Here is a 71700-nt window from a genome sequence, read left to right as displayed (position 1 = left end):
TGATCCCCGGCGCTCGCCCTTCGGCCGCCGCCGCCGCCGACGGTGCACCGGCGTCGCATCCCTTCCTCCACCTCCTCGACGCCGCCTTCAACGCGGCCCCCGCCGAGGAGTTGAAGGCCACGCTCAAGCCGCAGCGGGTTCTCACGGAGAACTGCTCCACCGCGGGGAAGGAAGGGGTGGAGGTCAGAGACAGGTGGTAGATGGTGGCCACGGGCAGGCCGGCAACGGAGGCGCACCACCTCCCCCCGCTCTACCCCCTCCCCTTCTGACTTGTCCTATTGCAGAATCTGCTCCTTCTCTCAGTTGGGAAGACTTCAGAAGGAGGCATCCGTGCTGTGATGAGTTGAGGGAGGCGGAGAGGACTAGCGATTACAAGTGGTTTTCTTCAGCCTGTCGTACCACAAGCAGCATGCAGCAGCCACTATTTTTTATGTACAATGTGTTCTTCATCCTCATGTTAGCTTTTCACTTACGTACATAAGCTGCATGATGAACTGCTGCACCTACAATATCCGAGTAATTGGCAATTTTTACATTTTGCTTAGTTGGTTGGGTTCAAACATCAAACATAGCAGTGCCAATGTCGACGCCTTGGCAAGTGATTCTCAACGTGAGTGGTGGTGTCAAGGTGACTTCAACGAGCACGTCAGCAGTAGCTCTTATGTGTGCGGCAATGGAGGGCCTCGAGACGCAGGTCAGCACCACATCCATTCCTCTACATCTTTCCCACTAACCTTTGGACACCTTGTTTTACATATGAGATTGGCATATACTGTACTTATTATTTCATGAATTTGTGTTCCAGGTGCAAATGTGTTGGTTCAAGAGCCATTGGAACTGTCCACTTCATAGGAGTTGGCTTGGATTGGTAAATTTAAATTTAAAAATATATGTCCACTTCATAGGAGTTGGCAAAATTCATGATCCATCCATGAGATTTGACTTTCTTGGCAAATTATAAAGGTTTCTACAGTGATAACAACCTGCTGTTTGGTAATGCATTTTAGTTTTAGTGTATATCATAGTTAAGCTGAATGATGTTTCAATTAGTCAAAGCATATACTTGGAGTATTATTACTGACTCTTCACTTTAATTGCAGCGTTCCTGTCGGAAGTTCATCCATGGCTCCTAGACAGGTTAGTGTTCTTTATGCCAAGATTAAGATATCTAATAGACACCTATTTTTATAATATACTTGAAATGATAATGAGGTACACTCCCCTGCTTCTATCCATGTACTATGTAGATGTAGGCCTTGCTTGGAGCAACTTTGCATGCACAAAAAGCGTGGAACTCGCTCTTGGTGAGTGAGGACTGGTTACTTGGCATTATTGAAAGTACTATTGTATTCAGGATTGTAGCGTGTATCTCGGTCAAGCTTGAAGGCATCAAATGTGTGCATGGTAATTCTTCACAGATTTAACTTGCGATGACACTACTGCTCCAGACGTCTTCAATTGCTAACCCCATTAAACAGATTCAGCGAATCAGTACCATCAATAGGAATAATCGTGGAATTATTTCATAGTGAATATACTATCTAAGATCTCTAATCTTCTTTTATTGCCAATCATATATTCTTTTACTCATGAATAACAATTACCCATATTTTCCATGTTTCTGCCAAACAGAACAACATTTTAAAAATAGCATTATTAAAACGTAGTTATGCCAGGCTCTGTGTGATTCCAAAAGAGCCAATGGTATTGGATTTGTTATTACATTCTCTTTTCACAGGGCACTGCAATGATATGAAGGAGAGCCTTTTTATTTCCAGCCTGATAGACTACATAAATTCTGGTCCTACTCTGCCTCCCAAATCTTTGTTTAAAAGGGGACCATGTTGTGTTTTCTTGCTTATGGCCTCTTCTCTTCATATAATCCTTGGTGTATATCACTAATGTTTAGTACATCTATAACTTGGGTAGTTCCTGTACTCCTTAATTTCATAATATCATGTAAGGGTGTCTTCTGTACATTTTGATGACCGATAACTAACAAATTCTCAAGGTCAATGCTTTTGATAGTGTTTCTTTTATTCCTACATAGTAAATATTCCAATCTCAACACTTCAAATGTAGCTGTTGTATATGCAGTAATAGGGATTTTAAATGTTTCCATTCTTGAATATTAATCTTAAGTTTGTCTTAATTTAAATATAAACTTTCGTATGAGATTTCAGGTCTATGGGTCCAAGCCGTAGATATTGTAGTGTTTGTTCGAACTGGCTGCGAAAATGTGTCCCCCAATATTGTAGGCGGCCTGCGATATGGTGAGTTATTTGTTATCCACCATATTACGAGCTCCTGCTTTGATATGAAGGAGAGCCTTTTTATTTCCAGCCTGATAGACTACATAAATTCTGGTCCTACTCTGCCTCCCAAATCTTTGTTTAAAAGGGGACCATGTTGTGTTTTCTTGCTTATGGCCTCTTCTTCTCCCCCTCGTGAGGATCCCTCCTCCGAGGTACCATCGATTAGGCAACGACAGATCACGTTTGAAGTTGTGCCCTTCAAGAGCTCCTACCACGTCATCTTCGGCAGGCCCACCTACCACAAATTCCACGCGAGAGCGTGCTACATCTACAACAAGCTCAAGATTCCGGGTCCTAAGGGTATGATCACCGTATCCGGAGACTACAAAAAGGCTCATGAGTGCGAGTTAGGCGAAGCCGCCTTCGCAGAGTCTGTGATATCTGGAGAAGAGCTGAAAGGCTACAGAGCCGCGGTGGATCCGACTGAGATGCAGACCACCAAGAAGCAGATCTCCGAGCACAAAAACTCCTTCAAGACCGCGATAGAGACCAAGAAAGTCAACTTCAAGGAAGACGACGATTCCAAGCAGGTCTCAGTCGGAGCCAACATGGACCCCAAATAGGAAAACGCGCTCGTCGAGTTCCTCCGCGCTAACATGGATATCTTCGCATGGCAGCCTTCTGACATGTCCGGAGTACCTAGGGAACTCGCCGAGCACTACCTCAACATAAATCCGGGGGATAAACCGGTGAAGCAAGCTATGCGACGCTTTGGAGATAAGAAGCGCCGCGCCATAGGAATGGAACTAGCTAAGTTACTAGAGGCAGGTTTTGTAATAGAAGTTATCCATACTGATTGGGTCGCAAATCCAGTCCTTGTACCCAAAAAGAACACTGAAATACTAAGAATGTGCATCGATTACTCTGGCGTGAACAAGCATTGCCCGAAGGATCCGTTCCCCTTGCCGCGCATTGACCAAGTCATTGATTCGACGGCGGGGGCGGAACTTCTGTGTTTTCTTGATGCATACTCCGGGTATCATCAGATCCTGATGAAGGAGTCTGACCAAAAGGCGACCTCATTCATCACCCCATTTGGCACTTACTGCTATGTTACTATGCCCTTTGGCTTGAAAAACGCAGGTGCCACCTACCAACGTACGATGCAGCGGTGCTTGAAGGACCAGATCGGCCGGAACGTGCACGCCTACGTCGACGACATCGCGGTCATGACTCGGAAAGGATCCGACTTGATCAGCGACCTCACAGAAACCTTTGAGAATCTCCGTCGGTACAAGATGATGTTGAATCCGCTGAAGTGCGTCTTTGGCGTACCAGCTGGAAAACTCCTTGGCTTCATTGTCTCTAACAGGGGCATTGAAGTGAACCCGGAAAAAATCAAGTCAATTTTGTGCATAAAAAGGCCAACTTGTCTCAAAGATGTGCAACGGCTCACTGGTTGTGTCGCAGCAATCAGAAGGTTTGTTAGCCGTCTTGGCGAGAAGGCACTTCCCCTGTACAAGCTATTGAAGAAAACAGACAAGTTTGTCTGGGACGAGGCAGCAGATGCAGCTCTTCAAGGGTTGAAGGACATACTCACCTCCCCACCTATCCTAGCAGCTCCAGGAGAGTCGGAGCCTATGCTCCTTTACCTGGCAGCTACCAACAAAGTCACCAGTCTCGTCATCGTGGTGGAACGAAAGGAAGAAGGTCACGAGTACGGAGTCCAAAGGCCAGTCTACTATATCAGCGAAGTCCTTACGGAATCCAAACAGCGCTACCCTCACTTTCAGAAGTTAGCCTACGGAGTATTCCTAGGCAGCAGGAAGCTGAGACACTACTTCCAGGAACATCCAGTAACAGTCGTGAGCAAGGCTCCGCTGTCAACAATTCTCAACAACGCTGACGCAACAGGACGCACAGCAAAATGGGGCATTGAGTTATCCGCCTTCGACATCAACTACAAAGCCAGGACCGCGGTCAAATCCCAGGTCTTGGCAGATTTCGTCGCAGATTGGACAGAAGCTCCGGATATGAACCTGGAGCCGGAACCTGAGACATGGGTTATGCACTTCGATGGATCCAAGCAGCATCAAGGCTCGGGAGCCGGAGTCACCCTGAAGTCCCCTACCGGAGAAGAACTGCAGTATGTTCTGCAGATACACTTCGAAGCTACAAACAATATGGCGGAATACGAGGCTCTACTACACGGATTGCGCATCGCCAAGGAGATAGGGATCAAGCACATTATATGTTGCGGAGATTCAGACCTGGTGGCACAGCAAGTAGCCGGAACCTGGAACGCCAGAAATTCCGTTATGGCGGCCTATAGAGACGAAGTTGACGAGATCGCCAAACATTTCCTTGGATACGAAGTCAAGTACGTCAGGCGAGATGACAATGCAGCGGCAGATATGCTATCCAAGCTCGGATCCGGCAGGAAGCCAATTCCGCCTGGAATTTTCCTGGAGCATCTCCGGATACCTTCGGTGAAGGGCGCTAATCCGGAAAACCCAGATGTGGCAGTATCTCCGGCTAAGGAAGTGATGGCTATCATTCCGGCTTGGACACAGCATTTCCTGGACTACCTCATCGATCAGAAGTTGCCAGAGGACGAGGTCCTCGCGCGACAGATCGTCAGACGAGCAAGATCCTACACCATTGTTGATGGACAGCTCTACAAACGAAGCGCAACAGGGGTATTTCTCAAATGCGTCTCCAATCAAGATGGCATTGAAATCCTCAGAGAGATTCATGCAGGGGACTGCGGGCATCATGCCGCCCCTAGGTCACTCGTTGCAAAAGCTTTCCGGCTAGGTTTTTACTGGCTCACAGTTAAAGAAGATGCTGACAAGATAGTCAAGACCTGCCGAGGTTGTCAGTACTACGCTACTCAACCAAACGCTCCAGCCCAAGAGCTGAAGACCATACCTATCACCTGGCCATTTGCGGTCTGGGGGCTCGATATGGTTGGTAAATTAAAAAGATCATCTCCTGGCGGTTTTGAATACCTTCTGGTCGCTGTTGACAAGTTCAGCAAGTGGATCGAGGCAAAGCCAGTGAGGAAAGCCGATGGTACTACGGCACTAAAATTTGTCTGCAGCCTCGTGATGCGATTCGGCATCCCACACAGCATAATCACAGACAATGGCACAAACTTCGCACAGGGAGAATTGAAGGATTACTGTGAGACAGTAGGGATTCGACTGGACCTCGCATCTGTGGCTCATCCACAATCGAATGGTCAGGTCGAAAGGGCTAACGGCCTAATATTATCAGGAATTAAGCCGCGCCTTGAAGAACCACTGCGACGAGCAGCTGGAGCTTGGGCTGACGAGTTGGAAGCTGTTTTGTGGAGTTTACGAACTACCCCTAACAGATCAACAGGGTTTACCCCATTTTTCCTGGTATACGGATCTGAAGCCGTACTTCCCTCCGACATCATCCACGATTCACCGCGAGTTTCCGCCTACAATGAAGAAACAGCTGACGAGGCCAGACAGCTATCTGTGGACCTGATCGAGGAAGCTCGGAATCTAGCTGACCAGCGTTCCGCCATCTACCAGCAGAAGCTCCGACGCTATCACAGTCGTCGAGTTCGGAATCGCTCCTTCATGGCAGGAGACCTGGTCCTCCGCCTTCGACAGGTGAAAGACCATAAGCTGCAGTCTCCATGGGAAGGACCCTTCGTCGTTAGCAAAGTGCTTCATAACGGGTCGTACTACCTTGTTGATTTCCGCGAGCTGAAGGATAGACCTGCTAATTGGCACCGGAAACGCAAGCGTGAGGATCCGGATGACATCTACGACGAGACAGATCGCCCTCGGAACATCGCACAGCTACGTCCTTTCTACACTTAGCGTATTTTTTCTGAGTTACAAACTCTGTAATAGTTATACATGATCAATGAAATAAAGCTTATGGTTCACTCTCTAAGTCTTTTACCTCCTTTACTTGTTCATTTTTAGATCATGTATGTTTTCCGACTAAAACCGCAGAGTTGGATTTTTCCGCCTAGGCGTGTATGAAAGTTGTGATTTTTAAAAATCGTCCTTTAGGACGTAAGCTTAAGTTTTCTGATTAAATTGTTATCTGTTGCGAACTCGTGGATTCCTAGCAGTGATTTCCGGCGCCTATGCCTGGGGGCTTGTTTCCGCGGTTATGGATGGATTGCCATTGGGCTTCGTCGCCGCTGGCGAGTGTTTCCGGCTAAGGTCCTCCGGCTCGCGGAAGGTCAAGCGGGCAAGCCGGAAAAACGATAAAATCAGCACTTGCTTTCCAACATAAAACGAAACATGCGCATAATATTAACGGATAGCAGGATAAGTGTTTCCGCCCCATGCATAGTCGTTTTGTTTCCTAGCTACTTAAGAATTTAAAGTCTTATTACAAACCCACTCTGGGGCCAAAATGATGCAACTTGTTTCATTGTCTAAACAGGAACTCTACTTGGAGTCCTCTTCTTCAGATTCCTGGTAGGCGGAGCCGTCGTCGTCACTGTCACCGGATCCGGCTTCGGAGTCGTCACCAGAGCCTCCTCCGGAATGCTCGACGCTTGACCCGGAGCCTTCCCCATAATACTCCGGCTCACCTTCCTCCTCCTCCTCTGCATCGGAAAATCCCTTGGGCAGATCGTGTTTGTTATACCAGAACGAGTGATTCACTCGCCTGACAAACAACTGCTCATAGCCTTGGGTTTCCGCAAGGAGGGCACCCATGTCGGAACCCTTGGGGGCTCCGCGTGCAACATTCGCAAAGTTGAGCGAGGGGAAGTGAGCCTTGCAGGTGGCCAAGACTAGGGAGGCGACTCCGCGTGCTGAAGATTTTTGCCAGTCCTTGATGAAATCCGGCACTTGTTCCATAAGATTGGTCATCGTATCGATGACTGTGGTTTTGGCCTTCTTCAGAGACAGAGTCTTGGCGATTCCGCGACAGGCTTCAAATAACGCGTCAATAGAAATCCGCGCTTCATCGTATGCCTCCGTCCTCTTCAGGTTCGACTCTTTTGACCACTCGAAGCCAAGGCTCGCTGTGGAAGAAGGAGGTCCAGTTCTGTTAGAAAGAAAGCATATAAGGCAGTCGGAACAATGACACGGAAAAAAGCTTACGGAAGATAAGTTGGTCGATGGCCTCCGCCTCCGCTTCTAGAACTTTGTTCTTGGCTACCAAGGAAATCACGCGACCCTGGCTCTTCTCTAGTTTTTCATTCAGATCCGCCAGGTCGCGGGCATGCTTCTCGGAGAGCTCCTTCCTCGCCTCAGTCTCCTTGTTGGAGGATTCTTGGAGAAAAGTTTTGAGGGATTCATTCTCCGCCTCAAGCACCTTGACCTTGGCAGATAGCTCATCAAACGAGGAGTGCTTGGCAGTTTCTTCTGAAGGCGGAAAGTTGCACATATCAAGCATCATGAACAGTTATATCAATATATGAAATCAAAACTCGGATCTCGTACCATGGAGGCGGGTCTCAAGAAGCTGGATAGCCTTCCGGCTGTTTTCCGCGTTCTGACGCAGCCCTTCGATCTCCGTGATCTGCTCCAGCACATGAACGCGGAGATCCTCGTGCAATTTCCGCGTCGTCTGAGAAGCAGAGAGGAGTTAGCAGGATATTTGAAATCCAGGGGGCTGGCGAGGAATTCAAATTCTTGAAGGAATAAAATTTTTAAATCTCCGCCTAAGGTACATTTTGAGAAAGCATCGGCTAACACATGTTACTCGGAAATGTCTGACCCAATACTTGGGGGCTAGTATTACCTGCCGCACTTCTTTGTGCTTGGCGAAAAACTCTTTTAGATCATTTTCCAAGACGGTGAGCTCTTGCATCTCCTCATCCGACTTCCCCCAGACCTTGTTCAGCATGGCGGAAACTTCCGTATGGCGCTCGGCGAGGGAAAGCTTTTGAAGAGACTGGGTCGGCCGAGGATCCACCCGGATCGCGTTGGAGGCTTGAACGAGCTTCACCTTCTCCTCATATTCTTCCTCGGTGGGCTCTGCGAAAGCGGCGCTTGGTTGATCTTGAGGAGGGGCAGATGAGGAGGCACCCTTGGCGGAATCGCCGAGGTCTGCGGGATCTTCCGGAAGATCTTCAAGGTCGATGATGTCCTTGGGATCCGGCTTAGAAGCAGATGAAGCTTTGGGTGGGATCTCCACTTCTGGAGTAACAGGAACTGAAGCCGGAGACGGCTTGACCTTCTTCTTCAAGACCTTTGGAGCCTTGGGGGGCTGGCTTCCGGAGCTTCAGAAAAAAGAAAAAAGCATAAACAACTAAGGAATTGCTCGTGAAACTAGAACTTGGATCTCGGAAACGGACACTTACCCGGAGGGCTTGAAGAAGTTCTGGATGGCGGGCTGCCCCTTGTTGCTGGTGTTAATCAGCTTAAGGCGTTTCTTTTCCGCCTCCGCCTTCCGAGTTGCCGCAGTGCTAGGCACTTCGCGGGCACGTTTAGCGGCGGGCCTGGAAGGAGCTGGCCTTTTCCTCTTAGGAGGGCGCGGAGCTTCGTGAACCTCCGCTTCAGATGCAGCCTCCGGATCCGTGTTGCCGGTGGAAGGAACCCGGAGAAGAGTTCCGAGTTCACTTTCTTCGAGCGCCTCAAGCTAATGCAGTGTTGAACACTTAGACAAAAAGTTTGGATGCGAAGGAAAGCAATGGACTAAAAAGTCGAGACGACGTACCGCGGTTCCGGAACCATTCGTGTGAATGTCCTTGTTGCACACGTGAACATGAAGTTCACGCGGAACCTTGATGAGGAGCCGGATCCTCTTGTCGATGGCGTCGGCGGAAAGATTGTCTTTTGTGGCGCGCATTGGGTCGTCGCGCCCTGAATACTGGAACATCAGCCGGTCCCTGTGTTGAAGCGGCTGGATCCGCTTGGTGAACCAGGAAAGGGTTAAATCCTTCCCTGACAGCCCCTCCTCCGTGAGCTTGCAGATCCGCCTGACAGCGCGAGTGAGCTGGGGCGACTCGGAGAGATGGGGGCAGTGCGTCCATGTCGGAAGCTCGGTGGCGGGGCAGTTCTTGAACGGCGGCAGCCTCCTTGTGCTCGCCGGGTCGGAAACGTCCTTCAAATAGAAGAAGCCTCCGGACCAGTACCGCGCGGATTCGTGGCGGTCAGTGTGGGGGTAGACGCGGCCCGGGCGGATCATGAAGGTGATGGATCCGCATGTTGCGAGCTCGGTGGAGTTCCGGATCCTCTCCTTCTTGACGGTGAAGTAATATTGAAACAGAGGAAGTTCGGGAGTTACCCGGAGATGGCCCTCGCACAGGGTGACGTGATTGCTGATCGCAAGCACGCTGTTTGGAGAGATGTTGTGGGGTTGGAGCCCGTAAACCTTCAGGATCTCCAGGAAGAAGTCCGAAGGCGGAAATGAAAAACCCCGCTCCACCAGTGCTTTCGTGAGCACCATCTCGTTGTCTTCCGGAGCTGAGGCTAAGGCAGTGGGAACTGACCTCCAGCTTCCGGGTTGCAGGAAGCCTTCCGTCTCGAGATTCGTCAACTCCGTCTTGGTGGTGGTGCATGGCCACCATTTTCCCTTGGCTTCAGCATCTCGTTGGAGAGCCTTTGATTTTTTGGCAGCGGCCTCTTCCGCCTGATCCTCCCCGGAGGCCTTTTCCGGGTTAGCGGAAGTCCCTTCGGTTTCCTTGTCGGAATCCTTTGAAGGACCCAGCTTAACTGGAGCGAAAGGTGGAGGGGCGGAGGAGATTGGGGTGGCCATGATCGGTTCAGAGGCTGGAGGCGGAGTCGTTGAAGACATCTGAAGAAAAGATGAATGGCGGAAAATGTTCTTTAGTCGGATCCAGCATCGTCTTCCCCAAGTTCATCCCTACCAACTACGGCGCGAGAGCAAAGTTCGAGAACTAACCGTAATGGCGTTTACGGCGGTCGGAGTCGCCGGCGACGAGGTTTCCGCGCGGTGGCTCGCTGATGTTAAGAACAGGATGAACTCGACGTGGCGGCGAAGCAACTCCGGCGATGTTCCGGTGAGTTTCTGTTATAACCAGAATTTGACCGAGTCAGAGGTGGGCCGCGATCGAGATGGATTTGAAGAATATACATGGAAGAAATACGTGAATCGGCCTGTCATACGAAGTTTGGGCTAGTTGGCCCGTGTATCTGTAATATAGTAGGATACGTGTCGTTTAGGTAGAGTTTGTCTCGTGCACGGTGGGGATTATTCCCACGTTAGAAAGTCCCCTGGACTATAAATATGTATCTAGGGTTTATGGAATAAACAACCAACGTTCAACCACAAATCAATCTCGGCGCATCGCCAACTCCTTCGTCTCGAGGGTTTTCTACCGGTAAGCATCATGCTGCCTAGATCGCATCTTGCGATCTAGGCAGCACAAGCTTATTCTCGTTGTTCATGCGTTGCTCGTACTGAAGCCTTTTTGATGGCGAGCAACGTAGTTATCTTAGATATGTTAGGGTTAGCATTGTTCTTCGTATCATATGCTATCATAGTGCAACCCTTGCATATCTAGCCGCCCTCACACCTATCTTAGGTGTGGGGGCGGCACCCCGCTTGATCATTATTTAGTAGATCCGATCCGTTACGGTTGCTCCTTGTTCTTCAAGGATTAGTTTAATATCTGCAATAGTTAGGCCTTACAAAGGGTTGGAGGATCCAGCGGCACGTAGGGTGTCGTTTGCTAGTCCTAGACAGGATGTTCCGGGGATCAACCTCGTGTTGGTTTTTAGGCCTTGTCTAGGATCGGCTTACGATCACCGTGCGTGGCCGCGAGGCCCAATCGTGAGCAGGATGATCCGATTATGCGGTGAAAACCCTAAATCGTCGTAGATCGTATTAGCTTTATCTTGATCAAGCAGGACCACCATATATTCGTGCACCTCGTACGAATCATGGGTGGATCGGCTCCTTGAGCCGATTCACAGGATTACCTGAGAGCCGATCGAGGCTCGTATTTAATGTTTACGTGTATGCCATGCAGGAAACTAAGCGAGGCATCTCCATCACCTTCCTGACCAGGTATAGGTCAGGTGGCACGCCCTTGCATCAGCATCGGACGTGTGTACCAGAGGCTTTGCGGGCCGTCGCTCGGAGGGACCAGGGCCAGCCGCAGCCCTAAGTTGTTCCCGGCTCTACTGTGTTGCCCGTCGCTGCTCGCCGGTGGGTTTTGACCGCAACACATTCTGGCACGCCCGGTGGGACAAGCTTCGTCATCAACCACGTCGCCATCTACATCTGAGATGGCGGACGGCACTCCAGTCGCGTACGAGGGTCGACTACAAAAGGGGAGTATGGCGCCCCAAACGAAGGAAAGCCGGTGATAAGACATCGGCTGACACAACGAGATGTAAGCCTCTTTTGAGCCATACAATCAAAATAGGGGCTAATTCAGCAGCCGCCCCGTATTATCTTTGCCATATGCTTCGCCTGCATTCAGCGTCGATCTAGCGGGTGACGGAAGACTGGAGTATGGGTTTACATCGGCTGGCGAGTTCAGGGAAATCAGCATTGGTCCTGACTGCAGAGCCGATGTTCAGGAATAATCCTACCGATAACCGCAGAGCCGATATCTGTAGTGACCTGACAGATTCGGCTCGGGGGGGCACATGATCAGGCAGACAGACGCATAGGCAATGAAATATTAGGAGCCGATGGAAAATTGGCCAGTAAAAAAAAATGTGTAGCAAGTACAGCCGAAGCAGATTCATCCCGAAGCAGATTCATCGGTACTTCTCAAGTTCAATGAAATATTGGTACTTCTCAAGTTCAACGAAACATTTGTCTCTGGAGGCCCTACTGAAGAAACGCGTCGAGGGCGTGAAGGGCGTCAACACGGATGCGATTTACCTCAGCGATCTCAGCCTCGTCGTCCTCGTCTTTACCCGTCACCAGCTGGCTGCTCAGGGTACAAATTTCAGCCAGATCGGTCTTCAGATCGGCTGTGAGACCTTTTGCTTCATCTTGAGAACGGGCGATAAGAGCTTCCTTGTCTTGGATGAGCTGCTTGGTCACCCTGACCCTCTCTTCAAGGCTCTCCAGCTCCTTGCGTAGGGTCTCGAGTTCGGCGCGATTGGCAGAAGTGTCCGTCTTGGCATCCAGAGCAGCCTTCTTCTCGTTGAGCCGTTGACACTTTTCCGCAATATCGGCTCTCAGTGGAAGCTGGGTGTGGCGAAGAGTAATCCTTTGTCGAGCCGATTGCACCCTTGACTTGAAGACCGACAGAGTAACAGCAGGCCAGAGCTTCACTTGCAGTGTCATAGGGAGATGGGGCTGGATATCTTCGAGGATGCCTTTGACTTCCTCGGAATTTTCAATCAGGGTCTCAGTTGAGGAAGAGAGCAAGTCTTTGAGACGCTGGAGTGGACCATGGACCGTGCTAAGACTCGGCTCTCCACTTGCCTTGGAAGAAGTTGGTTCGATGGATTCTGGATCGAACGTCAGCAAGCTCGAGAGATCACAACCCTGATAGGGCAAACAAAGCGAGTTTAGCATACAATGAAGAAAGTGATGGAGCCAAAGAGAGGGACAGGGCCGAGCCGGCAAAATTTAGGGCCTTGTGCGAAAACTCTAAACCAGGCCTTATAATACTAGAAATTTTTGACTATTCGAGAATTATAACGCATATTGCCATAGTATATTGCATAGAAATTACATATATCAAGAAGCATACCTATTAAACTCCCGGGTGCATAATATTTATTTGAACAACATCATTCTCTGAGGGTTCTTTGAAATAAAATCTTCAATAATATCCTCATAACCAATCTTCTCCAACACTTCACTCTCAAGTGATATTGTGGCCAAATCATTAAGTCTCTGTTGTGTCATTGTAGTACGCATATAGGACTTCAATAGCTTCAGTTTAGAAAAGCTTCGTTCTGCTGATGCAACAGTCACAGGAATGGTCAACAAAACTCTATATGCAATACTTGCATTAGGAAAACAACCATGCCGCTTCAAAAAACTCAGAACTTCGACAGGCCCCATATTTTCTTTTGGAATGAAATCTCTAAGAAGCTTTAACTCAACATAGAGTTCATTGGCATCAATGTCAGATTTTCTGTTTTCATTGGCTATACTTGTCGCTTTCTTTTTCCTTAAGGGCAGCCTCAAGATTATCACAAGAAGATTTCAAACTATCATTATCCAATGACCGTATTTTTTCAGAGGTAAATAAGAAACCAAAAATTTTCTGATAACCTTCATATTGCTCAAACCTGGTTTTCAGTGACGAAATAGCTTGATCAACAAGAGGTATAAAATAGTTGATTCGGAATGATTCCTCTGCAGACTGTGTGGCAACATTTGTGTCATCTGGGTTCTCATCAAACTGTTTCTTTCTTTTTATTTCTCGCTTTTTAGGAAATTTTGCATCAATATCCAACTCATGTGCAATTCCTTTCGCTATCTCCACTGCTTGTAAGAAACCAGTTTCCCTGTGCCCCTCGAAAAAGGATATAAGACCTTGCACTTTCTCAATAGCAACATCAATAAGCATATCCTTTGTTTGCAAGGATTTGCTTACTACATTAACAACTGACAATACCTCATACCAAACGACTATTGCCACTATAAATTCATAGTCTCCAAGTTCATTTTTTGCCAAACCTAAAGCCTGACTGCTTAACAATGGATCATTATCAATTTCGGATACCTGAAATAAAAGAAAGGGTTTGAAATGTTATAGTCCGAAGTACCCAAATATCAAAAGATGACACAAATGTTATATCAGAATAGTTTTGTACCTGAAGTAGAGCCTCTCGAATGTCTGCGCATTGGAATCTGATAGATTTAACACTATCAACACGACTCTCCCAACGCGTAGCAGACACTGACTTGAGTGTCCATCCCGATATGTTTTCCTTCAGAATATGCCACTTCTTAGTAGAATTTACAAATGTCGTATAGATGCGTTGGATGATTCCAAAGAAGTCTTTAGCTCTACCACGAGTCTTAGCCATATCACAAAGTGTTAAATTGAGGCTATGGCAACCACAAGCAGAATAGAAAGCTCTAGGATTCACATCCAAAAGTTTCCTTTGTACCCCTTGATGCTTTCCTTTCATATTTGACCCATTGTCATAACCTTGTCCTCTCACATCATTTATGTCAAGATCAAGAAGCTTCAGTTGATTCTCTAACACATCAAAAAGTCCTTGCCCACTTGTATCATTTACATCTAGAAATCCTAGAAAGGATTCTTCTATGGAAACATGAGTTGAAGATAAATCCACATATCTTACAATTAAAGACATTTGCTCTTGGTGACTTGCATCAGGGGTACAATCAAGTATGATAGAGAAATACTTTGCATGCTTTATTTTCTTAATAATTTCAGACTTAATAGAAAAAGCAAGCAAGTATAGCAACTCATTCTGAATTTTAAAATCAAGATAATGGACATGAGTTTCATCATTAGTGATACGACGAACATGCTCTTGAATAGTAGGATCAAATTCAGCCAACATCTCAATCAAACCCAAGAAATTACCATTGCTATCTTCATATAATTTACTCTTTGTACCACGAAAGGCTAGATTATGCTTAGCAAGAAATTTCACAATGCAAACAATTCTGAATAAAACCTTTCTCCAGTGCTCCTTTTCTTTCTCAAGTTGGCGTTGAGCAGCTTTATCAATAGTCTGATGCTTTTCCAATCTACTACGCAACTCATACCAATTGGTCATATTCAAAACATGATATGCACTTGTCTCATGCTCTTTTAATCTATTCATAATATGTGTCCAATCATTACAACCTTCATTAGCCAACTGACCTTTTCGCTGCCCTTTTGTAAATAATTTACAAGCAAAGCAAAAGACTCTATTGAGGTCCTTAGAGTAGACAAGCCAATCCCTATCATGTTCCTCCCCATTTGATAGAAATCTAGTATAGCATAGCGCAGAAAACCTTCTAGAATATCTATCTTTGGGACCTTTCTTAATTGATTTGTCTCTTCTTGGACCTTTTACTGCTAAAATATCAATTTGTTTCTGAACAAGAGAATCCCAGTGGCTTGGATCAAATATATCATACTCAAAGGAATCATCAACATCTTCAACAGGTGGTGAATTCAAGTTAATATGATCTTCCTCTACCTCAACATTATTATCTTTCTCGGTCTGACCATCTCTAGGATCAATGTAAGGAACAATAGCAAGTGCAATACTCGAGGAATCAACATCGCCTGACTCATTACCTGAGGACACTTTTGCTTTCTTTCTAACAAACTTATCCATTGCCCCTTCTTGAGTTTTAAGAAATTCCTCGTACTTCTCTTTTTCCTTACGTTTTTGATGACCCGATTTAGGCTTTCCCATGTTGACTCCTACAAAATAGATGCACAAAACGAATTTAGAATTCCTGTAGCCCTAGGCAGGGCCAACTACTACGAATTTAGAATTTATCTGGAGAGGGCAAGATGTAGACAGTAGAGGGCCTCACCACTTGTTCGGTTGATCGACTGAAAAGAACCGCAGAACGGAGAACCACGGCAGTCGCTGGAAGAGAAGCAAAGAGAAAAGGGAAGGGCGAGCCGCGAGGCGAGAGGCGGCCGCTTCGTCTCAGGGCCTGACGCCTGTTCGTCTGCCGTCTGGGAGTAGCGATACGCAGGAGACGAACTGAATCGATCAATGGGAGTTAGACTCTCGTGCCTTCCTTTCTCATTGACTATAAGCCCAACAAAGACAGCCCATTTACTTTTTATTTTTTTCACTGAATATAGATATAAACCTATACTAAAATTTTGGGCCCCCAGAAAAAATGGGCCTTGTGCCACCGCACAGTCGGCACTCCTGCTGGCTCGGGCCTGAGAGGGAGCATACCTCTCCCAAGGTTGGAGGAACAGCCGATGTAGTGACGATCGGCTTTTCTGTGGACTTGGCTAGGTCAGCCACTTGGTCAGCCGCGATCGTCGAGGTGGCTAGGTCCAGGGTGGTGGACGGCATCGGTACCTCCTCGACGTCTCCGCTAGAAGTTTCTTCGGTCTGCAGGAGGAAGTGGTTAGCCGATCCAAACGACGATGGGTTAGCACGGAGTATGACCGGGGAGAGAATTACATTTGAGACCTCCTGGCTTGAGGGAGAGGCTCGTGGATCTTTACGAGCCCTTTTGACGCATCGACGCTTCGTGCGTGACCCCGATCTGGTCGGGGCTGGGGGAGCAGGAGGCTCGGGGATCGACCTTTTCTTAGAAGCCGGCGCTGGTGAAGCCGTCTGGCTCTGAGTGGTGGACCTCTCAGAATTGCCCGAGCTCGAATCCCCCTGGCTGGATTCTACGGCCCCGCTTGAGGTTCCTTCAGTGGAAGTCTGTAGAAAAGAATACGAGCGTGTTGTAAAAGACTGGGAAAGCAGATAAATGTGGACAGGGCATGAACCAACTTACATGCAAGCTTTCTTGGGCAGGAGCTTTACGCTTCAGGGTCTTCCTGGCAGCTACCTTCCTCACTGCCGTCCTCGCCTGAGTCGAGGCTCGGGGGGCAACTGGCCCTGAAGATGCTTTACTCTTGGGAGCCGATTTCGGTGAAATCGGCTGACTCTGCATTATGACTTTCTTCGTGGGTGGCGAGCTCTGCGTAAGAGAACCACTGGTGCCGGAGGAAGGAATACGAAAGGGGAACCATCGGCTTGCGTGGGAGCCGGGCCATCTTGTTGCTGCCAGGAAGTGGAGTCAGGTCACAGACAATCTCCATAATGCTGTTAAAAGAAATGTGTAAGTGATGGTACCTGGTCTGCAGGGATGTCATAATCGGCATCAAGTTGTCTCAGCAGCGGTCCTAGAGCCCTCCTGAAGACGTGGGTCTTCCACATGGACCACCAAGTCTCGAAACCATCGGTAGTGAAGGAGAAACGGAGGTCGTGGGGAATTGGAATGGCCAAAGCATCAAAGAAGGTATAACACCTTTGGGCAGTAAGGATGTCAGGCAGTTCAGCTCTACTTGCTGTCAGGTGATGTAAGAAGAAATGGGGAGGCACCTGCCCGAGACCAAACTGTCGGGCTACCACTACCGGTTGATAACACTCATAACCGGGCTTGATGATCCGGTTCGAGGTACTCATGCCAACAGGGAGGAAGCAAGGACGAATCATGATAGAGTATAGATGCTGGGTGCTGGCGTCATCGGCAAAGTCGTCCAATCGAAAGGAGACTGGGTTTTCAAAGTTCGCCGATTCAGTATAAGGAAAGAACAGGGGGTTGTCCAAACCTTGGAAGAAAATCTTAAACCACCCTGCTGCTTCCTTAGGGATCAGCCTGCTGCCCGGGAGACCATACAAAGCTTGGCCATAGCTGGTGCATCGAATATCCTTTCCATTAACATCTGGAAAGGTGCAGGTGGTCAACGGTGGGAAGTCTGGGATCTGGTTCTGAAAGTATAGTTGGGCCCACAACTGAATAAACCACCGTGGGCCGCCGCTTTTAATCGTCTTTTGAGAGAACAGTTTGACAGACATCAGTTGGAGGGATCGATAGACCTCTCCAAGAAGCAGTTTGCCTAGGCCAAGTTGGGTGCCTTTAGCAAGTTCATAGGCCAGGGACAGGTAATTCTTGGTAGGGGCGAGCGATGGGCCACAGAATATGAAGTGCTCCAACCAGAAGTTCAGGAAGGCTGTGTGTTCCCTCTCTGTCACGGGGCCTTTGTTTTTCATATAACGATTGAGGTAGGCACCCCAGCTGGTACACTCTTTTTTAGAGGAAAGAGTGAAAGGAACTTTTGGTAGTTTGAATGCAGAAGGGCTGGGGGATGCAATGTCTAGGCCTGTGATCATGGCCACATCCAGCAGAGTTGGTGTCATAGGGCCATGGCCAAACATGAAGCAATTCAGTGCATCAGACCAGAAGTAGCCGATGGTTTTCAGAATATTTTCATTCTTCTCAAGAGGAGACAATGATAATGACAGGGCATCGGCTATCCCTATGGTTTCCCAAGTGGCATAATGGGTTTTGGATACCCTATTGTACCATGCCACCCAACCCTCAGGAGGATTAGGCCAGGCTCGCAGGCAGTCGGCCCAGGAAGTCAGATCTAAGTTCTGATTCACGAAGGGGATTCTGTTAGCTTCATACGAAATTAACAGGGCGGGACTCTCGGAAGAACGAGGACCGAGGCACATCGAATTTGCGAGAGAAGGATGTGGCAGAAGAATGTCTGAAACCTAAATTAATAGCGGAACAAAACATTAATCCAGGTGTTTGCCATTAATCCCATGTCGAGTCGAATGGCGAGAGGAGGTTGAGGATTACCTTCAGATCAGAAGCCATGGCGTTGGTGTTGGATGATTCCGCCATTGGATGCGTTGAAGGAGTTGGGGGCGGCGCGGTCGAGATCTGTGATGCAGTCGGTCTTGAGTTGGAACTGCTCAGGCGGCGATTTGGGGATCTGAGTTTGCTTTCTCAGATGGAGGTTGCAGGTTACCGTTTGGAGGGGCGGCTAGGTCGACCTTACTCGTGTTTTTATGATAGAGACCGGTGCGATGCCATCGGCTCTTTTCGGAGATTATTTGACTTTGACTATCGGCGAAAAAGTTGACTGGAAACACTTCTTCATTAACAAAGGAGGGTTTTTTTACAATGAAGAGCCGATTGCTCAAGGAAAGAGGAACAAAAGAGGAGCCGATTGCTCGCATACTACTGATCCTATGTCACTAGTCCTCGCTGCCCTCGTCGTCGGCGTCGTAGCTGCCGCCGGCGCTACTTCCGGAGAACTCCTCGTCACTGCTGCCCCAGCCTTCGACCGGGGTTTCTTCCTCTTCGTCGTCATCATCATCTTCACTGACCGCCCAAGCACGGAGGCGCTTCGCCGGCGGGTACCCAGCGGAGGAAGAGGAATCGTCTTCTTCCTCTTCTTCCTCTACCTCCTCGTCCTCCTCTTCCTCCCCGTTATCGGAGGAAGTGAAGTTCCTCCATGAGTGGAGGTCATCCTCACTTTCGCTCTTCAGTTCCCCTTCAATGAGGAACTGGAGATTGCCTTCTCCATCAGTCAGGGGCATGTCGCCATCTGACATGAAGTTAAAGTCCCACTCGGGCTCTGACATCGGCTCGCTCGAGGAAGAAGATTGGAAAGAGAGGCCAGAGGAGACGGAGGAAGAAGAAGACATTGCTACAGGGGAAGAGGGTTTTTTGGTGCCGATAGCTAGACCCGAGGAGGGGGATGAAAAAGCGAGTCAGTCGGCACAGTTAAATAAGGAGGAGCCTGATGGAGATTTAATGCCTTTGCAGTTTCCAAGGAAGTAGTGCTGAAGCTCTCCACTTGCCTTGGAAGAAGTTGGTTCGATGGATTCTGGATCGAACGTCAGCAAGCTCGAGAGATCACAACCCTGATAGGGCAAACAAAGCGAGTTTAGCATACAATGAAGAAAGTGATGGAGCCAAAGAGAGGGAGCATACCTCTCCCAAGGTAGGAGGAACAGCCGATGTAGTGACGATCGGCTTTTCTGTGGACTTGGCTAGGTCAGCCACTTGGTCAGCCGTGATCGTCGAGGTGGCTAGGTCCAGGGTGGTGGACGGCATCGGTACCTCCTCGACGTCTCTGCTAGAAGTTTCTTCGGTCTGCAGGAGGAAGTGGTTAGCCGATCCAAACGACGATGGGTTAGCACGGAGTATGACCGGGGAGAGAATTACATTTGAGACCTCCTGGCTTGAGGGAGAGGCTCGTGGATCTTTACGAGCCCTTTTGACGCATCGACGCTTCGTGCGTGACCCCGATCTGGTCGGGGCTGGGGGAGCAGGAGGCTCGGGGATCGACCTTTTCTTAGAAGCCGGCGCTGGTGAAGCCGTCTGGCTCTGAGTGGTGGACCTCTCAGAATTGCCCGAGCTCGAATCCCCCTGGCTGGATTCTACGGCCCCGCTTGAGGTTCCTTCAGTGGAAGTCTGTAGAAAAGAATACGAGCGTGTTGTAAAAGACTGGGAAAGCAGATAAATGTGGACAGGGCATGAACCAACTTACATGCAAGCTTTCTTGGGCAGGAGCTTTACGCTTCAGGGTCTTCCTGGCAGCTACCTTCCTCACTGCCGTCCTCGCCTGAGTCGAGGCTCGGGGCAAGCGGCCACCGAAGATGCTTTACTCTTGGGAGCCGATTTCGGTGAAATCGGCTGACTCTGCATTATGACTTTCTTCAGGGGTGGCGAGCTCTAGCAGAAGAGAACCACTGGTGCCGGAGGAAGGAATACGAAAGGGGAACCATCGGCTTGCGTGGGAGCCGGGCCATCTTGTTGCTGCCAGGAAGTGGAGTCAGGTCACAGACAATCTCCATAATGCTGTTACAAGAAATGTGTAAGTGATGGTACCTGGTCTGCAGGGATGTCATAATCGGCATCAAGTTGTCTCAGCAGCGGTCCTAGAGCCCTCCTGAAGACGTGGGTCTTCCACATGGACCACCAAGTCTCGAAACCATCGGTAGTGAAGGAGAAACGGAGGTCGTGGGGAATTGGAATGGCCAAAGCATCAAAGAAGGTATAACACCTTTGGGCAGTAAGGATGTCAGGCAGTTCAGCTCTACTTGCTGTCAGGTGATGTAAGAAGAAATGTGGAGGCACCTGCCCGAGACCAAACTGTCGGGCTACCACTACCGGTTGATAACACTCATAACCGGGCTTGATGATCCGGTTCGAGGTACTCATGCCAACAGGGAGGAAGCAAGGACGAATCATGATAGAGTATAGATGCTGGGTGCTGGCGTCATCGGCAAAGTCGTCCAGTCGAAAGGAGACTGGGTTTTCAAAGTTCGCCGATTCAGTATAAGGAAAGAACAGGGGGTTGTCCAAACCTTGGAAGAAAATCTTAAACCACCCTGCTGCTTCCTTAGGGATCAGCCTGCTGCCCGGGAGACCATACAAAGCTTGGCCATAGCTGGTGCATCGAATATCCTTTCCATTAACATCTGGAAAGGTGCAGGTGGTCAACGGTGGGAAGTCTGGGATCTGGTTCTGAAAGTATAGTTGGGCCCACAACTGAATAAACCACCAGGGGCCGCCAGTTTTAACTGTCTTTTGAGAGAACAGTTTGACAGACATCAGTTGGAGGGATCGATAGACCTCTCCAAGAAGCAGTTTGCCTAGGCCAAGTTGGGTGCCTTTAGCAAGTTCATAGGCCAGGGACAGGTAATTCTTGGTAGGGGCGAGCGATGGGCCACAGAATATGAAGTGCTCCAACCAGAAGTTCAGGAAGGCTGTGTGTTCCCTCTCTGTCACGGGGCCTTTGTTTTTCATATAACGATTGAGGTAGGCACCCCAGCTGGTACACTCTTTTTTAGAGGAAAGAGTGAAAGGAACTTTCGGCAGTTTGAATGCAGAAGGGCTGGGGGATGCAATGTCTAGGCCTGTGATCATGGCCATATCCAGCAGAGTTGGTGTCATAGGGCCATGGCCAAACATGAAGCAATTCAGTGCATCAGACCAGAAGTAGCCGATGGTTTTCAGAATATTTTCATTCTTCTCAAGAGGAGACAATGATAATGACAGGGCATCGGCTATCCCTATGGTTTCCCAAGTGGCATAATGGGTTTTGGATACCCTATTGTACCATGCCACCCAACCCTCAGGAGGATTAGGCCAGGCTCGCAGGCAGTCGGCCCAGGAAGTCAGATCTAAGTTCTGATTCACGAAGGGGATTCTGTTAGCTTCACACGAAATTAACAGGGCGGGACTCTCGGAAGAACGAGGACCGAGGCACATCGAATTTGCGAGAGAAGGATGTGGCAGAAGAATGTCTGAAACCTAAATTAATAGCGGAACAAAACATTAATCCAGGTGTTTGCCATTAATCCCATGTCGAGTCGAATGGCGAGAGGAGGTTGAGGATTACCTTCAGATCAGAAGCCATGGCGTTGGTGTTGGATGATTCCGCCATTGGATGCGTTGAAGGAGTTGGGGGCGGCGCGGTCGAGATCTGTGATGCAGTCGGTCTTGAGTTGGAACTGCTCAGGCGGCGATTTGGGGATCTGAGTTTGTTTTCTCAGATGGAGGTTGCAGGTTACCGTTTGGAGGGGCGGCTAGGTCGACCTTACTCGTGTTTTTATGATAGAGACCGGTGCGATGCCATCGGCTCTTTTCGGAGATTATTTGACTTTGACTATCGGCGAAAAAGTTGACTGGAAACACTTCTTCATTAACAAAGGAGGGTTTTTTACAATGAAGAGCCGATTGCTCAAGGAAAGAGGAACAAAAGAGGAGCCGATTGCTCGCATACTACTGATCCTATGTCACTAGTCCTCGCTGCCCTCGTCGTCGGCGTCGTAGCTGCCGCCGGCGCTACTTCCGGAGAACTCCTCGTCACTGCTGCCCCAGCCTTCGACCGGGGTTTCTTCCTCTTCGTCGTCATCATCATCTTCACTGACCGCCCAAGCACGGAGGCGCTTCGCCGGCGGGTACCCAGCGGAGGAAGAGGAATCGTCTTCTTCCTCTTCTTCCTCTACCTCCTCGTCCTCCTCTTCCTCCCCGTTATCGGAGGAAGTGAAGTTCCTCCATGAGTGGAGGTCATCCTTGCTTTCGCTCTTCAGTTCCCCTTCAATGAGGAACTGGAGATTGCCTTCTCCATCAGTCAGGGGCATGTCGCCATCTGACATGAAGTTAAAGTCCCACTCGGGCTCTGACATCGGCTCGCTCGAGGAAGAAGATTGGAAAGAGAGACCAGAGGAGACGGAGGAAGAAGAAGACATTGCTGCAGGGGAAGAGGGTTTTTTGGTGCCGATAGCTAGACCCGAGGAGGGGGATGAAAAAGCGAGTCAGTCGGCACAGTTAAATAAGGAGGAGCCTGATGGAGATTTAATGCCTTTGCAGTTTCCAAGGAAGTAGTGCTGAAGCTATCAAATTTTTCAGAGAAGTTGAGAGGACAAGGCACTATGATGAAGAATACTGCGACGGTTCTGCCACGACATGACCCGACGAAGAAAAAGCAGAGTGATTTTGGAATTATCAATTCCAAAACCAGGGGGGCATGTGTTATCACCAGAATTTGACCGAGTCAGAGGTGGGCCGCGATCGAGATGGATTTGAAGAATATACATGGAAGAAATACGTGAATCGGCCTGTCATACGAAGTTTGGGCTAGTTGGCCCGTGTATCTGTAATATAGTAGGATACGTGTCGTTTAGGTAGAGTTTGTCTCGTGCACGGTGGGGATTATTCCCACGTTAGAAAGTCCCCTGGACTATAAATATGTATCTAGGGTTTATGGAATAAACAACCAACGTTCAACCACAAATCAATCTCGGCGCATCGCCAACTCCTTCGTCTCGAGGGTTTTCTACCGGTAAGCATCATGCTGCCTAGATCGCATCTTGCGATCTAGGCAGCACAAGCTTATTCTCATTGTTCATGCGTTGCTCGTACTGAAGCCTTTTTGATGGCGAGCAACGTAGTTATCTTAGATATGTTAGGGTTAGCATTGTTCTTCGTATCATATGCTATCATAGTGCAACCCTTGCATATCTAGCCGCCCTCACACCTATCTTAGGTGTGGGGGCGGCACCCCGCTTGATCATTATTTAGTAGATCCGATCCGTTACGGTTGCTCCTTGTTCTTCAAGGATTAGTTTAATATCTGCAATAGTTAGGCCTTACAAAGGGTTGGAGGATCCAGCGGCACGTAGGGTGTCGTTTGCTAGTCCTAGACAGGATGTTCCGGGGATCAACCTCGTGTTGGTTTTTAGGCCTTGTCTAGGATCGGCTTACGATCACCGTGCGTGACCGCGAGGCCCAATCGTGAGTAGGATGATCCGATTATGCGGTGAAAACCCTAAATCGTCGTAGATCGTATTAGCTTTATCTTGATCAAGCAGGACCACCATATATTCGTGCACCTCGTACGAATCATGGGTGGATCGGCTCCTTGAGCCGATTCACAGGATTACCTGAGAGCCGATCGAAGCTCGTATTTAATGTTTACGTGTATGCCATGCAGGAAACTAAGCGAGGCATCTCCATCACCTTCCTGACCAGGTATAGGTCAGGTGGCACGCCCTTGCATCAGCATCGGACGTGTGTACCAGAGGCTTTGCGGGCCGTCGCTCGGAGGGACCAGGGCCAGCCGCAGCCCTAAGTTGTTCCCGGCTCTACTGTGTTGCCCGTCGCTGCTCGCCGGTGGGTTTTGACCGCAACAGTTTCCGGCACGGCGGAGAGGGAGCTCGCGGCGGCGCTTGGCAGAGGGGTGAAAAGGGGGGTGAATGAGGGTTAAGGCGTCGACGGCGGATATTTATAGGCCGGCGAGACGAGATTCGTGCTCCGCATCCTGTGGTCGGAACGCAAGCGTCGCACCGTTGGATGCGTGACACGTGTCCTAAACCCTGAGCGGTAAAAATGGCTAGAGATAAGTTACCGCACAAATCGCGCGAAAATGGCGCCAGAATTGGCGGAACCGTTTGAGTCTTTTGAGATTCCGGGTAATTGCGTGAGGATAAGTTGGCTCTCATTCGCGAGCAGGGAGTAACCCGGAAATGTTCTTTGGAACGTCGATGGATGAAGTCCCGCAGGATGGGAGCATTTTCCGGCTATAAGTTGGAAAAAGAAGGAAAAGTGAAGTTGGAGTTCTTCAAGTTTCTCCGCGTTACCAACATTTGCCGGAGGTCATGATGGACTAGCAAGGCGGAAACAGCAGGGGAAACTCGGAGAACTCTGGGGGCTACTGTTGTGGGTATACTTCATGGGTGTACCATCGACAGTACCTAAGATCCGGCAAGCCCGGGTGGCCCATAGATGGTGGTGAGGCATGTGGCCCATCGGGCGGCCCAGTTGCTGTTGATCCTGACGGAAGATGTCCGGCCCAGGAGCAGGGAGCCGGATCCAACCGACATTGAGGAGGAACCCGGATCTATGGAGGCCCATTAAGGGACCCGGATCCGGTACGACATAGATGGAAGGGCGGATCCTTGGCGTACACAGCAAGACATTGTACCGTAGTTAGGAAACCTGTATCCGGGTAGGACTCTCCATGTAAACCCTAGATCCGTGCGCCTTTATAAGCGGGATCCTGGGAGCCCTAGAGGCAGAACCTCAACTCATTGTAACAACGCGAAAGCGCCCAGATAATTCCAGACAAGCAGCAGTAGGCCCTGTCGTCGTGCAGGTGTTCCGAAGCTGGGTAAATCGCGTACCACCGTCCCGTGTGCACTCCGCCCTATGGCCCCTACTTCTTCTCCCCCTCGTGAGGATCCCTCCTCCGAGGTACCGTCGATTAGGCAACGACACCTGTACTCCTAAATTTCATAATATCATGTAAGGGTGTCTTCTGTACATTTTGATGACCGATAACTAACAAATTCTCAAGGTCAATGCTTTTGATAGTATTTCTTTTATTCCTACATAGTAAATATTCCAATCTCAGCACTTCAAATGTAGCTGTTGTATATGCAATAATAGGGATTTTAAATGTTTCCATTCTTGAATATTAATCTTAAGTTTGTCTTAATTTAAATATAAACTTTCGTATGAGATTTCAGGTCTATGGGTCCAAGCCGTAGATATTGTAGTGTTTGTTCGAACTGGCTGCGAAAATGTGTCCCCCAATATTGTAGGCGGCCTGCGATATGGTGAGTTATTTGTTATCCACCATATTACGAGCTCCTGCATTGTAGCACGTGGATTCATTTTTGAGCAACAGTTGTGTGCTCCTTATGCCTTATTTCAAGCTCTTACATATCTGAATTAAATTTGATAGGCGCGACACCACCGGTAGTCACCTGAACCACTCTCTCGGATAGCCCACAGCCTCTCTTCTGGATGCGAAAGAAGATTCGGTCGTCGCTTGGCGCGAAGGCTGCTGGTTCGGTACGGTACTAAAGGTCCTCGGACTTCCAGGCGGTTTTTCTTTTGACGCAGAGGATGCCGTAGAACACCCAGAGCATGCAGTTGAGCAGCGTCGCTAGGTACGGGTCCGACTTGAACTCCTCCACGTCCTTGTTCTTTATGATCCGCCAGAACGTCGGCCTGCACATGTACAAGCAAAAAGCAAGCGCCCCCTAAAGGACTGACGTCTTGGGGCGCGCTAGCGCGCGTACTCTTCTTCTGTGAGACTCCATCCAAATCCACCACTTACTTGTTGGTTGGTGTTCCATTCTGTTATCTTAGACTATGCTGCCTTCTTCAATTCCATTCTGCGTCTCCCTAGTCGAAGTCTTCTTGCTGGATTTTATTACAAGTTCATTCCTTCGAGTCCGGGTATAGCTCCTTCTCCTTGACTCAACCACAGGATCTGCAAAGGATGAATAACACAATCCAGCGGGAAAAGCAAGAAGAAGAGGAGCTCCGTCATCTCCTTCGGCCTCTTCCTCTCCCCTGTGTAAGCCGCCGCCGCCATCCCCCTCGTCCGCTTGTCTAGTCTACTCTCTATGGAAGGTGGTTGGTAATTAGGGTTTGATTCTGATGAGGGGGCGCTTGCTTTTTGCTTGTACATGTGCAGGCCGACGTTCTGGCGGATCATAAAGAACAAGGACGTGGAGGAGTTCAAGTCGGACCCCCAATTAGAGTGTGTTTAAAGAGATTGGAGGAAGAGTTCCTCTCCTCGGTCTCCGTATCCAAAGATACTGGTTAAAGTGTTCGGTTCTACTCTCCGTTTTCTTCATAGTAAGGTTTCTTTTTCATAGTTCGCTTTAGGGTTGTAGCATCTCAAACAGATTATTATCGAAATGAATGGATTGGCTTCGCCTTAAGTAAGAGAAAAGGTTTGTGCTTTCGCCAGAAATTGACTACCTACCCATTGATTGGATTTCTTCTGATCCCAGATCCAATAGAAGTCACTGGAAACTCCCGAGCCCGAGTCATCACCCTAGCCCGACTCATCCATTGAAGCGAGCCAGGTGGCAAATCCATTAATATAACTTCTGGAATCCCAGCAATAGAGCTGGCAAGGTTGAAGTGAAGCTGGAATGGATCCGATCTTCAGTGTGGAAAGAGCTTCAATCCTCGTTACGAGCTCAACTCAATAGAACGGGACTCAGGAAATAGGTGCTACTACTACTCTACGCCCACACCGGATATGGACCGAACTGTCTCACGACGAACCCAGCTCACGCACTTTGTGCCATTTGCACCGCCTACTTTTTTTTGTTGTGGAAAAAGGTCTTTCAACCGAGATCCTAAAGTGCATTCATTTCCTATTTATAGCGCAGCCTGTACCACGTATTCCTCCCTGGTGTCAGCCCTTCTTCGAACTGATCAACAATGTCTGCCACCTTCATCTGGAATTGCACCGTAAACGGGTTCGCGCCGAGGATGCGGAACCCAGAGAACTTTCTCTAATCCAACGCCGCATTCTCCGAAGATTGAGGAACAAGAGGAGATCCATTAAAAGAAATCTTTCTCAGAGAGAAAATCTAAACAGTAACATCAAATCACAAACTACACGAAAGTTGTCCATTTATTATGGGTGTGGAGCCACTAGCTTTGAACCTGGCAATTCCAGAGAAAATGTAATATATATTGATTACTGCACTGTTGAGATAAGGTACAATCCTTTTGTCACTAACCCTTTCGAGTTTTGCATATTGACAAATGCAGTTCGCAAAAATGATTGAGTTAATAATTTGCTCCTCTTATTTAATCTGATGATACTTTTTGTGTTATTTGCACATAAAGTTTCTGACATTTATGTCATGCTTAGTCTACTAATTTTGGATTTTTTTTGTGGCAAACTTTTTTTTTCTGTTTACCTTGTCAGATTTCTACTTATCTAGGGAATGGACAGTTCGGTAGATAACACAACTCTAGCTCTTATAGCATAGCAGAAAGTGATGAGCAGAAGTTCATTCACCTGTGCACATCCTCTTTTACAATTTTTAGCATGCTGATTCTTTGATTTGAACATCTTAGCTTTCTATCTGCAAGTATAACATTTATAACTAAGTTTTCTAAACAAGAAATACTAGGTACCAAGGCTGAGTTAAATCTCCACATTTTATGCTCAGCCTGTAGAACAACTGAAACACTTTCGATGTTCCTTTGTTAAAGGGAACACCCATAGGAGATCAATGGTCAGCTTCATTGCTTGTTAACCATAAGGCTATTTGTCTTCTCGCTCTGAACCTGTGTCTGCCTTTTATCATGCAGCTTGAAGGGGAACTTAGTCTGACACTTTAGATCTGTTCATTCATATGTTGTCGAGATACTGATCAAGAACACAATATATACATCAGTTGCTGACAACGCGCTAAAATTATAGAGAAGAGGAAATCGTGGATGGCTTGCAAAACGGCTGAACCATGATATGGTTGGTGTTCATAAGTACATCGATCAACATCACCAAGAAGTTAGGCATGCATTATTATATTTTGTAGGCGGGGATGCCACGCTTTTCTTCTTTAATTATCTTGAATCAACTACCTGCATTTTTACATATTAATTATCTTGAAATCAACTACCTGGATCATCTCTTTTAGATATGGTCTGGATCATCTCTTTTATTTGTAGACTTGCTCTACCCTGGTGTTTGATCAATGACTGAAAGGTGTATAGGAATTAGCCCGTTTGAGATGCATGGGATATTTTGAAGTTGCATTCGTATTATTTCAGTTTTATAAACATGGAATATTTTGAAGTTGCATTTGTATTATTTCAGTTTTATAATAGTTGGTGAAGTTTTTGGACGTATACATTAGTGCGACGGGTCTTGCATGTAGCCGGTGGAGCTACCATCGTAGTGGTGACAGAGAGGGTGAGTGGTCGGTAAAGTGTTGAATATTGTATTTGTGGTTATGTCAATGTACACCTTTTTTCACCGGCAACTGTGTGTTTGTGGATTCCTTGGTTTGATAAAAGGAACTATATGTTGGGGTTCATTCAAAACTGTTGCATCAGACTTAGTAGCATCATAACAATATAAAAATAATAATCTGACTAATGTATGATTAAAGGGACATTCGTTCTTGGTGCCTTTATAGACGGTCACAATTTGAAGAGGATAAATCATGGGATGAGCACTAAAATTTAACTCATGGACACAATTTAAATTTTACCGTTGCAATGTATTTGGCATATTAGGCGTGCATCTATACTCAGCCTCTACCTAAATGTGCATGTGTTATGGTCATCCTCTTTCGGAACGGTTAAGAAATCGTTGCCTAAAAAAATTAGCATCCGCACCATTGGCTTGCCGACGGAATTTTTTACACCAGCCATTATTAAAGATTTGCAAAGCTCCTTTTGTGTTTGACACAGAAGGCTACAATCTAGGGTTGTCTCCGGATATTTATGAATATTAAAGTGTTGTTTGGACTAATCAGAAAAGAAGTACTCTTTATACCTATATTTACAAAACATGTTTTGTGAGACAATAATACATCTAAATAGAGATGTTATTGAGTTGACAGTTATAACACTTCAGAACACATGTGTGAGACTTGCCGCGAAAAACTAACAAGAGACTTAGAACTTGAAACTTAGAACCTGAAACCACACATATGCACAATAATAATGTTTGTTATTGTGTTCGGTATAATGACATGACACGGTAGTACATTATGATATCCTTGATTTGTTTTAAATTTTTATAGTGAGTTGTGAATAATATATATATATTGAGAAATAAAATTTGAGAACCCGTTGCAACGTACGGGCATTTGTACTAGTCTACTTTACAACGCGTTTTACCTTTTTTGCTTTTTACCGTGTTGTTTATACTACAAAAGCATGTTCGCCCTGTTTTTGACACGAACGTACTCTAGCACAGTTGGTCGGCACGCGAGGGCGAAGCCGTAGGTCGTGGGTTCGAATCTCTGGCTCCCCCGTTTATTTTTCGAGCGCGGTCGCTCAAAGACGGAAATGGAAAAAAACGGATCGATCGAGCGGTCGACCGCTAGCTAGGGTCGCTCAAGATTGATATAGGTGTTTGCTATTTCTTGTCCGATCTGAAAGTCAGTCGTCTATCCCGTGTGATTTCTAAATCATCCAATTCTCTCTAGTTTAATTTTTCTCCTACTTTTTTTTATAATGGCCCAGATTGAGAAATTCTTGTTAAAATCCATAAAAAAAATCCAGATTTGAAGAATATTCTGGTGGTGGTTTGTCCATATAAACGGTGCTTTTGTTGATATTATATTGTAAACAAATGTATCAAATATCAATGGCGTATACTATACTTTGTTGATATAATCCTGGCTCCTGTTTGGTATCTGCAACTAAAAAAATGTTCCGTGGAACATTATTTAAGAGATTATACAAAGCATGATTTTAAAATATCTATATAATTGTTCTGAAATGTAATTAGATCATTTTTGGTATGACTCAAATTTTAGTAAATAAAAAAAATATATATATATATAATATGTGCCATATTTCTTTGGTATCATTACTGATCCCATACTTAGAAAAATATATTGATCATACGATTTGAGTTGCTCAAAAAAATTTGGAGATATTTTAAATGGACTGAAATTATTTAAATAAACCAATACTAGAAAAAGGCCTAGCCGTAAGATCACTAGTAGTGGCGCACCCCTCTAGTGGTGCTCCACTGCTATATATATAGAAGTGGCGCACCAAAAACAGGTGCTCCACTGCTATGAAAATACTAGTGGCGCACCACAACAACCATGCGCCATTGCTATATTTATTTTATGATTCAGCTCCACCCCAGACTTGAGTTAGTAATGGTGCATGAGTGGTGCGCCACTACTAACTGTTAGCAGTGGCGTGATAGTAGTGGCGCACCACTGATGGCAAAAAGTGGTGCGCCACTGATAGCCTGTTTTCTAGTAGTGAACTATAATATATGTGAATCATATTTGTGTGAAAAAGAAATAAAACAGGAATATGTGCGAAAAAAGGAGCATATTTTCTTAAAAATTATCATGAACTAAAACTTTTATGAAAACAATGTAAGATGATTGGAGTATATGGTAATAATATATGGAACTTCTATGAACTTACGAAAATAGGAAATTGTGACATGATATTTCGTAGGAATATTTTGTCATTTATTTTAAAACTGATACAATATTTGAAACATGGTTGAAAAATTATACAAACTGAACCTAATTAAAATCAGTAAGAACCATCCATCGGAGTTAGTGTCGTGCATTAGAATAAGTACAGAAGTAAGTTGTTAATTCAGGAGAGATTTTACCGTGGTGGAATGAATGGAAATAATTGAAGAGAGAGAATTCGGGGTGGAGAGAGAGGAGAGGGGACAGAGCCATGTGGGTGGGACCTACACATGCAGCAGACATGCAGCAGAAAATCACGAAAGAGCTAATACGTTGGACGGGGTAGATTGTACTGGATCAGCTGTCACCGTGTGATTGGTTCGGGGTACTCCGGTAGTTACCGGCTCCGCCAGAAAAGACTTTCGGCGGGAGGTTGCCCCCATGCATAGTAGTAGTACTAGAAGATCTAGGTTTAGGGGCCGGAGAGGTTGCCATAAACCGGTCAGTGGATTCTCTCCAACGCAGCAATTTTCATCCATCCAGCGCAGCAACACGCCTCCTTGATTCCAACGTTCTTGCATGGATTTTCATAGGCCCACACATCAAAGAAGCCCCAACAGGCTACAACGATGTACTCCCTCATGTTTTTATATATAAGGCTGTTAAGTATTAAAGCAAAATTTTACCTAATAATTTGATCCACAAAACATAAATTACATGAAATAACCATATATATTATTGATTTTTTTCTTAAATAAGAATACAATGGTATACTTTTCGTGACATGCAACTCGTATTTTGTTGGTTACATTATTAGTCAAAGCACTACCTCAAAATATGTGGTGGCTTTATATACACAAACGGAGTGAGTACTGTAGTTCAAATTTGCTACTCAACAATGACCATAGTTACCCTTCCACTTGGAGCTCGCGTTTCACGGATCCCTTGTTTAAAAAAAATAAAAATAGCATCTTGAAGATTCAAAAAAATCTGAAAAAACCTAGATATATATAACATTGTACTTTACCAATGTGCAAAATCTCAACTCAAAATACCTATATTCATGGTTGCTTTAAAATGTCAATTCTGACATTGTGAAGTTTTGAACCCTCAAATCTATCAAATTTATCACTTTTGTGTAGCCCCAAATATATTGTACTAGTACGCCGGTACGTGCACAGCACGTTCACAATTCAACTTGTGAAAACATGTACGCTGAAGAAAACAAGAAAACACAAGATTTCTTGAGAAATCAAATTAATAAACTGTTCTCTTATGAAGCTCTTTGTTTTGTATGTAAAGCTGCTTGGATGAATTATGCAATGGCGCGTTTCAGTGCATGGTAAGTTATATTTATCAATATGCAGTTATGTACCACAATAGAATTCTCTTGTAGTAGTCACATTTGTTCATGGAAGAAAACGTTTTGTTAAATGCGAACCTTAGAAAACATAATAACATATACACCAAACGATCTTACATCAGAGCATCATTACATATGTGGGGATGGCTAGTATTATACTCTAATTACAAGGACACATAGCTAATGTAATGTAGAAGTCTGTCTAATATTGATCGATCCTTATACAAACTTTCGCCACAGAAGATCCTATTAAGTATTCATGACTGGCCAACTGCAACAACCCACAAGATCTCACAATCTCACATCTTCTCGATGCCTCTTTTAACTTCTGAAAACTTCCCATCCTGAAGGTGCTACCAGGCCGGCGCATCGTTTTTTCATGCGCATCGGTTTCTCCAGAATACTCACGTCACTCACTGGGTACTGTAGGAACGAATCCCTCTACTCTGGACCATACGATGGACCCTCATCAACGGTCAAAATTCCTTCTCACGTTCACGATTCAAAATTTCAAAACTCGCACACTATATAGGAGTATAGATATAGATTTGAGATTTTTCACTTTAAATTAAAATATTTTCTACTTATAGGATTGTTTTCAGAATTTTTAATATTTTGAAGAAATAGGCTTCATGGAGCTCTGTCTCTATTTGGGTTTCCACCCTTCTAACATGGTACATGTTTGTTCTCCAATACAAAGGGCACGTCATATTTTTTGATACAAGTTGACGAACAATTAATATTATTATTTTAAACATAAGGCCTCTAGCTCGGTTTTAAAGATAAAGCCACAAACGGGCAGCGCATATGCATAGTCTGTTACAAGCAAGCACACACTCATCCACACAACATAGTTCCGTTCGATCCACCCAGGATCAGACTACTACAACGCGAAGGCAGGTAAGTTCCAGAATAACATGGCACATGTGGATATTAAAAGGACAGGTCAAGCTCTAGTCTGTGTGTGAAGCGTCTTTACCGCGTCCACGGCCTCGTACACCAACGTCTAGTCCCTCGGTATGACCAGAACCCTCCAGCCTTGCATACGAAGAGATATTTAGAAGAAAATATTAGCCGGATTTCCAATCAACTTCCCTTCTATGGTTAGTTTGTTGCAAATGTACCACAACGTCCAACATTGTGCCACAAAAGTGATCCAAACTAATCTACAAAGGAGGCCTGGTATGTCATTACTAATTGCAAGAACATTGCGAGATCTCACTAGCTCCTGCCAAACAAAGCAAGCGGTGGGCATGCAAAGAACATGTGATTGCAATCTTCAAGATCCCAGCACATGCCCCATTTGAGGGGCCATGGCGTTTCACCACCTGCTCACACGATGGTAATCGACCTTCACTAGTGGAAAACAGGGCTTCCGTGGGAGCCTTTTGTCGCGGGCGCGCCTGCACCCGCGACAAATGGCCTGGCCACGTCGCCCCGAAACCATGTGGAGCGCGCGGAGGCTTTTGTCGCGGCCTTTTGTCGCGGGCCGTATTACGACCCGCGACAAAAGGGGTAGGAGCGACGTGGCCACCCCTTTTGTCGCGGGTCGTAATACGGCCCGCGACAAAATGTCCCCGCCCTATATATAGAAGCAGCCAGCCACCCCCCCCACCTCATTTTTTCCTTGGTGGTGAAGGTGGAGGTGTATGCTAGCTCATTTTTTCTACATGTGCACAAGAGGTGTTTGATGGAATGCTTGTGAGAGGGATGCCACTTGGTTTATTTGATAAGATTTCTCCTCTTTTTGATCCAAAAAGGTTAGCAACTATTTTCTTGACTATATATATATGCATAGTCCGTACAATACTAATTTTAGCAAGGTGATTGCATCTGATACATATATAATTGTGCTTATGATGCAGATGAGTCATCCATGGATGTACGGTAACCGATGTGCTCCCGCTTTCAGAGAGGGCGTGAATTCTTTCTTGCTTGTGGCCGAGGCCAACAAGTCGAAGCAAGGTTTTATGTGCTGTCCATGTCTAAAATGTAAGAACGAGAAGGATTACTCTTGCTCAAGAGATATTAAGAGCCACCGCTTCGGTTTGGGTTCATGTCCAGTTATAATGTTTGGACCAAGCACGGAGAAGAAGGGGTTATGATGGAAGACGGCGATGAGGAAGAAGATAATGATGAGAAGTATTATCGATCTATGTTCTCTCGAATGCTTTGATACCGCAATGGACGACAATGAAGAAGAAGGAGGTGAAGAACAGCATCGAGATGATCCTGTTGATGATGATCTTCGTCGGGCCATTTCGATGCAAGAAGAGACGTGACACGGATAAGGAGAGGTTGCGGTTCGACAAGATGTTAGAGGACCACCACAAATTGTTGTACCCAGGTTGTGAAGATGGGCATAGAAAGCTGGGTAGCATATTGGAATTGCTGAAATGGAAGGCAGAGGTCGGTGTGGTGACTCGGGATTTGAGAAATTGATGATAATATTAAAGAAGTCGTTTCCAAGAAATAATGAATTGCCCGTCGGTACATATGAAGCAAAGAAGCTTGTCTGCCCTCTAGGATTAGATGTGCGAAGATACATGCATGCATTAATGACCGTATCCTCTACCGCGGTGAGAAGTACGAGAATTTGAATAAATGCCCGATATGTGGTGCATTGCGGTATAAGATCGTAAAAGATGACCCTGGTGATGTTGAGGGCGAGCCACCCAGAAGAGGGTTCCTGCGAAGGTGATGTGGTATGCTCCAATAATACCACGGTTGAAACGTTTGTTCAGTAAACAAAGAGCATGCCAAGTTGTTGCGATGGCACATGGAAGAACGTAAGAAAGACGCGATGTTGAGGCACCCCGCCGATGGTCGGCGGTGGAGAAACATCGGGAGAGAGTTTCCGGATTTTGCGGGTGAGGCAAGGAACTTATACTTTGGTCTAAGTACGAGATGGCATGAATCCTTTTGGGGAGCAGAGCTGCAGTCCACGGCCTGGCCCGTGACTCTATGTATCTACAACCTTCCTCCTTGGTTGTGCATGAAGCGGAAGTTCATTATGATGCCGTGCTTATCCAAGGCCCAAAGCAACCGGGCAACGACATTGATGTGTACCTAAGGCCATTAGTCGATGAACTTTTGGAGTTGTGGGCCAAACCAGGTGTACGTGTGTGGGATGAGCACACGGAGCAAGAATTTGACCTACGAGCGTTGCTATTCGTAACCATCAATGATTGGCCTGCTCTCGGTAACATTTCGTGACAGACGAACAAAGGATACAATGCATGCACACACTGTTTAGATGAGACTGAAAGTAAATATTTGGGAAAAAGCAGAAAAGTTGTGTACCCGTTCAATCGTCGTTTCCTTCCGCGCAAGCATCCCTTAAGGAAAAAAGGCAAGCATTTCGATGGCGAGGCAGACCGCCGTCTGAAGCCTCGTCCCCGTAGTGGTGCTGATATATTTGACATGGTCAAGGATTTAAATGTTATCTTTGGAAAGGGTCCAGCGGTCGACTGTTAGAAAGACGATGACGGACACGCGCCCATGTGGAAGAAGAAATCTATTTTACGGGAGCTAGAATATTGGAAAGTCCTGGAAGTCCGCTCTGCAATCGACGTGATGCACCTGACCAAGAATCTTTGTGTGAATATTCTAGGTTTTACGGGCGTGTATGGAAAGACAAAAGATACAACGAAGCACGGGAGGACCAGGAACTTCATAAAGGACGAAACGGCAATCATCCGTGGCAGTTTGTAGGGCCTGCCAGCTATGCTCTTACCAAACAAGAGAAGGAGATCTTTTTTGAAGCCCTATTCAAGTATCAAGGTTCCGTCTGGTTTCTCGTCGAATATAAAGGGGATAGTAAATATGAAGGAGAAAAAATTCCGAACACGAAGTCCCATGACATCACGTGCTTATGACACAATTGCTTCCGATTGCATTGAGGGGACTTCTACCAGAAAATGTTCGACTAGCCATTGTGAAGATATGTGCATTCTGAACGCAATTTCTCGAAGGTAATGGATCCGTAAACTTTGTCGGGATTACGGGAAGATGTGGTCCAATGTCTTGTCGGCTTCGAGTAGTTGTTCCCACCATCCTTCTTCAATATTATGACGCACCTCCTCGTTCACCTAGTTGAAGAGATTAGAATTCTCGGTCCTGTATTTCTACACAATATGTTCCCCTTCGAGAGGTTCATGGGAGTCTTAAAGAAATATGTTCATAACCGAGCTAGGCCGGAAGGAAGTATCTCAAAGGGCTACGGAACCGAGGAGGTCATTGAGTTTTGTGTTGACTTTCTTCCCGACCTTAAGCCGATTGGTGTTCCTGAATCTCGGTATGAGGGGAGGCCGACCGGAAAAGGCACACTAGGAAGGAAAGCAACGGTGTGGAGGGACAAGATTTCTTTCAATCAAGCGCACTACAGTTCTATACAATTCCAGCTTGGTGGCTCCGTACATCGAGAAACATAAGAATGTTTTACGAGAAATAAACCGGGCCAGCCCGAGTCCTTGATTACACGTCAACACATGAATACCTTCGAGTTGGTTGCAAAGACATCTCATTAATGACCCATCTGCGGTGGAGCAGCTGTACTTGTTGGCCAGGTTACCATCTTCAAACATATGTACATTCCAAGGGTACGAGATAAATGGGAATACATTTTACACGATCGACCAAGATAAGAAGAGCACCAACCAAAACAGCGGTGTCCGCTTCGATGCAACAGACGAGAATGGGCGGACCACCACATATTATGGATACATAGAGGAGATATGGGAACTTGACTATGGTCCCACTTTTAAGGTCCCTTTGTTTCGGTGCAAATGGGTGAAGCTCAGCGCTATACATATTGACGATAAGTACGGTATGATAACGGTGGATCCCAACAATCTTGCGTGCACAGACGAGCCTTTTGTCCTAGCCAGCGAGGTGGCTCAAGTTTTCTACGTGAAGGACATGTCTAGCAAATCAAGAAAAAGAAATCAACAAAAGAATACATCAATCGAGGAGCCAAAGCGCCACATAGTTCTTTCGGGGAAAAGAAACATCGTGGGAGTGGATGACAAGACAGACATGTCGTAAGATTATAATAAGTTTAAAGAAATTCCGCCCTTCACGGTGAAAATTGACCCAAGCATCTTGCTAAATGATGAAGATTCTCCATGGCTACGGCGTAGAAGATCACAACACTAGATGGCGATGTAATAATGTATTCTTCATATATAGTTCCCAAGACAATCTCTACATTTATGTAATAATGAAGATTAAAGCTGTGCTTGGCTTGTTGATCTGCTTGGCAAGGCGTATCGATGCTCCTTTTATAGGCACGGCACCGCTTCTACTTTGTCTTATTACTTCGACAGCCGTCGTGCGCTACATGCTTTATCTCATCGAGCAAGGTGCGTCCACCCACGCGTCCTTATCCTGCCGACACCTTTAGTCGCGGTTGCAGCCACCAACCGTGACAAAAGGTTACCGACACATCCTTATCCTGCCGACGACTTTAGTCGCGGTTGCAGCCACCAACCGTGACAAAAGGTTACCGACACATCCTTATTATCCTGCCGACATCTTTAGTCGCGGTTGCAGCCACCAACCGTGACAAAAGGCCCTCCTAGATAAGCCTCCCCGATCTTTTGTCGCGGTTTGAGCCTCCACCCGGGATGAAAGTTTCGCGCGCCACTTCGTTCCCGCCTATTTTCTTCCCGCATTCCCGCCATTTTCCACTATATATATGTAGGCTTGGACTCTCATATCTGCAAACCTCATCACTCTCTCCCATGGCTTCCATCGTATGTCTAACACCCCGGGAGGCGGAGGCGCTTTGCGCCTCGAACTACCCCTGCCCGCCCGGCTACCGCGTCCCGACCGGCTGGTTGCCGAGCGTCGGAGGCGTACCGGTCCCTCCTATCCCTGTAGGTGTGCCACGCGAGATGGCCATCACGAACCACTACTATTTCGAGCTCACGCCCGAGCAAGCGGAGGAATCCCCGGTGGCATCCCGACTACAGCCCGACTTGGGACAGCTTCTTCATCAATCGGCGTGAGAGGGCGGTTGCCGAGTACGAGGAGGACGGCCCGCCTCCTTCGAACTTCAACGAGGCCGGCCGTCGGATGTGGTGGCGCGGCCGGACTCTCCAGAGCGTCCTGGCCTATCGTGGCCCCCGCTGCGCTACCCTCAATCCCAGCCCACGCGTGGTCATCCGCCGAGGTTCGACAACCGCGACCCCGAAGCTCGCGACGCGGACGTCGGCGACCGTGAGGACTACCGTGGCGACGCGTCGCGGACTAGGCACGACGATGATTGCATGCCTCCAACATTCGAATCTAGCCATGTATCTTATTTTTCGGTTGAGCTACGTACTTTAATTTCAGTTCAATCGTAATAAATTTCGTGTCAACCACTTTATTGAACAAAAACAACCGACAACGACTTTATAAACTAAATTTAAACTAATAGAACCGACAACGACTTTATTGAAATTACAATAAAATAGATAAATTACTAGTCTAGTCTCTACTCGTCGTCGGAGGTTGTCTCCGTCCAAAGGTCATCCCACCGAGGGTCGTTTTCGGTCCAAGTTGTATTCGAGTTCTCGAGCTCGAAGGCGGCGACGGCCCGACGGTTGCGCCTGTTGGACCTGCGTTGTGCCCTAAGGTGAGCAAAGAACGCGTCGGGGGACCGCGCCCTCCACTGGCGCATCAACGCTCGTCGCGCTCGGCGATGGCGATCCTGCGCCGCACTGGCGATGCGGCGACGGTCCTCGTCGGTGACGAGGCACGGCGGTGGCGCGAGGAACTCCGCCTCCTCTAGCGATTCAACATCCGGAAAGTTGATGTCGTGCCCTGGCCGCCGAAAGCGCCACGCCGCCGCGTCGTAAGCGCGCGCCGCCTCCTCCGGCGTGTTGTACGTGCCGAGGGTGAGGCGGAAGCCACCGGCGCGTATCTCGGCGGTGAACCTACCGCTCGGATGCACTCGAACGCCACGGAAACCGGACGCCCCTCGACGACATGGAGGCATCCCGGAGATGAATGAGCGGAGGCGGTGGCGACGTGTGGTTGCGCCCGCACTCGTCGCTCTATATAGCGCACGCGGGGCATGGCACGTGTTAGCGGTGGCTACACGTCGCACGCCGGCGTCGGCGGGTGAGGCACGTGGCAGCGGTGGCTACACGTCGCACGCCGGCGTCGGCGGGGCGAGGCACGTGGAAGAGGTGGCGACACGTGGCACGGGGACGCGACACGAGTGGATATGATGCGAGATGCAAATAGTTATATGGATATCATATTCATGTTCATTGGATTTTTCTGATCAATTTTCATATATAAAACTTTTCTTTTTGAGTTACCATTTAAAAGTTATTGAAATAATAGTTTTTATTAAAAAAAAACAGAAAAACAAAAAACGAAAAAAACAGAAACACAAAAAGCTGTTGCGAGGCCTGATCCGCGTGAAGCGCATCCAACGGCTCCAGGCCGTTTGAATCCAACGGCCTGGAGCCGTTGGATGCGCTTCACGCGGATCGGCCGCCTCCCCTCCCACCCCCCTTTTTGTCGCGGGTCGAGCCACGGCCGCGATAAAGACCCCCTTGTCGCGGGTGGTGGCACGACCCGTGATAAAAGGGGGCCTTTTATCACGGGTCGTGCCACCACCGCGACAAAGGGGTTAGGTATAAATACCTAACCCCGCGGGCGGAGCCCCCACCCGCGACACACGGAGGCCAACACTTAGCGAAATTCACGCCGCCGAGGCTGCCGGATTTTGCCGTGCCGCCGTCGATCTGCGCGCCGTCGCCGCCGTCGATCTCCTCTGCCCGCGCCGTCGCCGCCGTGAGCCTCCTCGAGCTCCCTCTCTGCCCGCGCGTGCCCTCTGCCGCCCGCGCCCTCTGCCGCTGCCGTCGATTGCCGCCGCGCGCGCCGCCGCCGTCGATTGCCGCCGTGCCGCGCGCGCCGCCGCCGCCGCCGCCCATGCCCGTGCCGGCCCCGCCGCCGCGCCGCGCCCTCCGCAGGTACAAGCCGCCGACCATGTGCGCCCGCCGTGGGCGCCCCGGCCGGCCCTCTTTTTTAATTTTTTTCTTAGTTAGATAATTTGTATAATTAGTTAGTTCATTTTTGTAATTAGTTATTAGTTAGTTTATTTTTGTATATAGACATTTTAGTAATTAGTTATTAGTTAGATAATTAGTATGTAATTAGTTAGTTCATTTTTGTATATAGACATTTTAGTAATTAGTTATTAGTTAGATAATTAGTATGTAATTAGTTAGTTCATTTTTGTATATAGACATTTTAGTATGTAATTAGTTAGTTCATTTTTGTAAGTATTTTGTTGTAATTAGTTAGTTTATTTTTGTTGTAATTAGTTAGTTCAAATTTGTAGTTTAAATTTTGTAAGTATTTTGTTGTAATTAGTTAGTTTATTTTTGTTAAATGTAATTAGTTAGTTCAAATTTGTAGTTTAAATTTGATTAGTTAGTTCAAATTCGGATCGGCCGCCGACACACCCTCTCGCAAACACCCGCCGACACACCCCTCTCGCAAACACACCCTCTCGCAAACACCCGCCGAGACCCCTCTCGCAAACAAGCGACGTCGACTCCCTCCCCCTCGCAAAAACCCGTCGCCGACACCCTCCCCTCTCGCAAACACGCGCCCTCTCCCGCTCGCAAACACGCGCCGACACCCTCTCCCTCTCGCAAGCACGCGCACTCTCCATCTCGCATGCTCGCGCCGACACCCCTCTCCCTCTCGCAAACACGCGCCGCCGAGACCCTCTCCCTCTCGCAAACACGCGTCGCCGACACCCTCTCCCTCTCGCAAACACGTGTCGCCGATTAGGGTTAGGGTTTGGTTTGTGTTTGATTAGGGTTAGGGTTTGGTTTGTGTTTGAACATTTACTTATCGATTTAATTCTTTTGCAGAAACAATGGATCAATTCGAACGGGACTTGGAACAGGGAAGACATATTCGAGGACATGATCCGCGATGGTACTGAGCCGACCGAGCCGGCTCACGGTGATGGAGAAGCCGACGGCTCCTGTCATGGAGAACCCGACGGCTCCGGTCATGGAGAAGCCGACGGCTCCGGTGACGGAGAAGCCGACGGCTCCGGTGACGGAGAAGCCGACGACGGCTCCGGTGACGAGGTATTAATGGAATTCTATATGTACATATGTATTGAGGCATTAGTATAGAGGCATTAATGCAATTCTATATGTATTCTCTTAGGCCTCCGAAGATAAGATAGAGAAACGAGGCCCGGCAAAGAAGTTGACCAAGAAAGACCACTTCACAATTGAAGTTATATCACCGGAAGGCCAACCGGTGGCACCCGAGAATGTCGGAGTGAAGTTCAAAAATCAGTGCGGAGTTGTGGTTAGAGATCGTGTCCCGATCACTTTGTCGAGAATGGAACAAGACGAAGAATGTGTCCGAAAATCAGGTTGCCGATAGGTACAAGGACACACTTTTCGAGACCTCATGGCACATTTCACTTTGCCGGATTTGGGATCGGAGTCTGAGAATGCTAAGCAGCGAGAGCTAGTGAAGAAATGGGCTCTTAAGAAGATGGGCGAACTTTTCCGGGCGTATAAGAACCGGTTATGGAAAAATTATAAGAAAGACAAGAAGCCTCCGATTCGAGAACTACCTAGCGAAGCAGGAGCATAACTGGGAAGAATTTGTGAGGTACAAAGAATCAGAGGAGGCTGTGAACTGTCAAATGAAAAACAAGAAGAATGCAAGCGAGAAGAAATATCACCATCATACGGGGCGAGGGGCTACGGAAGAGCCATGCCTAAGTGGGATGCACAAGAGGCTGAGATGGAGCTGAACGGGATCACTCCAGAACCCACGCGAGAAGGATGGGACATAAGGGCTCGAAATTGGTTCCTCGCGCATGGCTGTGAGTATGACATGAAGACAGGGAACATTGTTGAAAGTGACACCGGGGTTAGGGTACCCGGGCAAAAATGGATTGAAGTGACGACGACAGATATAAAGGCGGGAAAACTAAAGTTTGCTCCCGATAGAGAGAAAGACTTGCGACGCTTGTCCTCGGTAATCCCGAGAAGGGAGGACGAACAAGAGGCTTCGGCCCTAGTGTTCCGTGGTCGCTTGGGTTTCCGGCCGACGCGGAGACTTATAGAAGCCGAGCGAGAGCTAAACAACGCCACCGGAGGTGCGGGAATGACCGGATGGCCGAGTTCCAACGCCGACTTGACCAGCAGCAGCGGGAGCTTCAGCAGCAGCGGCGGGAGATAAATGAACTAAAAGGACAGCGCCCGCCAGATAATACCGCTGAAATATCTCAGCGACGAGACAACAGCGTGGCCGACTCGGAGGCCCCTCCTACACGGATGATGATAGATGCCGGTCCTGGCGACCCTTGGATGGAAGCAAGGAGACAACACCTTGTGATCTCCAGGAGGGGTTCGGGAAGGTTTCTGTTCGGGTGGCGGTCGGCTAGGTCTTCCCGGCATTTGGACCTGAAGGTGAGCCGGCAACATGGCATGGCAATCCGATTCCAGCTGGCTATGCTCGTGTCGGGGTGGATTCGGTTGTCCCATGGGAGACATTGGAGCTCCATATCCCTGGAGGTGATGGGGGGCTTACACTCGGAGAGGTGCTTGGGAGAAATCATTCTCTGGGAAAAGAAGAACATCAGGCTGCCAGCTGGGTAGCACCTAGTACCGGTCGTCCCGGCGGGTCACCATCACCTCCTCCAGGTGATCGCAGGCCACCATCACCTCCTCCTACCGATCACATGTCGACACCATCACCCCGTGGGTACGACGTCGACCACGACATCGGTACTCCATCTCCATCTCCGGCGCCGCCTCCGCCCACTAAGACTCGGAATGCACCCAGTAGGAAGCGTTTCAAGAGTCCTGTCCCCAAGAGGTCGCCCTCCCAAAAGTACCAAAGGTTCCTCCCCCGTCCTTGGGATCTTCTTGTCGAGGAAAATGCGGCGCTGTTGCGAAACACAACTATGATCATTTCCATAAGCCAAAACCTCCAGCGCCAGAGCCATACACAGAGAAGCAAATAGAATATGCTACTAGTTTTACGAACACACCATCGCAGTATGAGTTACACGAGAAGAAGGATGACTATACACGCACTCTTGCGAAGGTTATTGACCAAAAGAAGGATGAAAAGGCTAAGGAGAAGGACATTGCGGCACGAGCAAATCATCGGCTAGAAGTGCAGATGAGAAAAGGTCAAGTTCAACAAGTGCACCCCTCAAGGCCAAGCAAACGACAAAAGGCAAAAAGAGAAAGGAAGGTCCCCTCCTCGGTGCTCAGCCCAAACAATCGATCCCACCACTCAAAGGGTTTAATGTTCCCAAGGTGTACGAGGAACATGGTGGTCTTGTCAATATGGAAGAAGCTGCAACTCTAGCGGCTCAATGTGGAGTTACCGTGGACGAATTGTTTGGTGCCGCAGATGCTGCACTACCCACTTCTGATATAGCTCCTACATTTGTCTACGGGGAAGACTTGGTCAGCAGAGCAGCTGCATAAACTGCCAACACATATGCGGAATTTGCATCAGTGGTACCTTGATGCATGCAAGGAGAAAAAATGTACATCGTGGCGAGTATACCATGGGAATATTACTACCGAAACGAGGAGATCCATATTGAGATGAATGAACTTATATGCAGTTATTCAATCTAGAAGCCCTCGACAAATCTCTCATGAGTTGCTATTGCTTGTAAGTTGTTAACTACATATAAGTTCATTTTCATTCAGTTCATGTTCGTTTTCATTGCATATATATACTCATTATATCTTATGGGTTCTCTTTTGCAGATCAAGATCGGTGAGTGCAAAAGTAATAATATTATCAATGTTGGGTTTGTTGACCCGGATAAAATACATGTTGAAACGGTGAAGCATAAACGAAGAAACGGGGGAAACCTACTAAGGTTTTTGGGGCAGCAATATTTACTGTGATTCAATATTGTTTCCTTACAACTACGAGTGAGAGTCTTAATGATCTTTTATGCACATTCAATTTTTCTTACTCGATGTTAAGTGTAATTCCTGACGTATATATGCATAACATGTGCAGCTTCCACTGGATTCTACTAGACATTCAACCTGATAAGGGAATAGTTGAAGTAAGAGACCCATCGAGTAGAGGCACAGACGGGTTCCAGGACTTGCGAGATTGCTCCAAGTGTAATTTCCTTCATCGCCGCGCTTTATCTTTCGTGAGATATCAATTAATTATCCACTCATTCAATCATTCTTTTGCCTGGCAGGGCTTGGCAAGCTTTGAAGAATGTTCATAAGGTCATTACCTTTGCAAAGAAGCTAACATTTACTCTGTAGCGTGCCCCCGACAGCCACAAGGGACGAATCTATGTGGATACTACGTTTGCGAGTCCATTCGCATGTTAACCATCGAGAAGCGAACAGAAATAAATTCGACGTAAGCAATAACATTCACAACTTTATTTATTATCATCAATATTTCGTTATCAAGACTGATATAGTCATACTCATCTCATTTTCGTATATAGGTCGACTTCATGCGGGACAGACTCCAACCAAAGGAACACGCACTAGGAATCGCGGAGGAAGTGGCGGGACTTTTGGTTAGAGAAGTAATAAACAACAAAGGCTTGTTTAGTCCAGATAGTTGTTCTACCTCCAAATAGACGGTCGTTAGTACCGTTTGTCGATCGTGAGCTCCATGTATATATGTAGGGAACCTACGAATATGTGTAAGGGGAATCGACTTCTGCTTCCAATATTTGTTTGATCGATCTATATATATATATAATGAATGAATGTGTACAACTTCTAGTAGCGTACAAATATATGCAACTTTTATTAACAGGCGGTCGGTGGCGGGGGGGGGAGGGGTGCTGCACCCCTCAAACCCTAAAGCAGAAGCGTTGTGCGCGCGCCACGTAGAAGGCCTTTTGTCGCGGGTGGTAATACCGCCCGCGACAAAGGCTTTGTGCCTGCGCGCCCCGCGGCTGCCACGTGGTGGACCTTATGTCGCGGGTCGTAAGTGACCCGGGATAAAAGGCCACCCTTTTATCGCGCCTTGCTTGTCGCGGCTGGCCGCCCGCGACAAAAGGCCCTAACCACCCGGATCAAAAGGCCTGTTTTCCACTAGTGCTTGATAACTTGCCAAAGGAAAATCTTTATCTTGGAAGGAACCCTTGTGCACCACGACCCCTTGAAGTGTGTGTCTGTCTCACTCTGAGACATACCAAGATAAATAGACCTACTCGAGTATACCCTAGATGCTTCAAGCGCCCATGAGACTTCATCATCCAAAGTATCATCAGATAGCACCTGAATCTCACTACACATTTTATCCCACTCCATCGCTTTGAGGAGACCAAATTATCTTTAGAATTTGATGTGGCACTACCCGGGTGTCCCTTCTAAAATGTGGGTGTCTAGAACCGTGATAAAGGAGTTTGCACAACAAGTTTATAGTCGCGGAAACCAATCTCACAGAGGGGCATTCCCGGACCACTAGTCCAGCCAGAAGAAGGTTTGTTTCCTATTCCGAACCTTGTGTTTGACACCTAATTTGAAGTACTAATTTTTTCTGAATAGCATTCCAACACTGAAATGATGGGCGCGAAAACCTAGCGTGCGTAGACGCACAAATATAGACCGATAGTGTGGGTCTTAAAGAAAAGGGTGAAGTTAATAGATTCAAATTTTAAGCTTTTTTTGAGTTTTTTTTTGAGAATGATTCAAAGCTGATGTGCTGATAATGTACCCTATCCAAGTAGTGTTCTTATTTTAAAGTACAACGTCAGTATATATCATGCCATCACATCAGCAACTACCCTAAAATAGCTGACGTGAGTGACCCTAAAAAAAATAGCTGACGTGAGTGATCCCTTAAAAAATAGCTGACGTGAGTGATGATTAACTTGACGGCAAACAGAATTACGGAATACTACTAGTATGATTTCAAGTACTCGGTATCATCGGACCATTTTCTAATCATGGGACCCACAGATCACAAAGTCGTGTTTCACTCCGATAGGTGTATCATATTTTATGGCTCGTGCTCTAGCCTTTAGGCCGTTTTCTCATTACAAGTCAAACAAGCAACATATTGTGTGCGGATCTTTTTTAATCTTTCTCCAATTATTCCGTACTTCACGTCACCTCTCCACTCGTTATAGTCGTTTTCGGCACAGCTTATGAAAATTAATTTATCTATTTTAACAAGTTCTTTCAATAATTCTTAACTTATAGACACTACGTACTAAATATTGAGTCCACCTACCTCATTTTCTTACTTACTTGCAAGTTTCAGATGTTACGTATATGTGAGCATCTATGATTATAATGTATTTTGCAAAAGAAAAAGAAAATTAGACGTTCCACCTGTACTTTTGGAGCATAAACTCAGGGGCTATATGTTAAAAAAATATGTTGATTATTTCAAGATATGATATGGTTATTAGATTGGTTGAAGATATGATATGGTTATTAGATTATTTCAGGGGACATAAGTTTGAGCCCTTTCGAAAATGCAGGTCCATTGGTACGGCGATATAATGAACACTTGCCAAGACGTAATAACATGTTCATCTTACACGGGGTCCAAGGGGATAAATATATAGCTACAAACGGACTTGTTCGTGGATTGTTATCATCACCTGGCTTAGCAATATTTTTAAAATAAAAGCAATACATATTATTAATTGTATTTAGCCTCAGCATCAATATAATGTTAAAAACTAGATGATACATTAAGGATGCACCCCCCCCCCCCCCCCCCCCCAATGATCGGCCACTCGCAGTTGGACCCAAACCGCTACGAAATACAACTATAGAAGAGGTTCTCCGAAACAACACCTCTAAAAAGGGATCAGTGCACCATCATCACCATCGCCCCACCAAAGATTGTAAGTTTTCATCTAACTCTCCAAACAATGGCTTTTCAATAGGCTTAGCCACTGTCAGTTAGAACCAATAAATATAAGATCTTAGGTGTTTACTCTGGATACTGAGACGCATGGGACATATCCACCAAAAATGAAGTCCCCAAGTGCTAATGCTCCCACTTGTCAACGCAGCTGTCGTTGCAAAGCATCAATTAGTATGTTCACAAGCACGTGTGCAATCCGAAAGGGAACAATATCTTGCAACCGTGACCACACAACAACACATGAAGCAATATATTCATCCTATCCAAGAATCTGCTTCCGCCAAGATCTTCTGATCATCAAACGATAGTCATCTTGACATCCCCGCTTCTGTCAACACCACGAAAATCGCAAGCATCGATATGTCCCGTGGTGTCATGTGAATCCGAGCTTTGCGACAGGCCCGTTGAAGCCCCACGGCCTGAAAGTTGCGCACGTGCTGTAGGTCCAGGAGCACCATATTCCAATCCGCGAAACCCATCGGCGGAGTGATGTGGAACTCGTCGGTGGCCATATCTTGGATGATTGGTAACAGGAGTATCGGCAGAATTGGTCCTATGAAAAGCACTAAGATCATCGCCTACCTCCTTTATTCGAGTCGCAGTACGAGCGAGAATAAGGGCCTGTTTGGATTGTGCCCATCCCTGCCCTGCCAAATCGGGGCTGGCCAATTTTTTGGCGCAGGTTTTCCCCGCCGATGGCTAGCCAAGATGTTGGCGGAAAACTAAAGTAGATGACCAAATAGTTGGCGAAGACCAAAATTTTTGGCCATCATCCAAACGGACGCCCACGCCACAGTCAAAGCCAAAAAAAATTGGTGGGGCTATACCTGGCTTCCATCCAAACATACCCTAAGCCTTGATGCGCAATGACCCCCCCCCCCCCCCCCCCCGCTGTTGTCGCAGGTCACTGGCACCTTCTGCTTTGAGCCCCCTGGCACCCAATGTCCACCGCCAACGTCGTGCCACACTGACCATAGCATATCTCCGTGCGGCCTCGATGGGGTCCCTCCGTTGCGGCTTCGGAAAGAAATGGTAATAGTTCTTTATAGGTTCACCGAGGCATTGGCCAACTGTATACTCCACTCATTTAGTGTTAGAGAACAAAAATTGTAAACTACATCAATAATTTAAGCACGTAAAACTTGACCAAACTTTTGGAAAACGAACTATCAACATCTATAATGCCAATTTGATCTTACTTCTTTTGCGAAACACGGTACATACGCAGACACTCACCCCTATGAACGCATGCACACCCTAACCCTATGAGCATGGGCGGACCTAGAAGTTTCTAGAAGCCTGGGCAAACATGCCTACCATGCCATTTTTTAGGACAAAATGCTATAGAACAGCATATGACACCAGAGTGCGAAACTTAGGTTTTGAAAACTCAGATGAACCGCGGGTGTTCAGTGTGCTCCTAACCATCTAACCACAAGTTTGTTCTAAATTTTTGATCTTACTAGATACATCGAGATTAAATGCATTATTACCTTAGTCAACCTTTACATTATGTGATTCCAGAAGAATGTGTATACTACGCCTTGGTTTTCAAATAAGTATAATTCTCCCTGCGATCCATACATACAAGTGTACACGTTTAGACGTGGTCTCCTTCCAGACCCGTCCCAATCTCCCCCACTCGACACCGCGTCCTCCGCTCCGCCGGGTCCCACACGCAAGAACAAACACACGTGCCCCGTACGTCCCATATGACACAAACAAAACAAGTGCGCCTCCCTCCAGACCATCTTCACACCTCTCCCAAGCACACTAGACACCTCGCGCCACAACAAACCTTCGCTTTCCCCTCTCCCCTGTCCGTCCTCCTGCCCTTCTCCAGTTCACACTGCTCTACTCCACCGCACGCACCTACCGACCTACAAAGCTCCATCCACCATAGCTCACACGCACGGCTAGCTCTCTCCCTATCCTCCCCCGACACGCCAAACCAGTCCTTTCACTGCACGGCACGCCGGCCGGCGCACCAACTGCGCCCCTCTTGTCGCCGGCACCTTGCTGCTTGGCGCCAAGAAACGCCGGATGGGCTGCCTGGGGTGGATCAAGAGCCGGAGCTCCCGCAGCGGTCGGCGGGGCTCCTCGGCTCCGGCGACCACGACCACGACAACCACCTCAGCCGTGAGCACGAGCCGCTCCGACGACTCCTCGGGCCCCGCGGGGCGGCGGGCCAGCAAGTCCACGGGCTCCGCCTCGTCCCAGTCCCAGCCCAGCATCTCCTCGCTCTACGAGGAGCGGGGCCACGCCCAGCTGCGCGCCTTCGACTACGACGACCTCCGCAGCGCCACCAGCGACTTCGGCCGCGCGCAGAAGCTCGGCGAGGGGGGGTTCGGCGGCGTCTACAAGGGCTTCGTCCGCCCGCTCGCCGACGGCAACGGCAAGGCCGACAGCCGCGTCGCCGTCGCCGTCAAGCGCCTCAACCAGCGCGGCCTCCAGGTACGTACAACGCTCCCACCGTGCCTGTCTTCTCCCTGTCACTGGATTCTCCACCCTCTTCTGCTCCCCACTGTGATCGATGTGATCCAGCATCCATAGGTGTCGCTGTAGTCGGTCAGGTAAAAGATGCTTAATTTCCTCAAGAAATATTCCAAATAATCCCACAGCTAGTTGGCTCTGCACGGGTGAGGAGAAAGCACCACTGAGCTCAGGACGAGACGAGAGAGCAGTATACTAGAGTGTAGTAGCCCTGCCAAATTTGACCCACTGTATTCTATAATTACCACCATTGAATCGGCCGTTGCAAGTGCGGATAATTGTTTACTGCAAAGCGCCAAAGCGTATGGAAGATCTCGGCCAGGTGTTTTGCGCTTGAACTGGACTCTGGAAACGTTGTTCAAACTTTGTAGTTGGTCCCCATGGAAAGTCCAGCCACGTTAGTTAGTTACTCCTTTTTGAACTGGCACGGAAAGGAGGAGACATTTCTGAGTTGCAGAATGTTCAAATTCGTCCCTTTGATTGCTGTATTTGGCCAAGTTTGACCTTATCTATGTTAGAAACGTCCGTTACCAACATAAAGAATGGAAATGCACGACTTTCAGAGATCACCGACTATTCTACTTCTACGCTTGCAATTGCGCGGTGTCTACTGGTATATCATTAGTGAAATTTACTAAATTGCTAAACTTTATCAGTAATCATTTCCAGGAGCAGTTAAGCTCCTGAGAGGAGATTGCGGTGATTATAGTATCCATGAGAACATACGTGTAATACTTAGTATTTTACCCAAGAAAAGAAAGCAGCCAGACAGAGGGGGAATACATTTTGAACAATGACAACAGGATCCTCTTATATCGCTTTCCTTCAAAACATAATCAATTTTGAAGAGTTGAATAAACATTACAAGTAAACGCTGCCCCTCTAGCACGCAGGAGAAATATGGAGTCAAGAAAAGGATGTGTGTGTCCATTTCGAATAAAAGAAAACCATGTGTACCTAGGGACCTATGTGTACCAGCCTTGCTAGCTTGTACATTCTGCAATGCAGTATGGACTATGGAGTTTGCCCAATGAGAGGAGACCAACTGCTAGAATTAAGTGTTTTTGTGGGCAAATCATCCTGCTGTTCTTAGTTGACTACTATTCACAACGAGACCAAATCTTGTTAGACTCCACTCTGCACTATAGTTTTAAGTTTCTTTAATTGGGTAAGATATTATTGCAATGACTGGGCTACCACTTCTTCTTAGACCAGTTGGAAAGAAGCTTGTTAAAATTACAAGGCATCATTTGAAGTTTCCTAGTCTTCTAGATATATTACTTCACTTTCTAAGACTGCTAGAAGATGTTATCGCCTTGACAGTTTCTTCATTTCCCATCAAATTAATAATCAGCTTTCTATGTTTTTGTATATTAATTTTTTTCTAATTTTCTGTTTCTAACATTTTCATGTTTTTCTTAATGTTCTCCCAGGGACATAAGCAATGGTTGGCTGAAGTACAGTTCCTTGGGGTTCTTGAACACCCAAATCTTGTAAAGCTTCTTGGATATTGTGCTGTTGATGGTGAAAGGGGGCCCCAAAGATTATTGGTCTACGAATTTATGCCCAATAAAAGCTTGGAAGATCACTTGTTCAGCCGAATTCATACTCCTCTCTCATGGAATAGAAGGCTTCAGATAATCTTGGGTGCTGCGGAAGGATTGGCTTACCTGCATGAAGGATTAGAACTTCAGGTATACTTTAAACATCATTGTTCACCTGCTTTCAAGTTCCTTCCGAAAATTCATTTATCATTTTCGCAAGAAATTTCTGGAGTGTCACAACCCTAATATTATGCCGCTAAATCAAACCGATGGCCCCAAAAAAAATCTACAAAGAGGCGGCATGATTTGAATAATGTGCATACGTTGTTACGTAGTGTTCAGTCTACAGAAATTGTTTGCTGTGCCTGTGCATCCAAATCTGATCTATGGAAATTAGAGGAAACTTGGACTGCAAAGTCAATCAGGAAACTTGGACTGCAAAGTCATGAAGATGGATAGGGTAAAGCATGCTAGCAAAAGTCATGTTCAGTTTCCACTTCCCACCAAATGCATGCAAGATTCCAGGCAGCGAACTTTGTTGGAACTTTCTGAAAGCAATTTTTTTTAACATCTGTGGCTTACACGTAGTGAATGTATCCGATTTCTCCTTCATTTGTATCAGTGCTGCTGCATCAAACATTTTAGTCTACTAAGCACTAAGTACTTAGTCAAGAAGGTTCATATGGTTGGTGAATACTAAAGTATACCAGCTGTCGAGGAAAGTAGGAATCATCACATTATTTTTCTCAGAGTACTCATTTTCTCAGGCGTTTCATTAGTGTTCAAGATGTATCTGGACCGCAATAATTTCACAGTATTTAGTCCATATTCTGACGGAATATTAAAAAAAACTTGGCTTTCAAACAGTATTTAGTGGCTCTTGCCTCGCACTGCAGAACTTCCATTCTTCTACAGTATCAGTTTTTCCTCATTTTCAATCTAATAATGTGACCTCCTCAATTTCGCTAGGTAATCTACCGGGACTTCAAAGCGTCGAACGTTTTGCTGGACAAGGACTTCCAAGCAAAGCTATCAGACTTCGGGTTAGCGAGAGAGGGGCCAACAGAAGGCAACACCCATGTCTCAACTGCGGTATGTCGCCATCCTTCTGACCCTGAGATGAGACACTTCAAGTTTTCTGCAACGCATTGCCTGATCCACCTTGCATCCCAAGTTCCCAACTAGGCCTTTGGTTGGCTGACTACCGCCATTAATTGTTGCTGATTGTGTTCGTGATGGCAAGATTATACTCCATTTGTCAATGATGCCCCCTTCTTTTTTTTGCATTTGACTTTCTGAAACATGGTTGCATAAATTTATGTCAGCATGACATACAACATATGAATTATTACATCAAGCTTATTACTGCCAGGTATATATGGCCTGATTTTCTCTCTTCAATCATTTTTTTTCATTTGCTGTTCAGGTTGTGGGGACGCACGGGTATGCTGCGCCGGACTACATCGAGACAGGTCACCTGACGTCAAAGAGCGATGTATGGAGCTTTGGGGTGGTGTTATACGAGATCCTCACAGGGCGGCGGTCACTTGATAGGAACCGGCCGCAGGGTGAACAGAAGTTGCTGGAGTGGGTGGGACAGTTCCCGCCTGACAGCCGCAACTTCCGGATGATCATGGACCCCAAGCTCCGCGGCGAGTACTCCTCGAAGGCGGCCCGGGAGATCGCCAAGCTTGCCCAGAGCTGCCTCCTCAAGAACCCCAAGGAGCGACCCGCCATGAGTGAGGTTGTCGAGGTGCTCAGGCGAGCAGTGCAGGCTGAGCTAGCCTTAGGGGACAAGGCACCCAACACAGGCAACGGAAAGAGGATCGACGTGACACCTCCATCAAAGAGGTGACCGAGAAGTGAGTCGAGGAGAGCTCATGCTCCCTCCCTTTAGGTGAGGTTTACGTATAGTTGTGCGAACCACAATAGTTTAGATGATTTGACTTGGCGGATTGTTGATAGTGCATGTTTTTCCCCTTTCTTTGAGGCTCATTTTGAATGAAGAATCGGTTACCATCGAATCTAAATTTACAAGTCCATATATAAGTACTCTCTCCGTTTCATAGTAAGTGTAGTTTTATCTAGATAAGGATGTATAATGTGTCTACAATCTACATACATCCATGTTTAGTCAAAGCTGCGACACTTATTCTAGCACGGAGGTAATAGCAGGTACAAACATTACATGGAGGACTGATTTCGCAGATAGTTAGATATCCTGCTCTCAAGGTAGGTAAAATTGTATGACCTTCCTGCGTCAAACGCGGCCACTTCTCGCAGGGTCTTCTTCCTCACGTCCACGGCGAGCATCCACGCCCTCCGGTCTGACCCCTTGGCCTTGGCCATGATGTAAACGACATCTTCTTCGTGCAAGCTCAGAGGGGGTTGTTCTCCATGGAGCTTACCCATGTCATGGAGGCGAGGGGGAAGTTCCGGATGAGGCCTGTCGACCGGCACCTTAAAAATGTCGAGCCCACAGTCTTTGAGCCAGCTATGCCATGGGTCGTCTTCCATCTCCCATGCCGCGGCTTTCCAGTATCTCGTAACTAGGGTGGTGGTGCTGCTGATGGCGTGCTGCTTCACCTTGAATCGCATCTCGAAGAACTTGATGCGGCCTTGGACGATGGCGATGTCTCGGACGTCGGATGGAGATCCCTCGCACTCTGTGCTAGGCGACGGCGGCAGCGGGATGTAGCGAAGCATGGCATCATCGTCGTGCACTGCGTGGAGGTCACAGAATAGCATGCCATGCCACAGGTCGACCCATGCCATCGAGCCGCGTTCGCCACCAATGGCAAGCACTTTCATTGGGCGGAAGCCCGCGCGCAAGTACCTCTTTGGCTTGTCCACGCGCATCAGCCTGCTAGTCCACGTCCAGGTCCTCGAGTCGAACAGGTGGAGGTCGAACCGCTTACCGTCGGCACCCTCCACCACCTCGATCGAGGCGACCATGAACTCGCCGCCGCGTAAGCGCAGGATGCCGGCGCAGGAGAGGTGGCGGGGTACACCGAGCAGGCGAAGCGTCGACGCGGCGCCAGCAGCCTGGTAGATGTAGTACTCCATGATGAAACGGGTGGGGAAGGTGTTCTGCCAAGGGTTTATGGGGACTCGCAGCAGGACCAGGTCGTCCGCCGCCGCTAGGACCGTGGGGAAGCCGCGGAACTGGTTGGGCTCCACGCCGTCGCAGTGGACGGTGAAGCAGGAGACGCGCGGAGGGCGCGCCGCCCAGAAGGTCACACGGATGGCATCGCGCCCCGTCGAGAGGCACGCGTTGGCGGTGCTCGCGTTGGTGCGGGCGTCGATGTAGCCCCGGATGTCCAGGAGGATCGACTCGGGAGGCGAGCCTAGGTCTTCCGCGAAGTGGATGGGCGGGCCGGCGTCGCCATCGCCGGCACCCTCTTCTTCCTCCGTGAAGGACTCGCACTCGTCCTCATCTGTGGAGGCGTCGTACTCGTCCTCACTGCCATGCCCCATCCTGATCTCGTCGTCCTCGACGACGGTTAGGGACGAGAGATCGATTCGTCTATCTTCATCCTCCATCTCCATGGGGAAAATCCTCCAGTTCGTGTCCCTGATTTTGTTTATGGAAAATCTTTTGAGGATCCTACCAGATAGGGCTTTCCCTTTTAGACCGTGAAACTCCAAACAAATTAAGGCCCGTCTCCGTGACCAACACGAATTAAGTGCTCGAGTAAATATGGTTCTGAACTTCTAATAATTAATCCAATCCAACTTTTCGGCAGATTGAGAACAATATGTCGGTCGGTTGGTTAAATAGTACTTCACGGCGACTCTAATAATATTGATTTGATACAATAGATAATCCATTAAGTAACCAATTTTTTTTGAGAACACACTACAACGCACAATGCAGACGCTCACAAACACGCACGTACAAACACCCCTATGAACGCACGCACACTCTACCCCTATGAGAACCTCCGAGGGACTGAGCCGACATATCTTGAGGTTGACGAAGTCACTACTGGCGGTTGACGGGCAGGTCACCTACCACTGAAAGCATAGCACCGGTTAAATCCAGGAATAAATCCAGGTAAATGCAAACACTCGTGTTAAATCTAGAACTTGAACCTCGGTGGACTGGTTCCACCATAAGAGACCTAACCACCAGAGTCATGCTCTGTTTGCATTAAGTAACCAATTTTATAAAGTCTGATTTTAAGGTAAATAATTTAAAATTGTGTGAATACAAAAGTTTATATCGCGCCCAGTCTTTTTTTTTGAAAACCCCAATATATTAAAATTAAGCAAGTAGGCCCGCCTCATTAAAAACCTTCCAGCCCCCTTCGGTACACTGAAAGGAAAAGAGTGCGTCAGAAAACCTACTGCTTTGGTCTGGATTACAATCATTCATAAGACTGTGCTTTAAGAAATCTGGCGGTTCTATTCTACATCCCAAGACCTATTCTCATCCTGTATACACCCAAACTTAGCGCAACAGTGAGCCGACATATTGGCCTCACGTCTAACATGAGAAATAGTAAAAGTTTGAAAACCTAAATTATGGTCATAAATCTCCTCTAAAATATGACCAATCAGAGATCGATTGTTTAGTTTGTCTTGCCAATGTTTACACAACGCTTGACAGTCCACTTCAAACTGCACCCTTTCGAAGCCTCTAGCAACAGCAGATAGAACTGCATCTCTCAGGGCCAGCGCTTCAATAGTAAGAGGATCCATAATCCCCGTATAAGTCTTTCACATAGCACGTCTGAAAACAGAACCTGCACGTGCAACAATGCCAACTCCAGCCATACCCGACGAAGACTGAATGACTCCATCCGAGTTGATCTTTATAATACCAGTCGGTGCCTCCTTCCACTTACAAACTGGTATAGGACCCGTAAGAATTGGTTGATCTTGAGGCATTTCCAAATCTAGAAGAGTTTCCTTCACAAACTCTATTGTTTTAGAAGGTTCATAACTTTTTTCGCCATGAGTCACATTATTTCTGGATGTCCAAATCGCGTCCAGTCGGACTCCCCCATACAAGTTCGTCCGGTTGGACCCCTCCCGAGCCCAAGACAGCGAGTTGGTACAGGCGATCGATCCAGAGCAGCCCCGCGTTCCCAACTCCCGGAACCGGAGATGGAGGCGGATGCGCTGCCCGGCTGGCTAGCGGGGATGGAGCTGGCCAGCAGCGGCGAGGTGGCGGCGACCGGCCGAGGGAAGAAGAAGGCGCTCAGGAAGGTCCGCGGCCGCGAGAAGAAGCCCTCCTCGTACAGGAACAATCGCCGGGAGCAGGAACGCGAGGAGTTCATCAAGTTCCTCAGGGAGGAGGTGCCCAGGGAGACGAGGGAGGAGGACTACATCGACGATTACCGCGACCTCTGGGAATGTCTCTTCTCCGACCGCTTCGGTTCCTTCGACGACCAAAGTGAGTGCGTCTCAAATCGCATCTCTCGTGTGTGTTCTCCCCTTCTATTGTTGGCAAATGAAGTGAAGGGGCGTTGTTTCCCTGCACGCAACACTAGTAATGTCAAGTAGGAAACTAGGAACGACAAAACCAAATTATACATTGATTCGATTAGAGACCCTCCTTGAATCGCGTAGGGGAATTAGCCAACCATACCCGTCAATATATATTAGGATGCATGATAACATGGATGAGAAAACTATCAACATTACAAGTATTTACATCTAACTGAATTATCATGATTTTTTCCATTTTGCATGCACGATTGTGGTATGTATAGTCATGCAGTTTTCTGCTGACAAACTCCTAGTATTGCTAGCTAGTATCTAATATTAGTATGGTCACAATTTTGCTTTGTGCAGCGGCTCTTGGCCCCATGCGCCACACGTTCGGACCAATCCCGCTGTATGCCGCTTCCGACTGTACCTTGCAGATCTTCTACATCCGAGTCACCGATATCAGCAAAGGTGGTCTTCAGTGGCCTCTGCATGTCCATGGCTTGGTTGCCGTCAGGGACTCGGTAGATCACAATCGCAACTTCCTCTTCAATCGCACAAGGGATGACTGCCAGACCCTCACCCAAGAGGTGAGCACCATCTATCTAAGTGTGCATGTCTGTTCTTTTCTTCATTCGCCTGCTGCTATCTAGTAGACTATCAATATGGTTGATTAACTGGTGATAATGATGCTTGCAGGATCCATTTTTGATGTTAACTGGTCCATCTCGTGCACTCCTGTTGATCGATCCGATTGGAATTGAAGTTCAGCTCAAAGTAAAGAGCAAAGCAGAGCCTGAAAAGGATGAACTGTTGGCTTTCAGGGTCTTCGACTACCACAAAGCTTATCATTCTGATGAGGTGGAATCTCCACGGATCCTTTGCAAGCGCTGCACGATTGAGTTCGCATACGCGCCGCTGCTTCCTTCAGTTGAGGCCACCGTCACCGTCCAAGTTGTCATGGGTCATGGGATGATCGTTTCCAGGGAGTTGTCACCTGCCGTACTACCAGATTGAAAAAGGGGAGATGGTGTTGCTTGACTCTCAAGATGGAAAAATGCCTGTCAATTCGGATGGTGTGATGGAGCTTTCAAGGCGTGTTGTTTCTGTAGAAGAAAGGGGACAGCTGTTAGTTTCCGTGCTGACCCGTCCGATGGGGAGTGTGGAAGGTTTGATTGCAACCGAGGATACCGCTGTCTTTACACAGATGAACGCCGGCACAAGCGGTGGCACGTGCCATCTTGGTTTCTGCAAGATGCAAGTTACTGTTGCTTGGTCCCTTCTTTCTACCCTGGAAGACATGTGGCTTGCTGCGGAACACGGTGTACCTTGAGGGTTTTGTGGATTGTTTCGACTATTTTGGCCTTTTGAGTGGTGTATCTGCTGAAACGTGCTGGTAATACAAGGACAGAACGCACGCCTAGGTGTATGCAGGAGTTAAGAACAGAATCACAGAAGGCCTTGAAGATGACGTGTATCACATTTTGAACTTTGTTGAAACAGGTAAAATTGAGTCTTTTGTACCGCCGCTGGTGTTTACATATACTGCATGCTGCTACCTAGCTTAATTAGCTAGGGACTGACAAGAAAATTCTATTTTTCATAGACGACCGGAGCAGAGGGCTGGGAGCAGTGCATGTCCACCCTAGAGCCAATTGTTGCACAGACATTGCGGTGATTCAGGTCTGATAATTCACAGTGGGGATATAGGATGACATCAAAAACTGATTCGGGTTTTTAGGCAATTCTTGTTTGGAGAAATGCCCCCAATCCAAACATGCACTGAGTTTCTCTCGTACCTGGAACTGTGATGGAACTTCCCACCTCATATAGGACCACGGCCGAGGACTTTGTATGTTCATTACATCTACTATCTGTAACACTGTCATCTGGATCTGAATTTCTTGTCACGTCATGATTGTTGCCGTGAACACGCTAGTTTGTAGCCATGGTCTGTTTGAAGAATACATAACCTAGATAGACTGAACCAGTTCTTATGAAGTTCCTGAACATGGGGGTGTCTAATTCTTCAGTTATGACAGATCACAGCGACTCCCAGATACCTTGCCCATATTACATGAAGTGTATGCACTCACCAATCCCTAACATCACCTCCTCATAATATTCCCTGTACGATGAGGATTGCTGCCTGGCCTCTGGAATTGCCACGTCAGCTAATTACTATGAACACTTTGAAAATGTGACCAGCATACAATATATCACATTAACATTAACAATTGCATGACTGTCAAGACAATGTGTTTATACCACAGAAACAAGAAAGGAACTAAGGGAGTATGAAACCAACACATCAGTTTTAGCCATCAAGCAAAAAATCCCGGAACCAGAGTAGGGTCTCCAGGACGGGGATAAGAGGGTGATATTCTTGATGAGCACCAAAAGGATCTCATGTTCACCAACTTTGTCCGCTTGCAATGAGGGTAAGTCAAAACCAACAATATCTGGAAAAAAAAAACACCAACACAATAGAACAAATTATACATTTGAACTCAGCCAGAGTCAGCAGCATTCCCTTTGTACATGTCACCTGCTTGTGTAACTGAACGTCTGCTAGAAAGTTTTAGTTGTGGCCTCTCCGCCAAGTCAGGCTCTTGGCTCTGAGAAGAGTGATGTTGTTGACGCTGCAGTCGACATGCTTGCAGCCCCTTTTGGTGATGGGGTTGCTATGTCAGGGTTACTGCCTACGGTGCCCGGTGCCATCGTTGGTAGAGAGGTTTGTGATTTTCTTGCCACGTTAGCTACTGCATACCCTGGATCCACAGTTGTTTGATGGGCCCCCAAATGTCACCGGCAGTCTTTGTTGGCGCGGTGCTGGAGTGTTGGGTAGTGAGTGTTTGTCGAGTCACATTGTGGTCTCTTGTGTTCGCTTGAGTGGATGGGATTTTGTTGTCCGGGTCTCTTGTTAGACTTGGTTGAGGGCGTGTGTACGTGTTGCTTGTGTGGGCTTGGTTGTGTGGTTGTAGGTTTTTGCCCGATTTTCTCCTAAAAACTAAACACCTTCTTCTTAATTAATGAATGAGGCAAAGCTTTTGTCTCGGTTTAAAAAAAAAAGAATCAACCGGCATTCCCTTTGTACATGTTACCTGCTTGTGTAAGCAGCAGTCCTTCTAAACTTCCATCAAGAAATAAAAATCGTCTACTAGCTCCGGGTTTATATTTTGCCGATATAATAATAACCGGGGTAAAAAATAGAACCGCCTCCACGAACGGGTGTCCCTCTTATCTGGTTTAAGCGGAGCTTTTGATCATCTCCGCATACCTCCAGCAGCAAATGGGCTTGGCCCATTAGTGGTTTTAAAGATGTGCCCACTGTTTTGTCGATGGATTTCGGTGTTGTTCGTTTTCGACTGGTTTATTCTTTTCTCTCGACAGCTCCCAAGCTAAATTTTTTGATTCTATAAATATTTAAATTTGAAAAATGATTAGATTTAAAAAAATCAATTTTAAAAATTCAGCTTAAAAAATTCAATTTTAAAAATTCAGCTTAAAAAAGGGAGTTTTACCGAGAGCTCATGAATTATATTTTTGAACGGGCCAAGTGGATCATTCAAATCAAAGCAATTGCAATAGTTGTAACCAATGCAACCCTAATCGGAATCGGTTTGGCTCCCATGTGGTCGAGCACAAATTCATGGAAAGCCAAAGATTATTTTCATCTCCGCAAGATATGAAGAGGGGCTGTTAATAGTACCGTCTTGAACTCAACTATATGTGGTGGGCATGTACTAGCCGATTTTGAAAAGCAGGATGAAGGAATTAGAATAGGACTTGGAATCATTTTTGCATGTTTCAACCCATTCTTTTGGGCCCAATATGTGAATGGCCAAAGGACCATTGATCACATGACTTTTACCATCATAAACCTCAATTTTCCCTATGCCAAACCTAGAATTGCAACTAAATCCCTGTAATTTTTTGGAAGTCAGGTCATAGAGGTGGCAGGGTACACCGAGCAGGCGAAGCGTCGACGTGGCGCCTGCGGCCTGGTAGATGTAGTACTCCATGATGAAACGGGTGGGGAAGGTGTTTTGCGAAGGGTTTATGGGGACTCGCAGCAGGATCAGGTCGTCCGCGGCCGCTAGGACCGTGGGGAAGCCGTGGAACTGGTTGGGCTTCACGCCGTCGCAGTGGACGGTGAAGCAGGAGACACGAGGCGGGCGCGCCGCCCAGAAGGTCACACGGATGGCATCGCGCCCCGTCGAGAGGCACGCGTTGGCGGTGCTCGCGTTGGTGCGGGAGTCAATGTAGCCCCGGATGTCCAGGAGGATCGACTCGGGAGGCGAGCCTAGGTCTTCGGCGAAGTGGATGGGCGGACCGGCGTCCGCATCGTCGTCATCCTCTTCTTCCTCCGTGAAGGACTCGCCCTCGTCTGTAGAGGTGTCGTACTCCTCCACCCTGTCATGCTCCATTGTGAACTCATCGGAATCGTAGTTGTCCACGACGGTAAGGGCCGAGAGATCGATTGGACTATCTTCATCCTCTATCTCCATGGGGAAGTCCTCGAGTTCGTGTCCCTAATTTTGTTTATGGAGAAAATCTTTTTGATGAGGGTTCTACGAGATGGGGCTTTCCTTTTAGACCGTGAGACTCCGAACACAGGCCCGTCTCCGAGACCAACACGAAAAAGTGTTCTATCAAATCGCTAACCGAGATGAAATAGGTCTGTCTACTCATATGGCTCTCGCCAATATGAAGGCGATCTAGGTTTCGGCGGCGCCGACGCTGGCGTCGCGTTCGGCACTGGCTCATCAGCTGAGAGCATCTCCAGCAGACTCCCAAAAGCCTAAATCCCAAATGGAGGTTTCCATGCTACCCAAACGCGTTTTTGGGTCCAAAAAAATAGCAGTGCAGACGCGCCAAACATGACTCGCATAACAGCATATTCAGGAATATGTTGTTAAGCGGACGCGTTTAGCGCGTCCGGGCTGCGCGGCCGTTTTTAAGCCCGCAAGCAAAAAATCGAAAACAAAGGATTTATGCAAATCATGCGCTAATTCTCAATGCAGCAACATAATCATACAAAATAGATTGTTCAAAGTACTCAATCATACATGAAATATGGCACCAAATAGGAAGTGATCACGCATCACCGCCGGTTGCCGGCGCATCGACAACTTCACCACTCGTCGTAGCATCTTCACCTCCGACATTCATCATGGCAGCCATGGTAGCGCGTGCAGCTTCCCTCCTTCGCGCCAAAGATCCGCGTCTTCATAAGCTTCCACCACTCAAGGCTTGCCTCATCCACGCTAGCATAGTATTATATAAAAGTATCATGTGTATGATACTACTATATGTTACTATGTCTATAATGCATGGTATCATGTACTACTCCCTCTCTCACAGTTTATTAGGCGTGCGCGTACCCCTAGGTCGCAAATTTGATCAAGTTAGCATTAGTTATATGTTACAAAAATTATATCATTAGAAAGTTTAGATGTTCTATTTTCTAATGATATAATTTTTATATTATATAATTTAAATTATATAGGTTAAATTAATGACCTAGGGATATGAGGAAGACTAGTAAAGTGAGACGGATGGAGTATTATCATAATCTTCTTATTTTTTTTTCGAAATGGGGGCTGACCCCGGCCTCTGCATCAATCGATGCACGCAGCCCTCTTTTATTACCCAGATGACATAATCCTTAGTTTTACAATTCACGAATCACAAAGCGTGTATACAAAAACTAGCCAATAAAAAATAAGAGAGACTCGTTTATACATCTGAAAGTCGTTTAACAGGACGCCAACCATCCTGGTTGTATATAGCCCGTGCCACCGCATCCAGCCGGCGGCATCCAGCATGCATAGGCTCGCGTTGCGTCTCCGGCAGTAAAAGAGACCATTCGTGGATCCAGTGTGAGACCATACGGGTAACCTGTAAAAATTTTGAGTTCGTACTCTTGTTAAAGACAATATCATTGTGGCAGTTCCATATAGCCCACATGAGCGCGCAAAACCCAATTCTAATTCTGAACTTGGACACTTTGTCAACTCCGTTTAACCAATTTCCAAACATATTTGTAATATTTGTTGGAGGAACAATATTGAAAGTGAACTGAATAACTCTCCAAATAAGTTTAGCGAAGGGACAATCAAAGAACAGATGATTGATTGATTCCGATGAATCACAGAACGCACATTTCATGCAACCATTCCAATTTCGGCGAGCTAAATTATCTTTAGTGAGTACAACTTTTCTATGAAGAAACCACATAAAAATCTTGACTTTCAGTGGTATCTTAAGTTTCCAAATATATTTACGAAGATAGATCATATGACCGTTCATATAATCTTCATACATGGATTTTACCGTGAAAGATCCAGACGTTGTTAACTTCCATACAAAAATATCCTTCTCCTCTGATAAGGTTACAAGAATAAGGCGTTGGACCAACGCAATCCAAGCATCCCACTTGTTTCCTGTCAAAGTCCTTCTAAACTCTATATTCAGAGGTGTATTTGAAAGAACATCGGTGACTAAAACATTTTTTCGTCGGACAATATTATACAACGAAGGATATTGGGACGCCAAAGGAGCATCGCCCAGCCAAATGTCTTCCCAAAAGCGTACTTGCTGGCCATTCCCAATTGTGAACGAACCTCGTGAGAAGAAATCGTCTTTCACTCCCATGAGTCCTTTCCAAAAGGGAGAGTCGGTTGGTTTCGCAGTCACTTGTGACAAAGTCTTGTTCTTGAGGTATTTATTGTGTAAAAGTTCTTGCCAAACTCCTTCTTCATTCAGAAGTTTATATAACCATTTACTTAACAAACATCTGTTTTTCAGTTCCAAAACCTCCACCCCCAACCCCCCTTGCTCCTTGGGTCTACAAATAATGTTCCATTTAGTCAATCTATACTTTCGTTTTAGCTGATCGTTCTACCAAAAAAAAACGAGATCGATAAAAGTCTAATCTTTTCCTAACCCCTTTGGGTATTTCAAAAAAGATAGCATGAACATCGGTAGACTTGTTAGCACTGAATTTATCAAGACCAGCCTATCTCCGTATGAAAGAAGCTTGCCTTGCCAGCACCCCAATTTACGTTCGAAGCGAGTTTCAACTGAACTCCATTCCTTGTTCAATAATCGTCTATAATGAATTGGGATGCCCAGATAATTAAAAGGAAGTGCCCCAGATTCGCAGCCAAAAATCTGCTTGTACTAGTCTTCCACTTCTTTCGCCTTACCGAAGCAAAAAATTTCACTCTTGTGAAAATTTATTTTTAGCCCAGATAAATGTTCAAAGATACAAAGTATGAGCTTCATGTTAACGGCCTTCTCAAGGTCGTGCTCCATGAATAAAATTGTATCATCGGCATATTGTAAAATAGAGACTCCTCCCTCTACTAAGTGAGGTACAAGTCCCCCTACTTGGCCATCTTCTTTCGCTCGAGCGATTAAAATAGCCAACATGTCCGCAACAATATTAAAAAGAATCGGAGACGGGGGGTCACCTTGTATTAGTCCTTTCATAGTTTGGAAATAATGGCCAATGTCGTCATTAACCCGTATTCCCACAGATCCTCCCTCAACAAAAGTACTTATCAAATGACACCATTTTTGGGAGAATCCTTTCATACGCAAGGTTTGTTGGAGAAAAGACCACTTAACCTTATCGTAGGCTTTTTCAAAATCAATTTTGAAGAGTACACCATCCATTTTCTTCCGATGAAGTTCATGGATGGTTTCATGCAACACTACTACTCCTTCTAGAATATGTCTCCCCGGCATAAAAGCTGTCTGGGTAGGTTTTATCACCTTGGGTGCAACACTTGTAATTCTATTAGTGCCTACTTTCGTAAAAATCTTAAAGCGTACATTAAGTAGGCATATCGGTCTATATTGTTGAATTTGTGTTGCATTCTCTTTCTTCGGTATCAACGTAATGATTCCAAAATTGAGTTTGTAAAGCGGCAACTCGCCGTGTTGCAATTGTACAAACAAAGCCATAAGGTCATTTTTAAGCACCTCCCAAAAGCATTGATAAAATTCAGCCGTGGACCCATCTGGTCCGAAGCTTTATTATGTTCCATTTCCATAATAGCATCTAACACTTCCTTCTCGGTGAAGGCAGCAGTTAGAATTATATTCTCCTCATGAGTTACTCTAGTAATATCCGCAACGAAATTCTCTCTCATAGTAAAATTATTTTTAGCCGGTACTCCAAATAACTTCTTATAGAAATCAGATATGTATATTCTAAGGTTTTCCTCACCAATAATTGTCCCTTCTTCTTGCTCTAATTGGAAAATTCGCTTCTTTCTATATCTACCATTAGCCATTAGGTGAAAATATTTCGTATTATTTCCACCTTCTTGGATAAATTTAACTTTAGCACGTTGAGCCCACTTTGATTCCTCATCACGTCTCAGCTTTCCGATCTTATCATTTGCACTCCTTAGCATCTTACTCTCTGTTTCATTAAGGGGTGATGATTCCGCCTTAATATCAAGATCATCAATAATTTTAGTAAGTCTGCCTCTCTCTTTTTTATACTCTCCCCACTTTTATTCTTCGCCCATCCGCGAAGAAACCGTCTCAAATGTCTAATTTTTTTTGCCAAGTATCAATGGGACTGTAGTCGTTTGCCACAGATTCCCACTCATTTTTAACCAATTGAAAAAAACCTTCTTCCCTTAGCCATGATAATTCAAAGGAAAAGAGAGCCGTATTACCTAAATGGGCATGATCTCCTGAATCAAGCAAAAGAGGTGTGTGATCCGATCCCGTACGGGTCAGTGCGCGCACAGAAGTTAACGGAAATTTTTGTTCCCACTCTATACTAGCTAGCACACGATCTAACTTTTCGTAGGTGGGATTTTCACGACGACTCGCCCAAGTGAACTGTCGTCCCGACAAAATCAACTCGCGCAGGTTAAGTGAACCTATGATTGCATTGAAGACAAACGGCCACTCTGCATTATAATTTCCGTTATTTTTCTCTAATGGACTTCGAATATTATTAAAATCTCCACCTACAAGCAAAGGTGTTCCTGGACTATCACACAATCTAACTAACTCAGCCAAAAAGGCTGCTTTGTGTGCCTCCTGAGCTGCCCTGTATACAGTCACAAAGGATCATTTAAAACCATATTTTTTTGATCGCAAATTCAAACGCACTAAAAAACACCATAGTCAACGTCTTTGACTAAGAGTGTTTCAGCGTTAATCCCCACTAGGATTCCGCCAGACCTTCCGTGTGAAGGTAAGCAGAACCAGATAAAGTCCTTGCCAGCCGAGAGATTTGTAAGAAAGGAAGCCGAAAAATCCCTCCTTCCAGTCTCAAGAATAGCGACTATATCTAGATTTTGTTCCCTAATATTTTCATGAATAATAGAATGCTTGCCAGTATCTCTAATGCGTTCACTATTCCAAATAAAAGCTTTCATTTTTTTAAAAGTCTAAATTTTTAATTTTCCGAATCCTCGAGCTTCTACGAACTATCGGTTTTTCCACTACTACTTTCTCACTAACTCTAGTCTTTCTCTTTGCTACTCCTTTGGCCTTCACCTCTAAAAAATCATGGCATGTCTGGTCCGTATGACCATCCTCCAGACCTATCATATCATTCTCAGCAAGGTCTTCGTCTGTCAGGTCTTCACAAAGACCAGAAACTTTGGAAACAAACAAATTTTGTGGATCTGTATCGTCTACACTATTTTTTTTTTATTTAGAATAACCAACTCTCGCTGATGTTCCACTTCTTTGATATCTCTAACAGAAGACAATGCAGCTACAGAAGAATTCCCAAGCGAAACCCCTAACTTACTCTTCTTATATTAATTGATTTATAGAATCTCGATGCAGATCTATGTACAAGATGTATTTGAGATTAAATTTTCTAGTACTACGAGCTATGATACGATATCTACCTATGATACTACAATCCTCTCTTTTATCTGTAATTGTATTATAACATTAGCTTTTTTGCATGCATGAGATGCATGATACTATCTATGATACTTTTATTGTGGGTAGTCTTAGTGGAAACCCATGTTTCTTAGAGAACCTTTGATGTTTCCTCCATATGAATTTTAGTTTTAGTTTTCACCAAAGCTTCACTGCAAAGTTTTGCTAAATACAAATGCTCATTTCTGTTTTTCTGATTTTATATGTAAGATCCATTAAAAATACATTTTTCCAACATGTAAGGCCACTGACACTAATTGAGTAAAATCGATTGTATTTTTTTTATCTAGAAGGTGAGTTTGTGTCCTGACATATAAAAGCGGAGGGAGTAATAAAATTATCAATGTCTGCAATACCAAATACATATAAAAATAACGATTAGGTAAAAAAATGTATATTTCCCAACGACTCTAATAATATTGATTTGATACAATAGATATTCCATTTAGTGTTCCCTAAAAAAAAAGATATTCCATTTAGTAACCAATCTTATAGTCTGATTTTGAGATAAAATAATTTAAAAATTACATCAATCTTACTACTGCCTGGTATATGGCCTGATTTTCTCTCTTCAATCATTTTTTTCATTTGTTGGTCAGGTTGTGGGGACACACGGGTATGCTGCACCGGACTACATCGAGACAGGCCACCTGACGGCAAAGAGCGATGTATGGAGCTTTGGGGTGGTGTTATACGAGATCCTCACAGGGCGGCGGTCACTTGATAGGAATCAGCCGCAGGGTGAACAGAAGTTGCTGGAGTGGGTGGGACAGTTCCCGCCTGATAGCCGCGACTTCCCCATGATCATGGACCCCAAGCTCCGCGGCGAGTACTCCTCGAAGGCGACCTGGGAGATCGCCAAGCTCGCCCAGAGATGCCTCCTCAAGAACCTCAAGGAGCGGCCCGCCATGAGCGAGGTTGTCGAGGTGCTCAGGCGAGCCGTGCAGGTCGAGCTAGCCTGTGGGGACAAGGCACCCATCACAGGCAACGGGAAGAGGATCGATGTGACACCTCCATCAAAGAGGTGATCGAGAAGTGAGTTGAGGAGAGCTCATGCATGCTCCCTCCCTTTAGGTGAGTGATACGTCTCCGACGTATCGATAATTTCTTATGTTTCATGCCACATTATTGATGATATCTACATGTTTTATACACATTATATGTCGTATTTATGCATTTTCCGGCACTAACCTATTAACAAGATGCTGAAGAGCCGATTCTTTGTTTTCTGCTGTTTTTGGTTTCAGAAATCCTAGTAAGGAAATATTCTCGGAATTGGACGAAATCAACGCCCAGGGGCCTATTTTTACACGAAGCTTCCAGAAGACCGAGAGGGAAAGGAAGTGGGGCCACGAGGCGCCGACACAATAGGGCGGCGCGGCCCAGGCCCTGGCCGCGCCGGCCTAGCGTGTGGGGCCCTCGTGTGGCCCCCTGCGTTGCCCTTCCGCCTACTTAAAGCCTCCGTCGCGAAACCCCCAGTACCGAGAGCCACGATACGGAAAACCTTCCAGAGACGCCGCCGCCGCCAATCCCATCTCGGGGGATTCAGGAGATCGCCTCCGGCACCCTGCCGGAGAGGGGAATCATCTCCCGGAGGACTCTTCATCGCCATGATCGCCTCCGGAGTGATGAGTGAGTAGTTCACCCCTGGACTATGGGTCCATAGCAGTAGCTAGATGGTCGTCTTCTCCTTATGTGCTTCATTGTTGGATCTTGTGAGCTGCCTAACATGATCAAGATCATCTATCTGTAATGCTATATGTTGTGTTTGTCGGGATCCGATGGATAGAGAATACTATGGTATGGTGATTATCAATCTATTACCTATGTGTTGTTTATGATCTTGCATGCTCTCCGTTATTAGTAGAGGCTCTGGCCAAGTTTTTGCTCTTAACTCCAAGAGGAAGTATTTATACTCGATAGTGGGTTCATGCCTCCATTAAATCTGGGACAGTGACAGAAAGTTCTAAGGTTGTGGATGTGCTGTTGCCACTAGGGATAAAACATTGATGCTATATCCAAGGATGTAGTTATTGATTACATTACGCACCATACTTAATGCAATTGTTTGTTGTTTGCAACTTAATACTGGAAGGGGTTCGGATGATAACCTGAAGGTGGACTTTTTAGGCATAGATGCATGCTGGATAGCGGTCTATGTACTTTGTCGTAATGCCCTGATTAAATCTCACTATATTTATCATATCATGTATGTGCATTGTCATGCCCTCTCTATTTGTCAATTGCCCGACTGTAATTTGTTCACCCAACATGCTATTTATCTTATGGGAGAGACACCTCTAGTGAACTGTGGACCCCGGTCCTATTCTTTACATCGCATACAATCTACTGCAATACTTGTTCTTTACTGTTTTCTGCAAACAATCATCTTCCACACAATACGGTTAATCCTTTGTTACAGCAAGCCGGTGAGATTGACAACCTCACTGTTTCGTTGGGGCAAAGTACTTTGGTTGTGTTGTGCAGGTTCCACGTTGGCGCCGGAATCCCTGGTGTTGCGCCGCACTACATCCCGCCGCCATCAACCTTCAACGTGCTTCTTGGCTCCTCCTGGTTCGATAAACCTTGGTTTCTTTCTGAGGGAAAACTTGCTACTGTCTGCATCACACCTTCCTCTTGGGGTTCCCAACGGACGTGTGTTAATTGCACGCATCAAGCTCTTTTTCTGGCGCCGTTGCCGGGGATCTGAAGAAAAGTTACACCCCAGAGATTTCCAACTCCCACGGCAACAGCTCTTTTTCTGGCGCCGTTGCCGGGGAGATCAAGACACGCTGCAAGGGGAGTCTCCACTTCCCAATCTCTTTACTTTTTTTTGTCTTGCTTTATTTTATTTACTACCTGGTTTGCTGCACTTAAACAAAATACAAAAAAATTAGTTGCTAGCTTTACTTTATTTATTGTCTTGCTCTCTATATCAAAAACACAAAAAAATTAGTTACTTGCATTTACTTTATTTACCTTTTGTTTATTTCATCATGTTTCCTCCTAACTACACTCTAAAAGACATACCGGTAGGCCGAGGGTCTATAATTGGAAGAGATAATATAGAAGATTTTTTCACTCATGTTAGTACCGCTGAAGATTTTGAAGATAGACACTTGGCAGAACTTGCTCCTACTTATGAAATTGCTGCTGCTTCTTTAGTTCGCATGTTGGAAACTAAATTTGTTAATCTCAATCCTATAATCCAACACATGTTTCTCACACTCGGTGATATGGAGGAAGGGGAAAAGAAAGATTTTATTTTAGAAACCCTTCTTAAAGAATTTGGTGGTGTAGCAAGAGAGGCTAGAAAGGTCTTTATTAAATACAATATGCTTGGCTCTTATACCAATTTTGTTAGTATCCTTGAAAAGATGGACAAGGAGAGAGTAAAGTACACTAATAATGTTAATGATGTAGGGGATATTAAGACATCAATACCTTGCAAGCTTGCAGGAATGTTTGAGGCATTAGAAAATAACTATGGTTGGCTTGTTCCTGAAAATTTGTTTGATGAGAATAGCAAGCCTAAGAGTAATGAAAAGGGAGCCTCTGAAACTTACATAGATAAGATAACATGCATTGTTGAGGCAACTCCCAACACCCAAGGTAATGCCGATGCTTCATCTCTTGATAATACTTGATTTACACTTTCTGCGCCTAGCTGAAAGGCGTTAAAGAAAAGCGCTTATGGGAGACAACCCATGTTTTTACTACAGTACTTTGTTTTATATTTGACTCTTGGAAGTTGTTTACTACTGTAGCAACCTCTCCTTATCATGTTTTTGTGCCAAGTAAAGTCTCTATGGTAAAGTTGATGCTAGATTTGGATTGCTGCACAGAAACAGCATTGCTGTCTGTCACGAATTCGCGCAGAAGTCACTGTAAAAAAATCAAAAAAATCTGCAAATTTACATGCGTGATCCTCAGATATGTACGCAACTTTCATTAGTTTTGAGTTTTTACGTTTGAGCAAGTTAAGTGCCCCTTCCAGGTTCATCTTTACGGACTGTTCTGTTTTTGACAGATTCTGCCTTTTATTTCGCATTGCCTCTTTTGCAATGTTGGATGAATTTCTTTGATCCATTAATGTCCAGTAGCTTTGTGCAATGTCCAGAAGTGTTAAGAATGATTGTGTCACCTCTGAACATGTGGATTTTTATTGTGCACTAACCCTCTAATGAGTTTGCTTGAAGTTTGGTGTGAAGGAAGTTTTCAAGGGTCAAGAGAGGAGTATGATATACTATGATCAAGAGGAGTGAAAGCTCTAAGCTTGGGGATGCCCCGGTGGTTCACCCCTGCATATTTTAAGAAGACTCAAGCGTCTAACCTTGGGGATGCCCAAGGCATCCCCTTCTTCATCGACAACATCATCAGGTTCCTCCCCTGAAACTATATTTTTATTCAGTCACATCTTATGTACTTTGCTTGGAGCGTCTGTTTGTTTTTGTTTTTGTTTTTGTTTGAATAAAATAGATCCTAGCATTCATTGTGTGGGAGAGAGACACGCTCCGCTGTTGCATATGGACAAATATGTCCTTAGGCTTTACTCATAGTATTCATGGCGAAGGTTGAATCTTCTTCGTTAAATTGTTATATGGTTGGAATCGGGAAATGCTACATGTAGTCATTCTAAAATGTCTTGAATAATTTGATACTTGGAAATTGTTGTGCTCATGTTTAAGCTCTTGCATCATATACTTTGCACCCATTAATGAAGAAATACATAGAGCTTGCTAAAATTTGGTTTGCATATTTGGTCTCTCTAAAGTCTAGATAATTTCTAGTATTGAGTTTTGAACAACAAGGAAGACGGTGTAGAGTCTTATAATGTTTACAATATGTCTTTTATGTGAGTTTTGCTGCACTGGTTCATCCTTGTGTTTGTTTCAAATAAACCTTGCTAGCCTAAACCTTGTATCGAGAGGGAATACTTCTCATGCATCCAAAATCCTTGAGCCAACCAC

General features: G+C 46.4%; 2 protein-coding genes, 2 long non-coding RNA genes and 1 pseudogene across 5 annotated transcripts; 4 read left to right on the top strand and 1 right to left on the bottom strand.

Annotated features, from left to right (window-relative positions):
- Positions 1 to 1095: 1095 nt before the first annotated feature.
- LOC127298343 (uncharacterized) lies at positions 1096 to 1475 on the top strand. Its single transcript, XR_007849711.1, has 2 exons — positions 1096 to 1137; positions 1248 to 1475. It is a non-coding gene; the product is annotated as an uncharacterized lncRNA (long non-coding RNA).
- Positions 1476 to 6471: 4996 nt separating this feature from the next.
- On the bottom strand, positions 6472 to 8142 carry LOC127304292 (uncharacterized). The gene is made up of 3 exons (XM_051334982.2): positions 8007 to 8142; positions 7364 to 7832; positions 6472 to 7284 (listed from the first exon to the last, which is right to left on the bottom strand). The coding sequence occupies exons 2-3, from the start codon at positions 7659 to 7661 to the stop codon at positions 6701 to 6703; spliced, it is 882 nt and encodes a 293-aa protein (XP_051190942.2). The 5' UTR covers positions 7662 to 7832; positions 8007 to 8142; the 3' UTR covers positions 6472 to 6700.
- A 19435-nt stretch (positions 8143 to 27577) lies between these two features.
- Positions 27578 to 28697, top strand: LOC127302611 (uncharacterized). Its single transcript, XR_007852970.2, has 2 exons — positions 27578 to 27654; positions 28257 to 28697. It is a non-coding gene; the product is annotated as an uncharacterized lncRNA (long non-coding RNA).
- A 20376-nt stretch (positions 28698 to 49073) lies between these two features.
- Positions 49074 to 67781, top strand: LOC127302609 (probable serine/threonine-protein kinase PBL19). Of its 2 annotated transcripts, none has more exons than XM_071820397.1 (4): positions 49074 to 49775; positions 51248 to 51508; positions 52328 to 52450; positions 67330 to 67781. In XM_071820397.1, exons 1-4 carry the CDS (start codon positions 49365 to 49367, stop codon positions 67756 to 67758), a joined length of 1224 nt encoding a protein of 407 aa, XP_071676498.1. In that variant the 5' UTR covers positions 49074 to 49364; the 3' UTR covers positions 67759 to 67781. The 2 variants fall into 2 exon arrangements, with proteins under 2 accessions (XP_071676498.1, XP_051189061.1); XM_051333101.2 differs by lacking the exon at positions 67330 to 67781 and adding an exon at positions 52785 to 53382 and having other exon boundaries at positions 49085 to 49775.
- LOC127302608 (uncharacterized) lies at positions 56253 to 58756 on the top strand (annotated as a pseudogene).
- Positions 67782 to 71700: the final 3919 nt, after the last annotated feature.

Source organism: Lolium perenne, chromosome 5 (genome assembly GCF_019359855.2).
Source record: "Lolium perenne isolate Kyuss_39 chromosome 5, Kyuss_2.0, whole genome shotgun sequence".
Classification (NCBI taxonomy): Eukaryota; Viridiplantae; Streptophyta; class Magnoliopsida; order Poales; family Poaceae; genus Lolium; species Lolium perenne.
Note: the sequence above shows the minus strand (reverse complement) of the source record. Positions and strands in the feature narration are given on the sequence as shown.

Excerpts from the sequence above, each read along its gene's own strand:
- LOC127304292 (XM_051334982.2), bottom strand. The coding sequence starts at position 7,661 with ATGATGCTTGATATGTGCAACTTTCCGCCTTCAGAAGAAACTGCCAAG. Across the intron at positions 7,285-7,363 it reads CATCGACCAACTTATCTTCC|CGAGCCTTGGCTTCGAGTGG; the intron begins GTAAGCTTTTTT and ends CTTCTTCCACAG.
- LOC127302609 (XM_071820397.1), top strand. The coding sequence starts at position 49,365 with ATGGGCTGCCTGGGGTGGATCAAGAGCCGGAGCTCCCGCAGCGGTCGG. Across the intron at positions 49,776-51,247 it reads TCAACCAGCGCGGCCTCCAG|GGACATAAGCAATGGTTGGC; the intron begins GTACGTACAACG and ends ATGTTCTCCCAG. Across the intron at positions 51,509-52,327 it reads ATGAAGGATTAGAACTTCAG|GTAATCTACCGGGACTTCAA; the intron begins GTATACTTTAAA and ends CAATTTCGCTAG.